The sequence below is a fragment of the Mesoplodon bidens genome (genome assembly GCF_964165515.1).
Source record: "Mesoplodon bidens genome assembly, chromosome: 6".
Taxonomy (NCBI): Eukaryota; Metazoa; Chordata; class Mammalia; order Artiodactyla; family Ziphiidae; genus Mesoplodon; species Mesoplodon bidens.
In genome coordinates this window covers 94148879-94220967 of record NC_138162.1, presented here as the reverse complement: position 1 = coordinate 94220967, position 72089 = coordinate 94148879, and the positions used below count along the sequence as shown (strand labels likewise).

Sequence of the window (72089 nt, the reverse complement as noted above, 5' to 3'; positions counted from 1 at the left end):
TTTTCTGTATAAAAATACACAAGTCTGTATATACGCTCTAGAAAAAGGCTTATCTGGCATGAATTTCAGATAACAAGAAGAAAACTTCAAGAGGTTCAGAGAAGCATCCAGAAGCTCAGATGATTGGCACTAATACAACTTGCTTGACAGGAAAATAGAGCTGTAAATCTCACAAAATTAGATGATCTTTGAAGAATTTCAAAACCTCCTTGGAAATCCCAGAAGAACCACTTCTTTTAAAGCATACTGATAATATGCTTTACAGCTTAATATTCAGAAGCCTATGTTTTGGCTAAGTGAGCTTCAGGAAAGAAGGAAACTTGTGGTTCAGTTCCATCTACTCTGGAACCTCTGGTCAAAACATTTACTTCTGTGCTCAGCCATCTTATCATCTGTAAAATGGAAGCAACTCTAAGAACACATAGTTACACAGATGTTGCACAGTATCATGTGTCATTGTCTTCATTTGTTTCAGAAAACCAATAACATCTAAGCTACTACTGCAAAGAGTGCAATGTTACTTGGGGTCATCTAGTGCAGCTCTGTCAAAGGAAAGAAAAGGAAAAGGGCCTAGAATAACTATAATTTTCCCAAGAGGACACTATTATTTTATGGTAAATCTGAGTCAAGAATCCTGATCTCTTTGATGACATTCCATTGTTCTTTCGTTGGGTTCTGAACAACCCAGAGAAAGAAAGAGAAATAAAACTCGTATGTGCTGTGTCACTGGTACAGGATGTGGCAAGATTGGAATTGGAGAACTACATATTAACAGGTATTTGGGAAATTCTTCAAACTAATTAAGATATATACCAGGTCCATAAAAAACAGTATGTTTTCTCAAGATGATTCTGTGGAATGAATGGAACTGGTAACTGAAGGTGTCTGTGTGCTGCAGTTCCAAACAGGATGGGTGAATGCTTGTTTTCTGGCACCTTGAAGACTCCACCCCAACATACACATTAAAATAAAATTAACATTTCAACTGGGTCATAGTTAATTCTGCATGCTCTTGTAAGTCAGCAAAATATTCCATATATCATTTAAGTTGTCACTCACTTTTTTTTTTTTTTTTTTGTGGTACGCGGGCCTCTCCATGTTGTGGCCTCTCCCGTTGCGGATCACAGGCTCTGGATGCGCAGGCTCAGCGGCCATGGCTCATGGGTCTAGCCACTCCACGGCATGTGGGATCTTCCCGGACCGGGGCACGAACCTGTGTCCCCTACATCGGAAGGCGGACTCTCAACCACTGCGCCGCCAGGGAAGCCCCATATCTGATTTTTGTATTAGGACTCTTCTAATTTTTTATATACATTGGAAAATAACTCATGTCTTTCTAAGGTGTATATCTTTGATTATATTTTCTATTTTCATAAAGCTTCTTGTATTCTCTACTCAAAACAGTTGTAAATAATGGCTGCATGTAACTAATCAATAATCAGCCATTTTGTCCAGATTTTCAAATGTGTTGGTATAAAGCTACCATAGTATTCTTTTGTAATTAAAAAAAAATTACTCTGTTTTATAGCTAGTCCCATCTCTATCATATTTGCCAAATATTGCTTATTTTATTGGTCTTTCTAAAGAACAAGCTTTTGGTTTTATTTGTCAAGTTTACTGCTTTTCTTCTCTATTTTTGACTTTTCTCTTGATTAATTTTGTCCTTCCACTCTTTGGGATTTACCTTGTTCTTTTTCTATGTCTACTGTCCATTTCCTATAGCTTCAAGAGCCATTTTCAACAACTCAACGAGTTCTGCTGGCTGTGTCATGGCCACTTCATCATATGCCATTAAAACTTAATCTCATACACTGGGTGAAGACTCGGCAGTCTTATTTTGCTTTCAAAATTGTTCTATAGCCTTGGATCCTTCTTCTTCTCCTAAATTAGCACTATCATCAGGGAAAATTCTAGTGGGCCTAGAATTCTAGGCTTGCCTCTCCTGTAGTTTCATAATCAAAGAAAAAACATTTCCACCCTTTTTTTGATGTTGATCGAAAATTTAGCAACACTTCTTTGCACTGTATTCAAATCCCAAAATATAAGCAAGCCTTCATGCACACAGGCTCACTGAAATGTCCTAATTTTAAACTTTATATGACCTGGAACAATGACCTTTCCAAATACTCCACACTCTTCCTAGGTGTTCAGACTTTTTCATTCCTACAACATCTTTTACACATGGTCGATTTGTGTCATAAGTTCTTCCTCACTCCCACTTCTGAGTATATATCCAAAGGAAACATCATCATGATTTGAAGAGATATCTGTACTCCCATGTTCATTGTAGCATTATGCACAAGAGCCAAGGTATGGAAACAACCTAAGTGTCCATAGTAGATTAATGGATAAAGGAAATATGGTATATATATACAATAGAATATTATTCAACCTTAGAAAAGAAGAAAATCCTATCATTTAAGTCAACATGGATAAAACTGGAGGACACTATGCTAAGTGAAATAAGACAAAGACAAATAGTGCATGATGTCACTTATATGTGGACTCTAAAAAAATAATGAAATAAATCAACTCTTCCCTCCCTGGACATTTTCCTCAGCAGAATCTAGCAGCCTCTACTATGAGTCTTATCTTTTTTTTTTTATTGTTGTACCAGATCACAACCCCAGGGAACCTATGTATTTACCGATGTATATCTACATTATAGTTTACCATTGTTATATTTCTTTGTAATTCATTCCTTCCACTTCTGGCATCAGAACCTCATTTTTACTTTGGAGAAGTTCTTGTGATTCAGGTAGGCTGTGTGTCTCCTTCCTAGGCTGTGTGACTTGGGGCTGGCTAGACACAGTGTTTTACATATACTCTATATGTCTTAAGTACTTATTTCTCTGTTTTCCATCATTTTCCCTCCAAATTTTTGTGTAGTTATTTTTTAATTGACATTTGTAATCCTTTCTTTTGTTTGACTAAGGTACTGTTCAACCGATCTTCTGAGTGCTTAATTTCAGCTTTTTTAATTCTAGAAGTTTCTTTTGGTTGCATTTCACAGATAATTTTTGCTTAAATTGTACATGTTGTCCTTTTCTTAATACATTAATCATAATTTTAAATAATAGTTTCATTGAGATATAATTTACTTTCCATATTATTTAAAGTGTACAATTTAATGTGTTATGCATCCACCACCACAATCAATTTTAGAACTTTCATCCACCCCCCAAAAGAAAAAGAATCTATTATAGGTCACTCACTCCCCCATTTCTCCAAACCCTAGGCAGCCACTAATATACTTTGTCTCTACAGATTTGTCTAGACTGGACATTGCATACAAATGGAATCATACAATTACTTAGCATGTTTTCAAGGTTCATCCATGTTGTAGCATGCATCAGTACTTGATGTCTTTTTATGGCTGAATAATATTCCATGGTGTGGATATTACTATGTTTCATTTACCCATTCACAGTAAATGGCCATTTGGGTTATTTCCACTTTGGGGCTCTTATGAATAATGCTGCTGTGGTTGGATTTACGTGCAAGTTTTGTATGCAGGTCTAGATTTGTTTTTTCAGTTAACAGACTATTTCAGAGCAGTTTCTGGTTTACAGAAAAATTAAACAGAAAGGACAGAGTTCTCATACCTCCTTACCTCTCTACCCAGTTTCTCCTATTATTAACATCTTACACTAGCGTAAGACATTTGTTATAGTTAATGAACCCATATTGATACATTATTACTAACTAATGTCCATGGTTTACTCTAAACTTCATTCTTTGTTTTGTACATTATATGATTTTTTGACAAATGTGCAATAACCTGTATCCACCATTGTAGAACCATACACAGGAGTTTCTTTGCCTTTAAAATTCCGTGCTTCACCCATCCTTTTCTCCCTCCCCACAACCTCTGGCAACCACTGATCTTTTGACTGTCTCCACACTTTGGCCTTTTCCTAAAAGTTCATATAGCTGCAATCATATAATATGCATGTAGCCTTTGCAGATTGGCTTTTTTTCACTTAGCAATATGCATTTAAGCTTCTTCCATGTCTTTTCATGGCTTCATAGCCTTTTCTCTTTATTGCTCAATGCTATTCCTTTGGACCGATATACCATAGTTTGTTTATCCATTCCCCTATTGAAAAACATTTGGTTGATTTCAAGTTTTGGCAATTATGAAAGAAACTGTTATAAATATCCATGTGCAGGTTTTATGCGGACGTAACTTTTCAGTTCCTATGGGTAAATACCAAAGAGCATGATTACTAGATCACTGTATGGTAAAAGTATGTTTAGTTTTGTAAGAAACTGCCAAGTATCCTGCTAGCAGCAAATGAGAATTTCAGTTGTTCTGCATCGTCAACAACTTTGGTATTTCAGTATTTGGATTTTAGCCATTTGAATAGGTGTGTAGTGGTATCTCATTATTGTTCTAATTTAAAATTCCCTGATGACATGGAATGTGTAGCATCTTTTCATATGCATATTTGCCGTGTGTCTATTTTCTTTGTTTAATCATAGTTTTTTGTTTTTTAACCAAAGCCTACTAACTCTTGTCCTCCTTGTCTATTTATATTGTCTTTTTTCTTTCTTTATTTTTTTTTTGAGCTTTTGATCATTTAGTCTTTTTCCTGGTATGTCCAATTATTTTGTATATTAAAATTGGGCTTAACTTATTTTAGGAAACTATAAAGATACCTCCACATTCTGGATGTTGTTATTGTTCTCTTGAAAAGATTTCCTTTTGCCCATGGCAGACAGTTACTATAGGGACTGGAAACCTTAGTCCATTCTCAGTTTGAGCTCATTCAAAGCTGTTTTTCAGTCTGTGTGAAGGGTGCTCTATTTCTGTCTTGTCCTTCCTCTACGGTGTTGCTCTTTGGGATTACCATGTGAAAGTTTGTATTCTCCCTATTCCCAACTACCCTTGTATTTGTTACGCTTTAAATGTAATGGTTCCCCCAGCCCCGTGAGACTAAGGATACGTGTAGCTTGTCATTCCATTAGTTGTTGCTTTTAGCTTGAGCTCTTGCCGTTTGGCTTCTGTGGGTACAGTCTTTTGAACTCCTTGGCTTTTCAGCTCCTAGGCTGTATGAGTTGAATCAGCAAATGCCCCAAGGAGAAAAGCTGCACCAAATGTCAAGCTTGCATCTGTGTTTCCCTTCTCTCCAGAACTTGGCCCACATGTCTTGGTGTCTCTCAAACATTCGGATGCTGGTGAACAGATGTTTTCTTACTTTATCCAAGTTTTCTAAAATTTCTTGAGACTTCCCCTGATCTTATGTTATTATTGAAGTATCATCTCAATTATCCTTAGGAAGAAAATTTACAATTTTATATTTTATTTTTTTATTTTCTATATTACCTCAGTTTCTGTAGAGACCTTTTACCTGATAGTTCAGTCTAGTTCCTGTTTACCAGTAAGATGGAGATAGGTGGAGGCTAAGAATATTGGGGGGGAAATCACTGATGAATGATATGTCTCGTTCTTTTTGTTTTTCCTCTCCTTATTTACTCTGGCAGCCTACATTTGTCCTTCTTGATTGGACCCAGTTGCCCAAATAAGCAACCCACTCTGGCAAAGACCTGACTTTACTCTCATAAATGTCTGCATGTTAGGATAAGCTAGATGATGAACACCATGCCAAAGTTCTTTGTGTGACCAGTCAGAATGGCCATCATCAAAAAATCTACAAACAATAAATGCTGGAGAGGCTGTGGAGAAAAGGGAACCCTCTTGCACTGTTGGTGGGAATGTACATTGATACAGCCACTATGGAGTACAGTATGGAGGTTCCCTAAAAAACTAAAAATAGAACTACTGTACGACCCAGCAATCCCACTACTGGGCATATACCCTTAAAAAAACGTAATTAGAAGAGACATGTACCACCATGTTCATTGCGGCAGTATTTACAATCGCCAGAACATGGAAACAACCTAAGTGTCCATCGACAGATGAATGCTAAAGATGTGGCACATATATACAATGGAATATTACTCAGCCATAAAAAGAAATGAAATTGAGTTATTTGCAGTGAGGTGGTTGGACCTAGAGACTGTCATACAGAATGAAGTAAGTCAGAAAGAGAAAAACAAATATCATATGCTAACACAGATATATAGAATCTAAGAAAAAATAATTGTTCTGAAGAACCTAGGGGCAGGACCGGAATAAAGACGCAGACGTAGACAATGGACTTAAGGACATGGGGAGGGGAAAGGGTAAGCTGGGGTGAAGTAACAGAGTGGCTTGGACATATATGTAAATGTAAAATAGATACCAGTGGGAAGCAGCTGCATAGCACAGGGGGATCAACTCGGTGCTTGGTGACCACCTAGAGGGGTGGGGTACGGAGGGTGGGAGGGAGACACAAGAGGGAGGAGATATGGGGATATATGTATATGTATAGCTGATTCACTTTGTTACAAAGCAGAAACTAACACAGCATTGTAAAGCAATTATACTCCAATAAAGATGTTAAAAAAACAATAAGTTAGAGAGTAAAAAAATTCAAAAGAATTGGCCACACTCCTCCAACAGATTCTCTAACCTTTAGCAGAACAGAATTCACACTGAATCTGGTTTATGAGTAAAAGACAAGTCAACTTTAAAGTGGATCAGGGCTGACAACATTTCTTTCCATGTGCCTGCTTTGGAGCCATATTTATGCTGACCACTCAGAACCTTCCTCTTGAGTATTCTGTGATATATTAGAATCAGGAATAAGGGGTGTTAGTGCTGGAAGGGTCAGCCAGTTGTCTGCGATTTAACTCACATATCCTTTCTGCACCAGACTCTTTAAGATCATTGAGTTAGCCTAAGAATTTTGAAGCTGTAGAATTCAAGACAGTACATTACAATAGGCCAATATTACTATTCTCCTGCTCTGACATTCTCCACTGATGGACAGATGAAGGAGAAGGAAGGGCAGTCACCAGTAACTGAGAGTAAATGAAACTGGAATATTATAATTCAGTATCATTTGAGTGACTGAATTGGCTGGCAGAGTGTTCTCCAGTTAAGGGTGAGGGAAGATTAATTCTGCACATGACACCACTACTGTATTTATACAAGTCTACTGGGACAGTTGTTTGCCTTGAATTGGTTTCTTCGTTCATTTCAGTCAGACAGTTGTGTTGACTGATTTTCCTTTTTGATGTATGAAATGACAGTTTGACTGAATTTACCATTTAATTTACACTAATGCACTGTAAAAACGATACATTAGTCAAATTGGATTGGCAGGTATGGAAATGTTTACCCCAGAACTAGACAGAAATATAATATTGCCTTCTACAGAAATGTAAGTCACATGCCCTGGATTCTGGGGAAATGTTCCAATTTTAATGATTTTACCACGTTTCAAAAATGTAGGGTCACTGATCCCATAGTAAAAATAAGAAGATCTGTGAAGTCCAGAAAAACACAGTTTTGTGTGACTCTGACAGTCACATAACACAAAAGAAAAAACTATGATGAGATAAATTTTACTGAGTTTCATACTTATCAAGAGGTGTTTCTATGTTAAACTTCTGAGTCTTATTCTAGAAGTTCTTTAGGAACAAACACTTCAAATATATTCATAGAAAACCCTCTTTATTTGTAATTTCATTCTTCCAATATTTATAGTTACTATGACAGGCCATTTCTCCACGTCCCATCCCATGATTCTCTGCTCCTATTGAACATTTGGAAATTCGTGGCATGAGCAGGAAAGTGAAGCAGTTTTTGAGATTATTGAATAATGCTGATTTTATAAAGACTGCTTTATTCCATAGTTGACAAACTTATAATGGTACCGATGGTTGGATACTACTCTTAGAGATGAGAAAGCTCTTAAGGAACCTTCCGTATTCCATTCACCAATCTGTGTTCTTGTTCAAAGCAAAATTAATTCCTTTCAAAATTATCATATTACCTTAATTTTTAATCTTAAAATAAGATTAAAAATTAAAATAATTAAAAATTAAAAATCTTAATTTTTAATCTTAAAATAATCTATCGGTGAGAATGGGAAGTTTGGGTAGGAAAAAGTGACAGAAGATGGGACAAAAAGAGAATTCATAGAAAGACAAAACAGAATTTTTAAAATGGTGGGTACAAACTTCTGTTTCCAACTATATCAGTTTACCTTAGGAAAACGTACTAGAAAGGCCAAATAAATCATAAGCAACATTGGACTGTGAGCATTAGAAAGCTACTGAGGTAGCCATGACCTAGAAAAGTAAAATAGAGAAAGAAACTCACTGAAGTGAGAACAATATTCTGCACATGCTTTTCTAGCCCAGTCATTTAGAAACTACTGATGAAGAGCAAAAGTCTGAGAAACCAAATGTGGCTCCTAAGAGGTAGAAAAGCCAGTAGATCTTAGGACAATGTCATAGGACTAAGGAAACCAGAGTTGGAATTGAGAAATAACAAGGCAGCTAGAATTTTAAGGACCAAAATCACAGAGAGAGTAAAGATTCAGAGAACAGAGCTGGATTCAGCAACAGTGTTCCCTTGCAGTATTTTCCATGTATAATAGGTAGATAAGGCAAGATGCTAAGAAGTCAAACAAAAGCTAACTGAAGTCAAAGCAAAGACTTAGTTGGCTCATAATGCTGAAGAGACAAAATTGGGGTTCAGAACCTATGAAAGATTTGTGGCCCAATGGAAAACGAATGATATGAATTAGGACATTGAAAGTCTCTACATATGTGTGTGTGTGTGTGTGTGTGTCTCTGTTTGTCTCTGTGTGTGTGTGTGTGTGTCTGTGTGTTAGGAAGGTTGATGCAACATCTACACTGAACCTTATAAAGAAGGAAAATGAGTATGAAGTTGGTCCAGTGACTGAGGTGATCTTCCCCTCTGCTCCCTACCTAAGAATAGGAAATTCTCTCCTCAAGAAAATATAGTTGACCCGTGAACAAGGTAAGGGTTAGAGACACTGACTCCCTGTACAGTCAAAAATCCACATATAACTTTATGGTCGGCCCTTCTTATCTGTGGTTCTGAATCTGAGGATTCAACCAACCACAGATCATGTAGTACTGTATTACTTATTGAAAAAAAATCCATGTGTAAGTGGATCTGTGCAGTTCAAACCCAGGTTGTTCAAAGGGCAACTGTAACGTCATTCAGGTTCCCTACAACTTGTCATATCCCAAGTCTGGTATTCACTGAAGAACCACCAAGACTACCAAGAAAAGGAGAATTAGAATAAAAAACAAAACAGAATCAGAATCATAGATGACCTAAACATTAAAGTTCATACATATTTTGGTAAATATTATCAAGTTCAAGAAAATAGATGACAAGGTGGAGAACTTAACTTGACAACTAGAAACTATAAACTGATTGAAGTTGAACTGATAGAATTAAAAATTATACGAAATTTAAAACTCGGTAGTGGATTGGACACAGGTAAAGAGAGGTAAGTGAACTGGAAGATAGCGTAGTAACAATATTAAGACTAAAACATGGGAAACGAAAAGAATAAAAAGTACACAAAAGTGCATTTGAGACATATGGGCCACAGTAAACATTTTTATCATATGTGTAAACTGGAGTCCAAAGAAAAAGGAGAGAGAGATTGGGATGAAAACAATATTTCAGAAATATTAACAGCTGAGAGTTCTCTAAAACTAAAAAGAATATGTGGAGCCATAAATTCAATAAGCACTAAAGAATGCAACAAGAACAAATACAAAGAAAAGCACACCTAAGATCACCACAGTACAATTCATGAATAGTAAAGAAAATCATGACATCTTAAAAGCAGCCCGAGGAAAAAGAGAGAGATTACTTTCAAAGGAACAATAGGATTAAGATTACAGCTTTCTTCTCAATGAAACTGGATACTAGAAAATAATGGAATAACACTTTTAAGTGCTAAAGAAAAGAACTGCCCATTGGGAATTCTAGAGGCAGAGAAAATGTTGTTTGGAAGGAAAGATGAAATAAGAAATTTGCAGACAAACAAAATTTAGAAAATATGTTCTCATCAGAACTGACTGAATTAAATTATAAAGGGAGACCTGCAGGTAGAAGGAAGATTATCACAGACGAAAATAAGGAATTTATAAAGAATTATGTATAACAGAAAGGATAAATAAGTGGATAAACCTAACTAAAATCTAACAGCACAAAAGAGTAATAATAAAATATATCAAAAATTAGAATGCATTAAAACAAATGGAAGAGGAAAAGTAGTAAAAGAAATTTAAGATCTCAGCATTGCTTGAGAAGCAGTAAAAGAGCTAATAAGTCATGGTACATGTGTAACTGCTACTTAGGTAAAAATAACAAGCTAATACAAAGGAAAATGGAATTTGAAGAAATCTAAAAGGAAGAAAGAAGAGCAAAAAGAACATAACAAGGTGGGACAAATAGTAAACGAGGAGTAAACGGTCTATAAGAAAATACATTAACTGTAAATACTCAAATTAAAGGACAAGGATTATTGAAACAAACAAAAAACCTAACTCTATGCCACCTACAAGAGACAAGAGTCAGATTGAAAATTAAAGGATTCAAAACTTATGTCCTAACAACAATAAGTAAAATTGAAGAAGATTTTTTAATGTTAACATAGATTTGAAAGCAAAAAGTATCACTGGTGATAAGGCAGGATAATAAAACCCACTGTTACTTTACAAGGAATATATTATAAATCAAAACTTCAATGCAATAGATGAAGGGAAATTCCAAAAATCTAAGTAGAAATAGAAAAATCTAAATTACCTAGATCAGTAACGTAGAACCACAAGAACAAATCAGCAGATTAGAGAAGATCTGAATACCATCATTAAAAACTTTGGCCTACATTTACATAAAACACTGCACCAACAATGATGGAATATATATATTACGCAGAAATTTTTAGGTGCACATGGCACATTTATAAAATTGACTATATTCCAGTTATAAAACAAGACTCCGAATAAGCAAGAAATTTTAAAATATATAACCAATATTTTACCAAATAGTTGGATATTAAAAACATACTTCTGATCATTATGTACGTCAAAGATAAAGTCGCAATGGGAGTTAGAATTTTATTAATTGAATGATAATGAAAATATGCCATAACAAAACCTGTGGGTTGCAAATAAAGCTGTGGTCACAGAGAAGTTTATGTATTCAAATTATATTCTCTAAATGTAAAAGGGACAGGAATAAAGCAACTAGAAGGTAACCTATCACCCTGAGGTAGGCAGCTCCTGAACTGTACCTGGTGGGGAAGGCAGGGCAGAACTTCAGGAGGCCAGCTGAGAGCACGGTGAACACCACGTCAGGAGCAGTCTCCAAGAAAGAGCACTTAATGTACAAAGGAATGACTAAAATATATTTAAGAGTTAGCACCTGACTCCTCTTAAGGATGACTTAACGTTGCTGGGGAAAAAATAAGAAGTGCTCGGTGTAGAAGGTGAATAGCTTTATAATTCCCAGGAGATTCTTGGTACCGGGACCACACAGTGAAGAACTTGGAGTCCCCGTGGCTAATCCAGCAGAGAGAAAAGGAGAAACAGAGATGCGAGAGAAACTAAAGGGAACTCTTGGTGCAATTTGGTGCTGCTGCAGGCCCAAGTCCAGGTATGTGCTCTCTAGCTCGCCATCTTAAATAAAAGCCACCATGTTCCTTAGTCTTTCAGGTACTTAGAATTTCTCTTTAGAACCTGAAAATGGGGTCAGGTTTCCTGTCTGCATTGCTACAGTCCAAAATAGAGGCAGGATGGTTGAAATAGTTCTCTAGCTGGCAGAGGAGGCCTTGAAGCTGTGAGCCACTCACTGCAAACCAGCAGGACATGAAGGATTCTTGAGCAGATCTGAAGCTACTGGGAGGCCTTTCAGGAGTTAAATCCCATAGTAAATACTGTACCTTCATTGGCCCCTTCTCCCTCTCTGTCCAGTCTTCCTCCACTCCCATGGGGGCCCTTTGGGGTTAAATGAGCACTCTTTGACTTGTACTTGGTGGTCCCAGAACTTGACTTGGGCCTGGAGACTTCCATGAAAAGTCTGCCTTCCACCTACTGGCTTGGGTTTCTTGGTCTCTGTGCTCCAGGCTAATCCCTTCAATCTGCTTTTTCCATTTCTGCCAATAATCCCCCTCTCCAGACCTTCCTAATGCTCTTCTGGGGTGGGAGGAGACTTACTGAGGGCAATGTTTATTTCTAGAGGGAGAGGTGACCACACGACTTCACAGTGGTCGTCCCCTTGATTATTCAGTTTCTGTCTAGATTAGTTGTGGGTGTCTGTGCACCCCAGCCTCACCCCAGGAGGCTGTAGAACACTGTCCTTATCTCAGCCCTGAGCCACTCTCTATCCTCCTTCCCTCTCTCTCTTTACCCATCTTTACCCGCAGACTCGCAGGCTTTCTGGACCTCTGAGGAAGATAAGCGCTTCACCGAACCTCTGCTACAGAACCAAACATACTGAAATGACTCTTTACAAAGCTATTGAAACAACAGAAAAAGAATACATGAGGATTGTTTCTCCTGAGCGTTCAATTACCTAGGGGGCCTTTAGCAAACTTTGACTGATAAATCTAACCTTTCTTTCCTTGGCAATAGTTGATCACACTGTGAGGAAAACAAGTTAGGGAATGGAAAAATACTATTTGGATTTCAAGGAAATAATAAAGATGCAGGGACTATCTTTGACTTTTGCAAGGTGAGAAGAGAGTTTACATTTTGATTATTTGATGGCAGGAATCCCTTTAAAAACAGGGCCAGTCTGCATGATGCATTTAAAAATCAACCTTTTCAAATATAGACATAGCCCCCACAAGATTTCTTGATTTCTCTGGGGTCAGATAAACCATCACATTTCACACTGGTGCCCTGTATATGAAAGTGATAGACATAATCTGGAAGCACAGCAGTGGCTAAAAATATGGAGCTGGCAGCCACACGTTGAAATGATTTTTTGCTTTTAATTCATTGCATAAAATGCTAATGTCCAAATTCAGGCAAGTAGATCTTACCAACCATCAAGAGCTTCAACCCTGCTAACAGCTAAGTATGCACTTTTAAGCCCTACTTTGACTGCTCCAGAAACTTACTGGGTTTCTTTAATGCCTCTGTTACTATTTCCTTTGTGTCATTTTGTTTTTCTTTAAAAACATAGCTGTGTGACTTTGGGGAAGTTATATTATTTCCTTGAGACTTGGTTGCCTTCTCTGTGAATATCTGGGTATAATTTTAGTATTGCTCAATAGAATTTTTAGTGATAATGAAAATATTCTATACCTGGACTATGCAAAGCAGTATGCAATAGCTACATGGAGCCAATAAACATCTTTGAAATATGGCAAATGCAACTGAGGAATTGAATTTTTAATCTTATTTTAAAATTTGTTTACATATAAATAATGCCACGTAGCTAGCATCTGTTGACAGTACAGATCTACATAATATTTTAAGGACACTCCACTCAAAAACTCTACCATTCATTTACTCAATCTAAATATTTTTGCCCTCTGACAAACAGAAAATAATTTATGCTTCCCTTGAAATTATCTGTCAAGACCTTTATCAGTTTGGGGACATTATATTCTTAAAATTGACTTTGCTTTATGATACTTTAATAATGTTGGAGTTCCCTGCCCTTGGTATCACCTTTGTGATGATGGGAAATATTGTGGATGATCAAGGACCATTTCAAGAGATCATGGAGAGAAACCTCCTTCTGGATTTAATTTCATTATGAGGATGTCAAAATGCTTAACTACTTAAAATAAAACCCATACCGTTTTTATGCTGTTATATTCTATATGTAGCTGGAAAAATGTTAAAAATATTTTTAAAGAACTGCACAACTATTTTTGAAGCTGATTTGGCTGTTCAAGGCTTGCTAGCACTTTATCCATCTTAGTACTATTTCACGTAGTAAACAAATGCAGTTGCCATAATTGCTGCATATGTGCCTGTGTTCCTTTCTAGGTTATATGTTTTTGAAGTTAGAAACTATATTTATATCACAGCCCCTATGTATAGCACAATATCCATTGCTAATTCAGATTGTGTTTTAAGATATGAGACAAAATTTAAGACTTTTATTATAGTCATAAACATCTAGCAAACCAACCAGAAAATAAAAGCTAATTTTCAATTGGTTGGCCAAGAACAAAAAAGAGAGGAATACCTAGTGCAAAACCATATCTGTAATAACTACTGTTGGATTTAGAGCACACACATGCTAAACTTATTTTAAAATATCTTCTTATCAAAGATTTGAGGTTGGACCTGAAAAAATTATATCAGAAGTGAAAATAATCATGTGGTCTGACCAGCCTGGATCACACAAAGTAAGTGTATACTATATATAAAGTAGATAAACTATGATGTCCTACTGTATAGCACAGGCAACTATGTTCAATACCTTGTAATAAGTTATAATGGAAAAGGATCTGAAAAAGAAATATATATATCTGAATCACTTGGCTGTACACCTGAAACACAACATTGTCAATCAACTATACTTCAAGTAAAACAAAACAAAACAAAACAAAGTAAGTGTAAAGGGAAGTATAGTTTTATAAATTCACCTCTGATATCCAATGGACCAACTTAAAGACAACAGAAACTACAACTTTCTAGGAGACAGGACATGGCCAGCAAACCAGGCCGTTACCCACGGTAACGGTCATACCTGCCAAAAAATATACAGACTAGCCTGCATTCATGAATACATAGGAATTCTTCATTTATCTGGCATTATTAGGCAACGAGGTATTGTATGTTAGGAGAAGTTTTTTTTTAATGACAAATTTAAGAGGAGTTATTTTAACCTTCACTTGGTAATTTTTTTCTAAAATTAAGAAATGTATCCACTGGTGTATCTAATGTTTCCGTAATAACTCGGGGTCATCAGTTCAATCAACGTTTGCATGAATAATGCAAATGGAAAATGCTTACTGAAACTGAAAATGACATAGCACTGGCTGGAATAACTGATGAGAGAGCAAGAAAAAAACAAAAATGAAAACAAACCGTGATCAAGAAAGAATCAGTCAAGTTCTGACTTTCTGTACTTAGTTTCAATAAGAGATACCACAAATCCCAGCGAGAGACTCCAGCATCATTAGCTGTCTTTCTCCTTTGTTTCCACCTTCCTTTCCTTTTCCTTCTACCCTAGATTGTTCCAGGAAATGTTTATAGCTGTTTCCAAGACAAATTCTAATACTTTCTCTCCCATAAACTTCACAATATGTCCATGTGATAAATAGTGTGGAGGTAAAAGACAATTCATCACAGGGACATCTCCTATGAAAATAAAATTAGAAACTAGCTTCTAAACATGCAGAGAGAAGGGCGTGGTGTCAGGCACTAATTTCCTTGTGAATTCCTCTCCATTTCTAATAGACGCATTTATTTACCAAGATCCCTTTTTATTGGTGTCCTATTCCAGACTGCTCCACTCCGCCCATCCTCATCCTGTAAAATACATTCGCACTCTTTTGTGACTCTACTTATTTGCCAATTAAATAATCAATCATAGAACTGTCAGAATTAAATATAGAGTGAAATTAAAATACTGGAGTCACTTGGAGGGTTTAAGCAGCTCCACCAGAAAATACTGGGCATGGATTTAAAAAGGCCGTGCAGGACTTGCTCTTGTCCAAGTTCTTTCTCAACAAGTATGTGAAATAAGCCTAAATTCAGAGTTAATCAGATTGGCCTGCTTTCTCAGGTGGACTGGAATTCACTGCTCTTTCCCCTCAACTCCCTGATGTCAGTGGCACTTTCCGGAGATGAGGTGGACTTCTCTGCCTACTGCAGAAGCTCAGTTCCCCCCGGGCCCACTCCCTGTCTGAATCCCACACTTGAGGCCAGATGCCAGCCTTCCCAGAACATTCGTGGTCTCATTTCAGTTTTTGACCTGCTCAGATTGAGAACCTGTAGACTCTTTCTCAGCTTGAAACCTGATCTTCAACCCCTTTCCCTGACCTCCATGGTTACCTTCCTACTTTAGGCCTCAGGTGCTTTAGCTATAAAATGATATAGTTGCCCTTAATTCTAAAGTCTTCTTTCTAAAGCTCTACAATGTGCTGGCTCCTTGAAAATGTTTCTCTTTGCTGGTTTTAATTTTGTAGAGAATTAAAAGCACAGCTACTCTAAGAGACAGTAAGTTACATTGGATAAGGAAAGTGTGCTTTTGTAGGTAGATTAACAGGGATGGAAGACGACTTAGTGTGTTTTAAGATACGCATGATCCATTCACGTGAGAGTCAGGGAATGAAGGGGAAGAGAGTTAATAAAATACCAAACGATTGTGACAAATTAAGTTAACCAAAATGTAACTGATTAGTTACTACTTGAATAAGCCACACATATCCAATTCAAGTTTTCCTTTATTTTTCTAAGAAGGGATCCCAGTGAACTGAGTCCCATGTTCAGGAACTCCACATTCAATGGCTTAGTCTTTAAAAACTGTTATGTTGCTGGAAGGTGAAATATTGCCCATCAGTCCTAATTGATATTTAGCTATCACGCACATTTGAAATAAATTTATTACTTTGCCTGATCCCAATGTAATACATTCCAAAGGGTGCAAAGAGCACACAAAAATTTATGGAGTCTCCATCTTCTACACTAAAGTGTGCAATAAATTACATATTATTGGTCCGTGAAATACACAAGCCATAGAAACCACACCATTAGGAATGTATACAGTGGTAAACAGCAGGTAATGATAATGATATAAAACAAAATAGACACTGTGTAGGTTGGCACTGCTGCCAATAAAGCAATCATTAAATGCATTCATATGCATCTACGCTAGGTAAGCTCTTTGAGGGCAATTGCTATGAATTCTACATACCTGTCAGGATATTATATATAGCCCAGTTTCTATGGCCTTTATTCAGAGACGCTGAGAATGGGTTACTGTGGGTAAATTCAGACCTTTTCTCAGTATAGAATTTGGTCAACATGCATTCTGAACAGCAAAATTTCACACTGCTTTCAATTTTCCTACACTAATTGCCACCTCAACAAATGCAGGATTAAGTATAATGGATTATAAGAAGTTAGAAGGGAAAGATGGAAGAAAAGAAGGAAGGTAGAAAAAAGGTGGGTATGGAGTACTTCAACATTTATGTAAAGAGTGGACCTAAAACTAACCTGAGGTTACCCTAAACTATTAGCATATGCTATAGAAACTTAAATGAAAAAAAAACAAAAACAAAAAACAAACCCAGCAAGGGAAACTCAAAGATTCTTTGTTTTTTCACTTTACTGCATATACACGTCCATCTTAAACAATCTACATGCTCATATCCAATAAGAGAGCATTGTTTTGCAAGGCTATTTGGGTTCTATCGGCATGTAAAGGTCGGACAACTCAACTTTAGCAGAGTTAGCCTTCAGGTGAATAATTGCTTCTTTCAGGTTGTAAGCATTTGAATTTTCCAGAAATGTTTCCCAAAAAATGAAAACTAAAAGAGTCCTAGGACAGTGCCCTTTAGAAGTTTTATAGTATCAAGGTTTTTGGAGGAAGAGTATCCTTGTTGATTATCAACACAATGATTCCAAGCAGGTCAATTTATGCTGAGGATATTATATAACAGAACCCACTTCACCTCCATTATACTGACAATGATCTTCCTTACTTCAACCTTGTGCTTCTCAGTAAAGTTGAAAATACTGAGCCAAGAACAGACAGTGACAATGCCAGAGACTCAGATGTACCTATAGGTGCCTTCAGACAACATGAGCCACCCAGGCTAACATCCTGGTTTAAAACATCCCTACATGAATGAATCTCAAAAAACATATGCTGAGCAAGTGAAGCCAGATCAAAAGGGCACCTACTGTATTATTCAACTTACATGAAATTCTAAACTGGGCAAAATTCATCTCTAAAGATAAAAACCAGATCCGTCCTTGCCTTGGGGTGGGAGATGGGGATACTTTTGCAAAAGCCTAGGAGGAAACTCTCTAGGGTTTTAGAATTGTTACCGATCTTTATGGGGGTGGTAGTTATACAAATGTACACATTAATTAAAAGTCACTGGACCGTTGACTAAAAATGTCTGCATTTTATTGTATGTAAATGATACCTTAATAAGGTTGATTACAAAATGAACCAAAAACAAAACAAAGCAGAAGAAAAACCTCTCAAGACCTCAAAGGAAATACACTCTTTTCTTCCAGGTTACCAGATTGGAAATGAGGCACTGGTCTATTCTACCCTCAGATTATCCCGAGGATTATCTAGTCTATTTTAAAGCACTAGAGTCCCCTATCAGAAAAACTCACCCCATGTTTAATTCCTTTGATTTCTTCTCTGCCTCTTCTGCCAACACGGTGAAGTCATTTACGGAAGAAAAACCAGCTTTTTCCAACTTTGCATCATCACATATTCTTTCCAAAGCTATTATTTATGGAACAAAATTTGGCTACAATTTGTAAAAATCTAGCTTTTTGAGTCTTACAAATCTTAACAGTTAACCTATTGCCTCCATTTGAATTTGGAAAAAACATCATTCTGAAAATGAATAGCTGAGATTTGACATTTTTGTCTTTTGTGATTTAATCTTCCCCTAAGAGAGAAGTGAGTAGGAAAGAGAAACACGTACATAAAGAAAAAACAAATTATCTTGCTGCCTTTGCATGGTTATAATTTATAGGAGGCCCTTTTCAACAATAATCTATTATCAGAATCAATAAAATATAATCTCCATGAAGTCCAGGCCAGGATATTTGTCTCTTTCTCAGCAGATTGCAATACAAACCACATTCATGGATATGCTTCTTGATGATCTTTGTAATACTGTAACAGTTGACCGTTTCCTCATGCCTCTTCACCTTAACGTAAACCTGGTTTTTCACTAATGACCTCACATTTCCTTCTCTATCACTGGGTTGTCGGCCTCTTTTCCAACTCCAACTCCAACTCGCATTTCACCCTGGAACCAAAGGAAGAGTCACACCTTCCTGCTTTTTAGTGATACCTCAAGGTCATTACCATATTGTGATCACCCTGAAGAATAGCCAGGCAATTGTTATTTCGGAGCCTTCTGACAGTTTGTAGCTCTAAAAATTAACTAAGGACCACATTTGTCTAAAATAGCCTAGTTTAAGATTTTGGTAATACAGCAACAGTAATTCCGAAGTCATTTATGACAATCAGTGTGGGAAGCACCCTCCTTCGGGAAGACCCTTTGCCATACAATACTCTTTCCCTGTAAGTAATGAGGAAGCACGGCCGTGGAAAGTAACCTTTTGTGGAAAGAAATACTTGGCTTCGAGAAGACTTGAAGTTCATACATTTTTCTTGAATTAGATTCCCCATTAATTACTTTATCCACAAAGAGGTCATTATCAGAATTATGTAAGCAATTAAGGAGATGCTACTCCACATTCTTTCAGCTTGTTGACCTTTCTCACTTTATTTCATGTGGCTATCTGAAACATCACTGATTTACACATCCTTCTTTTTTTTTTAACAGATTGCTTTGTGTGTGTGTCCCTATGATGAAAACATCATTAAAATAAAATATCATGAATAAACTCTTAAGAAGCAGAGTCTACTTAAAGTCCTGGAAAATATGAAAGCACTAATATTCATGGACAATACTACACTCTGAAAGTTCCAAATTTTCTTGATCTCTATTTTGTCTAGGAGTTTTCAAATTTCCTACCATGATCATTTGTTAGTTTTATAATTACATAATAAAGGCATTACATCATAGAATCTTTTGTTATCCATTGCAGTTTTAAAACTATTCCTTGTCCTCAGCAGATATGTCATAGATTATTAGTACAGAAGCAAAGACTTTCAACATAACAGTACTTTATAGTGAGAAGAACTATACTGAGCTATCTCTATCCTAAGACAATGCACTAGAAAAGCACTAGGAATTCTGAAGCACTAGGAATACAGAGACGATCAAGGGGCAAGTTCCTTGCCTTCGAGTATACATAATCATTATAGCAAATGCTTAAATAGCACTTAGTATATAACTCACCACAGCAGACTTATTATACTCCCTCTTAATAGGTGAGCAGAGGAAGCCACAGGAAAGTCATAGGGTAAAGCCAGAATTTGAACCTAGGTAGACTAGTACACTCTCCATGGCTTTAACTACTATGTTAAAATATATATATATAAAAGTTATATATATATAACTCGAAATATTCCAAAGTTACAAAACACTTATCTACCAAAACTCAAAAAGGAGCACACAAACTTGAATAGAAAATAAACATGTAAAAGTTCATAAATAAACTACAATATAACCTGTTCCACATAATATACTGACTGCAGTGTCCTGGGCCTCTCCCATCCTTAGGTAGCTGGAAATTACAACAAAATAATACTTTTCACCTTTGGAAGCCACACCATCTCTCATGCCAACCAACCAATTACTTCCTTAGATATATATATATATATATATATATATATATATATATATATATATATATGGCATTACTGATGTAGAATCTTTGTTCAAAGACAAAAACATCAATAATAGCAGAGGGAACTTTACCATTGCAGGCTTCAGATAACCTCTATATTTCTCGGATTTTATGCTAAATCATAAAATGCCATATTGTGTCTGAAGCTATTTTTTCAATAGTCCATTTTCTTAAATGGACTAGCAAAGCAGTAAATACTGAGGAACATTTTGGCTCTCAAATCCTAAAGCCATTCTGGTTATGCCTGGGTCATCATGGGGACATCATCGGAACTACCAGAGGACTGGCTGAAATACCAGTGTTCTGGCCAGCTTATAAATTAGAAATTATACAGAATCCAATTTTCTTTTTTTGTTAAGTAATTCCTATGAGGCTTTTGGGATGTCAATGTAAAGTCCTTTGATGTGTAATCTTTATCCATTAGATAGGGAACAATACCAATCCCCGTCATAAATACTTTCACAATCTGACACTGAAAATCCACTGTAGGGCATAGGACCTGCAAATAGGATATGAATCACACACATCCATCCACTCATTCAGACAATCCACAAATATTCATTTTTAAGTCTACTATATGCCAATAATGTACCGGGCTCGAAGATGCTAAACCATGCTAAATGCTGAAACAGACATACTCAGTTCTGGCCCTCCTGCAACTTATTACCTACAGAAGTGCCTTCATTCTAAATGGTCAGGTCTCAGCCAATGCTATTATCATCAGCAGGTGACCAAATGATAGAGCTTGCTTTCTAAACAAGCTCCACACTCTTTGCTTTCAACATTTTTGCTTTCCTTCAAGGCACATAATCCAGTGGTCAGTTTCTCCCAGTTAGTGAGGTTTGGGGAAAATGTACCCAGTGAACAATTCCTTGTGGCCTCACTCTTTCCTCACACTCTCCTCTGTGCTCTTGAGCTAAAGAGACCTGGATTCAAGTCACTTGCTCTAACCTGATTATTTTAAAATAGGGCTGCTCCTGCTTTGAGGATTTCCACTGGACCAACACAGTAGCAAAGCAGCACTGAATCAGAAGCAGGTAAATTTCAAAATGACAGCTCTAAAAATATCCACTCTCCTTTTGTTCTCCTCCTATCCCTTTGCTCTGAACACCTCTGCCCTGAGGCTTTGCCTTTACCCTTCTCTGATTACTGCTCCAAAAGGGTTTCCAAGAGCGGGGAGCATTTATGGTTTCATTTGCTCCCAAGTCCTTGGTGGAAAAGGATGCTTGCTTCCTGATTCCTACTAATTCCACACTCACATCGTTAACACAAAAATCATCATTTAAAAAAAAATTTCCTCAGCTTCATATTTCTTCTGGGCCAACACTGAAAGAATATTTTCAAAGAAACAATATCCTCTCTCCTTTGCTCTTCTGAGTTTCACGTTCTTACCTCCAGTCTCATTTTCAACCCTTATTATGGGATGCATCACAAAAACAGAAGAAAGTTCTTTGTGCTTTCCCTGTACCAGCCAATTACTCTAATTTCCTCCATCTCTAACGAACAGAATGCGAAATCAGCACGAAGCCTGATTATGTGACCTCTTCCAAGGGAAAGGTCTGAGAGTTGTCTATTTACTAATGAAGCTCAGTGTGTATTAAGGGTTGACTGAAGCAATCATCAGGAATTTTCATCCCTTAAATTAGTGTTTTCCACCAGATGCACATCTTTCATTTTGGATAATATAACTTTTAAGTTCAGGATACAACTGGACAAAATAAAAGAAAAAAAGGTCACCAACACAACATTTGCAGTAATAACACAGTAACAGCTAGCATCCTTCTCTGAGGAATTCAGCCTACTTTATGGACACAATTTAGTACTAACTCATAAGAAAACTAACAAAGCCCAAAACCACTTCACAATAGCATAGAGAGGTAAAGGTCAAAACTTATTACTGCCAGGCCCAGCAGACAATGGCACCTCCCGGAAAGAGCACAGGACAGGAAAACCTGGAAGCCTGTGTTCCAGTTTCGGTTATTCCTGTAAGCATTAGTATGATCTGAGTGAACTCAGCCTGCCCTGCTTTTGCCGTTTATAAAACCCTACATCATCCCCTCAGTAGAGTGAAATGCCACATCTGAAAAGTTGCAGATCTCTTTAGGAAAGAAACAAAACTCATGCTTTCCAACCAAAATGGAATAATTCAGTCAATGGAGACAATAAAAATCTGCCATAAAGCAACTGTTTACTTGAAATCTATCTTTTGTGGTACATTTATTGGGGTAAGGAGGGTAAGGAAATCATCATTAGAGTGACCAATTATTCCAGAAATCAAGGTCATTGAGTTCAGATTCCAACTTTGACATTGACCCAGGCTTACAGAGATGTAAGATGTCCCAATACCTCATATCCACCATACATGGGAGAAACAAGGTATGCAGACAGATCCTCTTATGTAGTGGTTTTAATACAGGGTCTTAGATTCGTCGCCATTCTTCACATCCAGATGTGTGCATTTTCCCTTGAATTTAGGCAGGCTTTCCATGGCTTCAAACAATAGAGTAAATTATGGTCAGTAAATTATGGCTGGTGGGCCAAATCTAGGCCTCTACCGGCTTTTATAAATGAAGCTTTATTGGAACACAGCCATGTTCCTCAGTATATGTATTGTTTGTGTCTGTTTTCACATCACAGCAGCAGAGCTAAGTAGTTGCAAAAGAGACTGTACGGCTTGTAAAGCCTAAAATATTGAGTGTCTGACACTTTATGGAAAAAGGTCTCCAACGCCTGCATTAGTATGTAATGAAAGTGATGCTATGTAACATTTAAGACTAGGTCATAAAAGGTCATGCAGCTTTTGCATGAGTCTCGTGGAATGCTTGAACCCTGGACACTCATTCTTGGGATACTCTATCTTGAATCCTAACTACCACGTTATGAGAAGTCCAAGCCACATGGGCAGCCATCTATAGGCACTCCAGGCAACAGTCCTTGTTGGGCCCAGTCTTCAAGTCATCCCATCTCAAGGGCCAGACATGTGAATTAAATTATCTAGATGATTCCAGCCCAGCCATTTGAATCCTCATGAGCTGAGGTTTCAGACATCAGTCATGGAGTAGAGACAAGCCATCTCCTCTGTGTACTGTTTGAATTGCTGACCCACAGAATCTGGGCGCATATTAAAATTTTTGTTTGTTTCACCACTAAGTTTGGACTTCTTTATTATGTAGCAATAGATAACTATAGCACTGTGTCTGTACACAGGAGATCTACATTTCACAGAGCACATACTTTTAGGTGTGAATGTTGACGCTCAATTTCTAAGAAGAATGTATACACACATATAAGTACAAAATGTTTATGTATATGTAAATATTAGACCTATATAAACTAATCTCTATTATCCATAAAATGAGGGGCCCTTGATAACGGCTAACATTTCTTTTCAGTGTTTATTGTGTTCCAAGAACTGATAAATTCTTGCATTGTATGAATTTTCTCTCTTTTTTTTTTTTTTTTTTTTTTTTTTGCAGTATGCGGGCCTCTCACTGTTGTGGCCTCTCCCGTTGCGGAGCACAAGCTCCGGACGCGCAGGCTCAGCAGCCATGGCTCACGGGCCTAGCCGCTCCACAGCATGTGGGATCTTCCCGGACCGTGGCACGAACCCGTGTCCCCTGCATCGGCAGGCGGACTCTCAACCACTGCGCCACCAGGGAAGACCTGAATTTTCTCTTTTAACCCTCATAGAAACTCGCTGAGAGAAATAATGTTATCTCTATTTTATAGATGAGAAAACTGAGGCAAAAACAGATAACATGTTCAAGAGTACTCAACCAGTAAATTTTAGAGTCAAGATTTGAACCCAAGTTCTCAAGTTTTAGATCCCTTACTCATAGTCATCAAGCTATATACTGAGGAAGGGGATGAAAGCTGAAGCCATTATCTCATGCTCAAGAAGTTAGACAGAAACTTAGCAGGTACGGTTGAAAGATGACTGGACTTGCAGTCGTAAGTCCAGAGCCTGGGTTATGAAATGAATTCTCCTCTCATCTAGATATAGGTTTGTTTTTAGAAAATGAAAAAGATCACTGCATATTTTGATTGTTAATTTCTGTAGTTAATGATTACCAAAGAATTGAATTTTACCAGGGAGCTATTTTGCAATGACATAAATTATTGATTCAAAATCAAACCTTTATTTTAAATTATTGATTCAAAATCAAATCTTTATTAAGTCTCCCTTGCATCAGAAGTCTTTCCCACTCTTCATTTCTTTTTAAACCCTTTCCTGTCTACTCTTGGCCAAAGCTTGAAGCCTAATTCACATTTGGAAATCAAATAATGCAATAGTCATAACACAGCAATTCCAATGCCTACTGAAATGGAAGCTCTAAATAATTTTTCAGATAATTTAGGAAATTAAAAATATTTACATCACAGATGCAAAGAGAGAAGTTACTTGTGTAATAAAATAAATGGTGAGACAAAAGGTTTCTGGTCAAGTAGATTTGTTTAAATATGAACACTAATCTGAGTTCTACCCCTGTGCTAAAACCCAGTGACAGGTTGCATACAGCTTCTAAAGGGATAGTTCAGTGCACTGGGTCAAATTCATGCCCTAAAATGTGGTATTATTAGTAGTACTAGAAGACAGAGTGTGACTGTCTTCTTTGGGACATAGATGAAGACCCCAAGATAGACAATATCAAGGACAAGTTATGTAGAATAAGATATTATCTCAGTCCTTGGGACATGTCATCCAGGATAGAACAAGAAGTAGATTTATTATCAAGTACATGAAGCCAGAGACAGTAAGCAATGAGTGGTAGTTGGTTAAAATAGACAGGTTTTAGAAGTAGAGGCACGGATGTAGAAAACAAACTTAGGGTTACCAGGGGATTGTGGAGGGGAGGTTAAAATGGGAGATTGGGACTGAAATATACACACTACTCTACATAAAATAGATAACTAATAAGAACCTGCTCTTCTTATTAGCACAGGGAACTCCACTCAATACTCTGTAATGGGCTATTTGGAAACGACTCTAAAAAAAAATACAAGTGGGGCTTCCCTGGTGGCGCAGTGGTTGAGAGTCCGCCTGCCGATGCAGGGGACATGGGTTTGTGCCCCAGTCCGGGAAGATCTCACATGCCACGGAGCGGCTGGGCCCGTGAGCCATGGCCACCGAGCCTGCGCGTCCGGAGCCTGTGCTCCACAACAGGAGAGGCCACAACAGTGAGAGGCCTGCGTGCCGCAAAAAAAAAAAAAAAAAAAAAGTGGGTATATGTATATGTATAACTGTTTCACTTTTCTGCACACCTGAAACTAACACAACACTGTAAATCAACTATACTCCAATAATTTTTTTTTCAAAAATAGGTTTTAAGAACCATAGTCAGGGAGCAGTGTGGATTGGAAAGACCTGACAAGAAATATTTCTGCATCCTCAGACAGTGCTCCCCAAGCTGGCTATTGCAAGGGTGAGCACTTAAGAGATCTTTGACATAAGGAGGACATGAGATTAACAATCTATCCCAATGTGCATGAATTATTCTCCTCGGGGCTATCAGAAATCAGATGGCATCCTAGAGCAAGGGTCAGCAGATCTTTTCTGTAAAGGGTCAGATAGTAAATATTTTGGATTTTGTGTACCATACGTATCCATTGCAATTGCCTATCTGCTGCTGTAGCACAGAAACAGCCATGCACAATACCTTAATGAATGGGTGTGGCTGTGTTCAAGCAAAACGTTATGCACAAAACCAGGAGTCAAGCGAGATCTGATCAGTGGGCCAGAGTTTGCGGACCCCAGTTCTGGGTCAGTGTTCACAGCTGAATGAGTCATGAGGCCTTAAGTTCCAGTTCTCATTGTACTACTTTCTACCTGGGTGAACTTGGGTTCATCCTTTTATTTATATGGGCCACTATGTTAGTCAAGTTTCTCCAGAAAAACAGAACCAACAGCAGGTGTATACAATGTGCCCATATATATTGATAGATATAGATCTAGATATCAATATTGATACCTAGATCTATATCCATATCTATATAAAGATAGAGAAAGAGAGAGAGAGATTTTAAACAATTGGTTCACACAATAATAGAGGCTTGGTAAATTCATAATCTGCAGGTTAGGCTGTCTAGAGACTCTAGGAAGAGTTGCAGTTCAATTTCTGTAAGTCTTCTGGCAGAATTCCTTTTTGCCACAGGGAAGTCAGTCTTTGTTTTATTAGAACTTTAACTGATTGGATGAGGCCCACCCATATTATGGAGGATAATCTGCTTTACTCAAAGTCCACCACCAATTTAAATATGAATTTCATCCAAAAACACCATCACAGGGACTACCCTGGTGGCACAGTGGTTAAGGATCTGCCTGCAAATGCAGGGGACACGGGTTTGAGCCCTGGTCTGGGAAGATCCCACATGCCGTGGACCAACTAAGCCCATGCACCACAGCTACTGAGCCCGTGCACCTAGAGCCCATGCTCTGCAACAAGAGAAGGCACCGCAATGAGAAAACCGTGCACCACAACGAAGAGTAGCCCTCACTTGCTGCAAATAGAGAAAGCCCACGGGCAGCAACGAAGACCCAATGCAGCCAAAAATATAAATAAATAAATAAACAAACAAATAAATAAATAATTAAAAAAACACAAAAACGCCATCACAGAAATATCCAGAATAATATTTGACCAAATAACTGCGCATGGTGGCCCAGACAAATTGACATGGAAAATTTACCACCTAAGCCATAGTTTTGTCATCTCTTACTGAGAAATTTGACTTATCTGAGCTATTTTCATACCTAGAAGATACCTTCTACAGGTAACATGATTTGGCGCCCAAAGCCATAAGCTAGAGCATTTCATTCCAGGTCCCTCCTCAAATATCCATGATAGGTAGAAATTTGACATCAGTAGTTCTTGAAATCTCCCCAGTGAATAGAATATGCAACCAGGGCTGAGAATCTGGAGATGTAGAGAGAATTTAAATTGAACTTTAGTTAAACAGTAAAACAAGCTCTGACTCTACTGGCTGGAGCTAGACAAGGGATATGCATTTAGTGGGAGGAGAAGATAAAGAACACTAGGGAGTAAATCAAATGCTTTACACCTGTGCTTAGCTAATTGTTACTCAGATAATTCAGACAATCTTACAGCATCTGAACCCTGAAATTCCTTAGTTCTGTTTTAAAAAAAGTAACTCTTCAAGTACCTGAACTCTGAGAATCATGTAAATCATAAAGAAAAAGAAGAAATCTTATTTTCTGAATTAGTTGATTTCATATATACTGTTTCACTTTCATGATATTAACTAGTTATCTTTCTTTCCATTTTATGTTTGAGGAAAGCAAGGCTTTAAAAATCTCAGTCATTTTCTCAAGGTCACTTGTTAAGGGTGTGGTAGGCAGCATAATGGCTCCTAAAAATGCCCTCACCCTAATCCCTGGAACCTATTAATATGTTACCTTACATGGTGAAGAGGACTTTGCAGATATGACGGAAGTTATAGACCTTGAGATAGAAAGATTATCCTGGAGTACCTCATGGAACAAATCTAATTGCATGAGTCCTTAAAAGCAGAAAACCATTCCCAACTGTAGAAAGAGAAAGATAGAGATGACTTAATAGAAGCAGAATCACAGCGATGCAACATTTTGGGTTTTATAGGTGGAGAAAGGGGACTCTGAATCAAAGACTATAAGTGACTGCTGGCAGCAGATAAAGTCCAGGGAACAGAAACACCCCTAAGAGCCTCCAGAAAAGAATGTAGCTCTGCCAACACTTTTGTTTTCTTTTTTAACCATCTATATTGGAGTATAATTGCTTTACAATGGTGTGTTAGTTTCTGCTTCATAACAAAGTCAATCAGCTATACATATACATATATCTCCACATCCTCTCCCTCTTGCATCTCCCTACCACCCTCCCTTCCCTATCCCACCCCTCTAGGTGGACACAAAGCATAGAGCTGATCTCCCTGTGCTTTGTGGCTGCTTCCCACTAGCTATCTATTTTACATTTGGTAGTGTATATATGTCCATGCCACTCTCTCACTTCATCCCAGATAAACCTTCCCCCTCCCTGTGTCCTCAAGTCCACTCTCTATGGCTGCATCTTTATTCCTGCCTTGCCCCTAGGTTCTTCATAACCATTTTTTCTTTTTTTTTATATTCCATATATATGTGTTAGCATATGGTATTTGTTTTTCCCTTTCTGACTTACTTCACTCTGTATGACAGTCTCTAGGTCAATCCACCTCACTACAAAAAACTCAATTTCATTTATTTTTATGGCTGAGTAATATTCCATTGTATATATGGGCCACATTTTTTTTTTTTATGGTAAGTGGGCTTCTCACTGTTGCGGCCTCTCCCGTTGCGGAGCACAGGCTCCGGACGCACCGGCTCAGCAGCCGTGGATTATGGGCTCAGCCACCCCGCAGCATGTGGTATCTTCCTGGAGCGGGGCATGACCCGTGTCCCCTGCATCAGCAGGCGGACTCCCAACCACTGCGCCACCAGGGAATCCCTGTGCCACATCTTTATCCATTCGTCTGTCGATCCTGCCGACACTTTTACTTTACTCAATTGAGACCAATGTCAGACTTGTAAGATAATAAATTTACCTTGTTTTGAGTCACTAAGTTTTTGGTAATTTGTATGAAAGCAATAAAAAACAAATACAGAGGTTCTACAAGAGCCAGGCTATATATTTATACTTAAGTATTTCTGAAATGAATTTGACATTGTGATTGACAGCAACAGCAGCAGCTTCCATGGGATCCCATCACACACCGGAGGAAAAGCAGCCTAATACAAAGTGGTGACAGCAGCAGGTCACTGCCCCACACTTGGAGTAGAGGGGCCCTTGTTCTACTGTAGCAGCAGCATAGCCTGAATGGGAACCCATCCTCCTGTGGCACTAGTCCCATCAACATTAGTGTAATCGGCTAGCATCTGCTGAGCCAACAGGCCCCACATATACAAACCCTCCAACTCAGCAGCATTAAGTGAGCCAGGCTCAGGGTTTCCTGAAACTCATATCCAATGGCACTGGAAAGACCAGATATCACCTACACTTATGAAAACATAAAAAAACAAAAACAGAACACTGGGAACTTCAGAAAGAAAAGGGGAACAATGGAATGGGTGAAAACAAATGGGGTAAATAGAAGAGACTATCATTAGTCTCATGAGTTTCTTAAATACTATATGATGGTCCAAGCAAAAATTAGGACACCATCTGATGTGGTACTCAATGTAGAGAAAGGAAATACTACAGAAAATCATACTTTAAAACTGGGGAATATTAAGAGACCTAAATGGAAGTAAAATTTTGAAACTTCACTTGAAGTAATAAAACACTGATTCCAGTAGACTATGATAAGTTACATACGTATACTGTAATGCCAAAAGCAACCACTAAGAAAACTATACACACAGTATACACAAATGATTATAAATAAATTAATTAAAATGGGCTTATTAAAAATGTTTAAGTAACCCACAAGAAGGCAAAATAAGAGAAACACAAGATTGAGAAACTAAGGTAAAAGACAAAACAAAAAATAAAATGGTAGACCTAATCTTTAACATAGCGATAATTACATTAACTGTAAATGATCTAAGTAACCAAGTCAAAGACAGAGATTGGAAGAGTAGATTAAAAAATCACAAGCATGATCCAAGTATATACTGTCTATAAGAAGCTTACTTTAAACATCATGATATAGGTAGTTCAGAGTAAAAGGATGAAAATGATATATCATGTGAACATTAATCAGAAAAAGCAGGAATGGATAAATTAATATCAGATAAAGTAGATTTCAGAGCAAAGGAAATTATTAGGGGCAAACAGGGTCATTACATAAAGATAACAGGAATAATCCACCTAGATGACCTAGGGATACTAAATGTGTGTGCACCAAACAACAGAACTTCAAAATACATGAAGCAAACACTGAAAAAGGTAGTAAAAGGAGAAAATTTTAAATCCACAATTATTATCTGAGACTTCAACACAGCAATTTATAGAACTACCAGACAGAAAAATCAGCAAGGATATGGAAGAACTGAAAACATCATCAATCAACAGGACATAACTGACATTTAAAGAACACACTCAATAAGAGCAGAATACATATTCAAGTGTCCGTGGAACATTCACGCATATACCATATACTGGGTGATAAAAAAACATTAGCAGATTTAAAAGAATTAAAATCATAGAGAGTATGTTCTCTAGCCATAATGCAATCAGACTAGAAATCAATAACAGAAAGACAACAGGAGAATCTTCAATCACATGAAAACTAAACATCACAATTCCAAATAACTCATGGGTGAAAAAGACAGCGTCAAGGAAAAAATTTTTAATGCATAGAATAAAAGAAAATGGAGATATAACAGATCCAAGTTTGTGGAATGAAGTGAAAGTAATGCTAAAAGGGAAGTTTATAGAACTAAACTGGGAAATAAAATATTTCAAAGCAATAATCTCATGTTCTATATTACAATAGTAATAAAGGAAGAGGAAAAAACACTAAACAAGCAGAAAGAAGGAAATAATAAAGATGAAACAGAAATCCATGAAACTGAAAACAGGAAAATCGGGGGGAAAATCAATGAAACAAAAGGCTGGTTCTTGGAAATAAACAATTTAATCAATAAAGATCTATCAAGACTGATAAAGGTAAAAACAGAGATGGCACAAATCACAGATATGAGATATGCAACCAGGGATACCATGACATATCCTGCAGGTTAATAAGGGACAAGTTATTATGAACAAGTCTACACTGTAAATTCAAAAATGTAGATGAAATGGGCCAATGCTTCTACACCCAAAACTACCAAAACTCAGCCAAGATGAAATAGATAATCTCAATTTTCCTGTAACCATTAGAAACACTGATTTTTCATATAAAAACTCCCAAAAGAAATATTCAGGCTTAGGTGTTTCACTTTTACCCAAGACTTAAAGAATTAAAACCAATTGTACATGATTTGATAAGAAATAGAAGTAGAGGGAACAGTTCCTAATTAATTTTATGAAGCCAGTATTACCTTGATACCAAAACCAGACAGGAGTAGTATAAAAAGAAGAAGACTATAGACCAATATGTTTTATGAAATTGCCTGTAAAAATCTTCAGCCAGATATTAGCAAATTAAATCTAGAAATATATAAAAAGAATAATATATCATGACCAAGTGGTATTTATTCCAGTTATGCAAAGTTGGTTAAATATTTGAAAATCAAACAATGTAATCCACCATATCCAATAGATTAAGGGGGAAAAGTCATGTGATCCTATCCATTAATGCAGAGAAAGCATTTGACAAAATCCAATCCCATTCATGATTTGGCACATATATACAATGACATATTACTCAGCCATAAAAAGAAACAAAATTGAGCTATTTGTAATGAGGTGGATAGACCTAGAGTCTGTCATACAGAGTGAAGTAAGTCAGAAAGAGAAAGCCAAATACCGTATGCTAACACATATATATGGAATCTAAGAAAAAATATGTCATGAAGAACCTAGGGGTAAAACAGGAATAAAGACACAGACCTACTTGAGAATGGACTTGAGAATATGGGGAGGGGAAAGGGTAAGCTGTGACAAAGCGAGAGAGAGGCATGGACATATATATACTACCAAACGTAAGGTAGATAGCTAGTGGGAAGCAGCCGCATAGCACAGGGAGATCAGCTCGGTGCTTTGTGACTGCCTGGAGGGGTGGGATAGGGAGGGTGGGAGGGAGGGAGATGCAAGAGGGAAGAGATATGGGAATATATGTATATGTATAACTGATTCACTTTGTTATAAAACAGAAACTAACACACCATTGTGAAGCAATTATACTCCAATAAAGTTGTAAAATAATAATAATAAAATTAAAAAATTAAAAAAAAGAAGAAAAAAACCCCCAAGCAAACTAGGAATAGAAAAGGAACATACTGAAACTCATCAAGAGGATCTACAAACAACCTATACCGACATTATATTTAACTGTGAAAGACTGAATGCTTTCTCTGCAAGATCAGAAACAAGGCACTGATATCTGCCCTCACCACTTTTATTAAGTATATTAATGGAGGTTCTAGTAAGAAAATAAAGCAAAAATAAATAAATACATAAATTTAAAAGTTAAATTTTTAAAACAGTTATTTAAAAGATAAAAGGACTATTCCTACTATGTTGAATAGGAAGGAATATATCCTACTGAATGTTGAATAGTAATATATACTATTATATTAAATAAGGAAAAGTAAAACGGTATCTGAAGAGGAGATGATAATCTAAATGGAGAAAATACCAAGGAATCCACAAAAAGCTTGAGAAATAATATTAGTTTGTAAATGTTTTAGAGTACAAATCAACACAGTTTTATCAAATTATATATTAACAACAAATGTATAGAAGATTAAATAAAAATATGTGATGCCATTTACAACTGACCTAAATAAATACTTAAATATAAGCCCAATAAGACATTTATAGGTCCTCTATACTGAAAATTACAAAATGCTGATGAAGAAAAATTTAAAAGTCCCAAACAAATAGTGAGACATACCTTGTTCATGGATTAGAAAACACAACATAATAAAGATGTCAATTCTCCCCAAGTTAAGAGGCTTAACAGAGTTACTCTTAAAATGCCCTCAAGGTTTTTGTGGATATAAACAAGCTTATTCTAAGATTTATATGGTAAGAAGAGGCTGAAGAATAGCTAAAACAATTTGTAAAGGAAGATTAAAATGGGAGGAATTAATCTACCCCATTTCAAGATTTTGCAGTAATGATGGAGGTTAGATACACAGATCAATGGAATGGAATAGAGAACCCAGAAATAGTCTGACATAAATACATTTAACTTGTTTTTGACAGCAGTGTGAAAGCTATCAAGGAACAATAGACTTTTCAAAAAATGGTACTGAAACAGTTGGACATCCCTCGACAAAAACAAACAAACAAAAAATGAACCTTGGGGCTTCCCTGGTGGCGCAGTGGTTGAGAGTCTGCCTGCCAATGCAGGGGACACGGGTTTGAGCCCTGGTCCGGGAAGATCCCACATGCCGCAGAGCAACTGGGCCCGTGAGCCACGGCTACTGAGCCTGCGCGTCTGGAGCCTGTGCTCCGCAACAAGACAGGCCGCGACAGTGAGAGGCCCGCGCACCGCGATGAAGAGTGGTCCCCGCTTGCCACAACTAGAGAAAGCCCTCGCACAGAAACGAAGACCCAACACAGCCATAAATAAATAAATAAATAAAGCAAAACTGTCAAAAAAAAAGTCTTAAAAAAAAAAAAAATGAACCTTAACCTAAACCTCCACACCTTACACAAAAATTAAATCAAAGTGGATCATATTCTTAAATGTAAAAGCAGGACATTTTTAGAAAAAAAATAGGAGAAAATCTTTGGCATCTAGAACTATGTGAATAATTCTTAGACTTGACACCGAAAGTATGATCAATAAAAGCAAAAATTGATAAATTGGATCTCATCAAAATGAGTTAAAAATGCTTCATAGAAGATCATTATAAGTGGATGAAAACTCAAATTACACAGTGGGAAAACATATTTGAAAATCCCACATGAGACAAATGACTTGTATCTATAATATACAAAGAACTCTCCAAACAACTTAAAAAAACCCAACTAGAAAATAGGCAAAAGACAGGAACAGACATTTCATGGAAGAGGATATACACATGGCAAAGAAGCACATGAAAAGATGCTCAACATCATTAGCCATTAGGGAAATGCAAATTAAGACCATAATGAGATATCAGAGAATAACGAAAATTAAAGTATAGTGACAACATCAAATGCTGGTGAGTACATAGAAAAATGATATCACACCACTGGTGGGAAAATAAAATGGTTTAGCCACTCTGAGAAACAGCGTGACCGTCTCTTTTCATCCTAAAAGTAGATTCACCCTACAACACAGTAATTGTACTCTTGAGCATTTATCCAAAAGAAACAAAAACTTAATTAAGTTCCCACAGAAACTTACACATAAATGTTCATAGCAGTTTTATTTATAACAGCCAAAAACTGGCCACTACCCAAATGTCTTTCAATGGATGAATGTTGAAACAAATTGTGATAAAATCTTATGATAGAATACTACCGAGCTACAAAAAGGAACAAATTATTAATATATGCAAAAATTGAAATGAACTTTAAGGGAATGATGCCGAGGGAAAAATTTTAAAAAGCCAATCTCCGAAGATTAAGTAATTCATGATGATATTTACATATTATTCTTAAAATAACAAAACTGTGGAGATGGAGAACAGATTAGAAGTTGCCAAGGGTTAGAGATGGGGGTAGAAAGTACAGCGGGGGATCTTTGTGAGGTTTTTGTGGTCCCAGTACAAATAATACAGCAATCTTGGTTTTAACCCCGAAAGATGTTTAAAAGCAATTCCTAATAAGAGGTGTCCAGATATTTAGCAATGGCAGCAGATTAGAGGTAGAGCTACCCAACGTGACAACTTCAAAACAGATGGTACTAATTCAATGCATATGTTAATTTTAAAAAGGCCAATCACAATACTTAAATGGTATATATCTTAACGATATTACTCTAAGGATCCAGCTATACCAGATGGACTAGCAGGATTTTCTGTACATTCAATCTTATTTAAGACAGTAAATCTTATAAGAAGACAGTTAAAAAAAAGAAAAAGAAAAAAAAACCAAACCAACTACAGTTGGATATTCTCATTAGGAAGATGAGGTGAAAATAGGTAGCAGCGGTTCAAAAGCTTAAGCAGTGGCACCTAAATTTGGCTGCACATTAGAATCATCTGAAGCACTTTTTAAAAACCCTCACACCAACAGTTGGTCATCCTAAACCAATAAAATCATTTTAAATCTCCTCAGACGACGCCATTGTCTAGCCAGAAGTGAGAACCAGCGGACTAAGCAGAAGGGGATGTTTCTACAAAGATTTCTTAACAATAAGTTCTTTCACCCAATCAGATTTACCTTCCTGCAAAGGGGTAAAGAAGGCTAGATGTTGTCCATACTTGCTTAGCTTTAATTAGCACTTGTGACTTGCCCAAAACCTAGATCATGTTTCCCCTAAATTTCATGTTATTTCAAATTTCATGTTTTTCAAATCCAGGGCTAAGGGGTTTGCCAGGATGAGATTTTAAGTGCTCACACAGGGGGAGTCCCTGGCAAACCAGGACAGAGGTCACTCTACATTGAAATGTAAAGCATCCTAAATAACCCTGCCACTGCCCCCAGATACTAGTCTGTGCCAACCAGTGGAGAAAAGGCATTCTCCATTACTACCACGGCAAATGCTGCTGTACTTGCCTTGGCTACTCCCTATCTTTTCCAGGCGTCTCTCCCCTTCACCTGCTGGTGGACGCTTTGGCAGCTGACAATGCAGATATTTTCAAACTTTAAGGTGAATAAAAATCATCTGGAGGGCCAGTTATAACAGAGATCACTGAGCCCCACTAGAGTTGCTGATTCCATAGGGCTGGGACAGGGCCCTAAAACTTGAATATCTGACACATTATCAGGGGACGCTGGTAAAGCTGGTCAGGTTGTTACCGAATGCACGTTCGTGTGTCTGAAGCACAGTGAGGCCAAACAAACCGAAAGGTTGCAGTCTGGAGCAGAGAAAGGTTTATTGCAGGATCGAGCAAGGAGAGGGGTGACCCGTGTTCCAAAAACCCTGAAATCTCCAAAGGACTTCAGCAAAGCATTTTTAAAGGCCACGTGAGGGAGGGACGTCCCAGGGAATGTGATCAGCTCGTGCACAATCATCTGACTGGCTGATGTTGAGGCCACAGGGCAGGTAACATTATCCATCCTTAGGTGCCATAAGGTCTGGGGGCTGTGTGCTCATGATCATCAAAGAGTTAATTTCTTCCATTGGGTGGTGGTTTTTAGCATCTGAAAACTCAAGAAATATGCCTGAGATACTATTATCTGAGTACTTCAGAGAGGAACTACAGTAGAGGCTATGGGGGATGGGTCTGTCCTAGGAAGGCCCCATAGGGTACTGCTTGGTTACAAGGTGACCATACTTTGAGAACCACTGCTCTAGTGGCTTGGAATGTTAAAGTAATGGAAGAATCCCTTCCCAGATCTAGATCCTAGTATCACCAGCTATTTTGGTGGGGGGAAGGGTAAGTTTTGTCCTTGCTTGGACTTCTTGTTCATTTATATCAAAGCCTATTTGAGGCAGTGCACTCGGCAGTCCTGCAGATCTGTCTTTGGCTTCAACAGTGTTTGGAATGAACAGACCCAGGGACACTCCTTGCTCCAGCCCCCGACCACCCTCCAACATTTCTTCCTGTCGCAACCTTTGGAATCAGCCACTCAGCTATCCTCAGCCTCCAGGACAGGCCAACACCGTTTTGGGAGCTTAGCTCCTTATCACTGATCAACCACGAGTTCCCAGGTTCGTCAGAATTATTCCATCGAGGTGGAGGCCGCCATCCACCGCCTGTTCAACATGCATCTGTGGACACTTACCTCTCTCTAAGCTTCTATTTCCACAGCAACAGTGGGACTCTGGACAATGGGGGCCACATTTTTCGCCAACTGGCTGAAGAGAAGTGTGAGGGCGCCCAGCGACTCTTGAAAATGCAAAACAAGTGCTGCGGCCGCGCCCTCTTCCAGGATGCGCGGAAGCCTTCTCAAGATGAGTGGGGTAAAACCCAGGACACTGTGCAAGCCGCCATTCTTAGGGAGAAGAACCTGAACCAGGCACTATCGGATCTGCGCGCCCTGCGTCCTGCCCGCGCAGACTCCCACCTCTGTGACTTCCTGGAGAGCCGCTTCCTGGAGGAGCAGCTGAAACTCATCAAGAAGATGGGCGACCACCTGACCAACCTCCGCAGGCTGGCTGGTCCGCAGGCTGTGCTGGGCGAGTATCTTTTCGAAAGGCTCACGCTCAAGCACAAACAGGAGTCTCTGAAGTCCAGCGGCCTCTGAGGAGCCCCTCTGGTGTCAGAGCTTCTGCCTGAAGCCCAGCTCTGCAGACACTAGGCAGCTTTGTAACCGCCCTGGAGCCCTCTCCCAAGCCTTGGACCAAATGGAAACAATAACGCTTTCTGCAGAAGGAAAAAAAAAGCCTATTTGAAACACAAACAGAATAAAGAGAAAAAAAGAAATATATATATATATTCATGTTCTTTTAACATATGAATTGCCCCACTTTATCTGTGTGAAATACGTTTGTTCTCGTTATTGGGCTGGTTCTCAAGATTTGCTGCTCGTATGAATTACCTAAAGAGTTTTTTTTTTTTTTAGTATTAAATATTTTTTTAAATTGGTTTCTGCTTTACAACAAACTGAATCAGTTATACATATACATCTGTTCCCATATCCCTTCCCCTAAAGAGCTTTTAAGAGAAACTTTGGTGTCTGGGTCCCAGCCCCAGAGATTTTGATTCAGTAGGTCTAGGAAGGAGCCTGGGCACGGGAAGGTCTCAGAGTTCCCCAGGTGATTCTAACATGCAGCAACTTTGTGAACCACCTCTTGGCTTCAATCCAGCTAGTGATCAGATATTAAATCTAAGACACATGGGCTAGTGCGTGAGCTCTGCTACTAGGTGTGTTCCATTTTCTTCCTCCTGGAAGATTCGTGCCAGGGAAAATGATTGATAGTTGTGTTACTTCTCTGAAATGGATAGAAATTTCCAATTAGCATGAACAGGGGAGGGTGAATGGGTGAATGCAATAAGGTGTATCATTTATGTATTTCCCTATGTGTATGGCTAGAAGCTTCTGCAACTCACGTCTGCCCTACTTTTCATGCGAATGGTAATGCTTGTCCTCCTAATGCAGCTGTAAACTTTATAAGCCCATAGGTAGACAGCATCACAAAATATTTACCCCTCCCCACTGGCCCACTCTCAAGCTTCACTCCCGTTCCCCAATACACAAATGTACATCAATGCGCTTGAGACCAATATCAACATACTGACCTTCAATTCTTCTACTTTGCAGCTTCCCTCTTATCAGGAGATGTCAGCATTTAGTGCCCAGAGGAGGCATTTCCAGTCATCTCAGCTTAGAGGTCAAATATCCAAATATTCAAATATCCAAAGTAAAAAAGGTTAAAGAAAAGAAGAAGAAGAAGAAGAAAGCAGGGAAGAAGAGAAGGAAACAATTTTCTTATCTCATAGTAATAAGGCAGTTTTCCTTAAAAAAAAATAAAGACTTAAGCCTTAAATTCTCTTTCCTAATCAAAATGTGCTTTTCCGTCTTTAGACTATTCCTCTTATATCCTGTATTATTCATGATGTTTAATTCTTGAAATAGCACATGGCTGAAAACAGAAGCTAACCTCTTGTCCACTATGAATTAAATCTTCTTTTCCTAGGACCTGTCTACAATGTACAATTTGGGGTTTGCCAACATAATTATTTTCTCTGAAATAAGGTACGGCATTTTGCCTTTTCAATATAGAGTTATACAATACATTGTTAACACAACATCGTTAATATAGTCAATATAGTCAATACAACTATAACACACATGATATGATGCCACTTTGGTGATTTTCTTCATCCATGTAATTCTGAAATTTGACAGTAAAGTTTTCATATTCTAATGAGCTGAGTATTACCTTTGCAAGGATAGAAAAATAAAATAAATTCATAATATTCTTGTGTGGTTTGCCCCTGGGGTGGATTACCATAATGGGGGCATATTTGAGCCTTTCTCCAAGTCATTAAAAAACCTCCAGCGAGTAGCCCCTTGTCCTCTCCAGGAAATTGCGGGAAAGTTTCTTTAATCACAATAATCCTGGGGGGAGAAATCTCGGAAATAAGACATCTGCTTCTGTGCCTTGTTGTTTTGCAGAATAGCAATGATTGCTTTAGCAGCTTCTATTGCCATATGTGTATAGTAAGTAAATGAACATAAAATTGAATGAACGCATAGAAGAAGGATAAACCCACCCAGTTTAACAAATCCACTCTCTCACCTGCTGTGCCCTGAAACATGAAAGAAAGAATCACGGGACCATAAGGATTCATAAAATAACAGTCTCTGTTAACAATATTGACAGGAGGTATAAGGATGATTTGTCTGATGTGGGACCAACAGCTTAACTGCTTAATTCATTTTTTTAAGGGCAAATCATTCATTTATTGTTTAAAGATTTCAAGACAACATCTGAATTTTTGTAGCACAATTTAATGTTTTACTTTTTTGATAAAGCAGAGTATAATAGAAAAACAATTAGTTTCCAGTAATATCTATATCTCTATTCAGAACTGTCTTCCACAGACATGTAACCTGGAAACAAAAGCCTGTTACAATAAGCAAAGCTTCAACAGAGTGGCTACTTTTCAGGCCAGGGAAAGGTTCATCCCTATAGGATGATGATGTGCTGTGTAAAATGGCTGCAAGGTCACAGCCTTGAGGGCGTTGGAAGTCTGTTATCCACAAACTTCCACATTAAGTAGTTTGGTGAACTTCAAACGACCGTTCATCTGCAACCAAGCTGCCAACCTTTAACTGATATTTCAAACAGGTAAAAAATAAATGAAAAGAAATCCCTACACTGATGTTCCTTGATTTACACTGTTAAATGGTTCATTAACATGTAATTCTGGCTAAGAATTACATTTGAGACTCCTTGCTCAGATTTTGGTTAACAGTACAAATCTTTAGAAATTCAAGTCCTTATTAATCAATAATTTGTCAGCTAGGATACATTCAGGCATCAGCTGCAACTACAGAATAGGTGCACTGCCTCAGCGCTTTGGAAAGACATAATCTACAACACAACTAGCAGACAAAATATCTGTTACTAGACAGCATAAGTGCAGTACAGCAAGACAAAAACATCTATTCATATGTGCCGCGGACCAGCCGGAGAAAGAGGATTTCACCGCCCAGGGTCAGAAGGGACGGGGTAAGGAACTGAAGTAGCACCGACGAATGGGGTCAGAAGGACCAAGACAACTGATGGTTGCAAGGCAAGTTTTATTATGCTACGGTTGCAGATTATATAGACTAGAAATGGAAGGTTGCCAGATGGTGGTTTACATTATCTATAGACTGTCTCGGCTCAAGGTTAACTTCCCTGGGAGAAAACCCATAAACCCAGAATCATCCAAAATAACCTGCATGTGCAGGGGGGAGACAGCTTTGCTTGTCTCATTTTACATTCTTTCTGATTTCTGGGCCCTGGTGATTTATCTCCCATGGAATGGAACAAGGAGGGGAACAAGTAGGGACAGTCCCTTCGAGCAGCGGCGGCATGCCTGGCATGTCCTTAGCCTGATCTCAAGGCTGACTGTTTCCCTCAGTTCCCCCTTGTTTGTTTTTTAATTTTTGCTGCAAAATAATTCCATGAAGCGTAGTGCCGAGAGTAGTATATTGTTGCATGAGGATACGAAACTGACATGAGAAGATTATTATCAATAATAGGCAAATTATGGCCAGGGTAATAAATCCTGACAACCCTCCAGTAATCCACGACTGAGGGTTTAACCACTTTAAATGGTCCAGTAAAGTTTTAATTACATCTTCTTGTGAAATATCATCAAGATGTGCATTTTGTATATCCTGAATTTCAGCATTTAATTTCTTAAGATCAAGACTAATATTATTATCTGACCAAACACTCAGCAGATGCATTTTTACTTTTTCCCATTTCCAAATACAGTCATTGTACTTGTAAGGAGTAACACAAATCCATGTATACTTTTCATGACAAGCTAAACGCATCCTCAATTTTAATGCTGCCATCTGATCTCCAATCCCCCAAATGGCGTTTTTAAATTCATCTAACTTGTTATTCATCTGTAAATCTATGTGACTTTGTAAAGATAAAGCAAGACTGGTATTTTGAGATAATTGATTAGCAAAGTGAGCATGATTAATACTCTGTGAAAGAGCAAGACGGGCAGTAGCCGCGGTAGCAGACAGAGCAGCCAAGGCAAGTAAACTTACTATTAGCCACCCAATAAAGCGTCTCCTCTGCAAGGCTTTAGAGAGTTCCACCCATGCCTGTACTCCAGTATCTTCATACCAAGGTTCTCTCAGATATACAGGCACCATAACATATATGGGTTGCTTTAGTATAAGCACAGATTGTGTTCCTGCAGAAGGGAACATACAACTGTAAAAATACAATGAGCACAGCTAGTATTATATCCTCCTTTGGAAGAATTACCAATGTTAATAGAACCAATCAAAAGTGTATATGGAGGAGCAACACAAGTTATAACAGGTGTATTGGAATAAGTTAGAGCTAGTTTCCATATATCCCAGTTCTTTTGAAATGCGATAAACCTATCTATGACGGGAATAGAAGAGATAAGAATTTACCCCTTGGTATAATCTATAGTACACCATATTTGGTTATTATTCCAAGATGCATTGCAACATTCAAAATTGGATCCAGGAAAGTTAATGGTCATAAAAGGAGGAAATTGATTTTTTGATTTTCTCTTAAGAACAGTAACCATATGTCCAGCCATAAGTATCCCTTGTCCTCCAAGTAAACGCTTCATACACAAATAATTTCCTGAATCTTCACCTGTAACCTTGGCTATAGTAATAGCGGAATCCCTAAGTGGTGAGGCATATGAGAGTCAACCTCTAATATTAATAGGTTGCCCATTTTTATAGCAAATGATGGTATCCTTAAGATCCTCTCGTCGGCTGGTAGCCGGGCATGTAAGAGTAATGTTGGTTCCTGTAAAACGAAGGATGCCTGGAGAGCCTGACAAACTAATTCACTGATCCGTTCCCTCATAAACATCTGTATGCTCATAACTAATAGCCTTTACACATCCAGTTTCCAGATTCAATGGGCTAAGACAGACAGGATAGGTACTAAACCAGTTAGTATAATTTACAGACATACTGATTTGTTTTATATTCCCAATAAGAGGCCCATAAACAGTATCATTGTAAAATACAGGAAACTCTGCTTCAGACCAAGATATGGGTTGTAATAGTGGAGGATCAGGTACATAGGCCCAGTAAGTTGCTGCATTAACAGAGGGAACACACGAAATGGTTGCCAACATAGCCAAAAATAAAGTCACAGGTGTAACAGGATTATTCTGTTGTTTCACTAACCCTTGAGCTCGTGAAACCAATTGTTTAATTTGTCCCCAAGTTGGAACATCACTCCTTTGAGTCGTCCTGGCAAGTGGTCTCCTCTTCTTCTTTTTCTGAATCAACACTGTCAAATTTTCGGGAGAGATGCAGAGCTTCTTCATCTTCTGAACTAGTTGTGAGCTGTGGCGAGCCATCTATTTGCTTGACTAAGCAAGCGCTCAGGAAGCCAGAGAGGTCCAGGAGCTGATCTGGGAAATATACACACGTGACCACGTCCCCAAATCAACACAGGATCAGGACCACGCCAAGTGCTGGTTAGCGGATCTTTCCCGAGGACCGCCAGAGATTGAAAGGCCAATCTTGGCTCAGCCACCAACCTTTCCCCTGTCAACGGTGAGAAAATTTAAAATAAACAGAGCACGATTTATAAGGTTATGTAGTGTTGTTCTATATAATTCCCCCATTTTTATTTTTTCAATAGTTAGCTTTAAAAATCTATTTGCACGTTGTATAATACCTTGTCCTTGAGGGTTATATGGAATGCCTGTAATACTGGTAATTTGTAATGAATTACAAAATGTTGCAAAAGCAACACTAGTGTAAGTGGGCCCATTATCTGTTTTAATAATTTGGGGAAGGTTCATGAAAGCAAAACAGTGTAATAAATGAGTGATAACATGTTTAGTAGCTTCTCAGGTCTGTGCTGTAGCACAGTGGAAACCAGAATAAGTATCAATAGTGACATGAACAAACTGTAATTTCCCAAAAGACGGGATATGAGTAACATCCATTTGCCATAAATGACTAGGTAATAATCCACGAGGATTAACACCATAATGTGGAACAGGAAGGTGAGGTAAGCATTGTGGGCATTGCTTAACAATTTGTCGGGTGGCTTCATGAGTAAGGGAAAATTGTTTGCGTAATGTAGCCGCCGACTGATGGTGTAAAGCATGCAATTGTTGTGCTGCTTGTGAAGCAGTTTGATCATAACTTACCATAATATGAGGGTGTCCAGGACATGGACCATGAGTATCAACAGTATGAAGATAATGAATGCAATACCTTAGCCATTCTTGACAGCATGACAAACGGGAAAGGAGGAGGACAGTAAATTGGGATATGTCCTGCTTTAGGGAAAAGAGATTGAGGAGGAAGAGTAACTTTAACTTTATTTGGGGGAGGAAAATGCACAGGATAAAGATCACGTTTAGATCGAGTTAAAACATCTGCAGTCGCATTCATTTTAGACAATGGACCAGACAAGTTAGAATGAGCACGGATATGCAGAGCTGCAACAGGACCATCGTGGGAACGAATAAGCTGTTGAAGCAAACGAAAAGAGGATGATAATTCAGGGTCATTAGTATATCCTCTGGTCGCAGTCTCCAGAAGAAATAATAAGCTAATAAGATATTTACTATCAGAAAACAAATTAAAAGATATAGAAGGCAAATGTTTAGAAGCCATAATGACAGCATACAGTTCAACACGTTGAGCTGAAGTCAAGGAAGTTTGTTTAATGAGTTTTGTTCCGTCGTCAATGATTACAGTAGCCACTCCTGAAGAAGAACCATCTGTAAAAACCAAAGGTACATGAGGAATAGGCTGTTGCCTAATTATAGAAGGAAAGATATAAGAGTTAAGTTTGCTGAATTGGATCAATTTATCAGCAGGCTAATGGCATTCCAAGGTACCTGAAAATCCTGCAAGAACAAGACCCCATTCATTACTATGTTGAAAAAGCCAATTTTGTTGACTAACTGAATAAGGGATAATAAGTTGAGAAGGTTCTATACCTATAAGTTGTAAGCATCTAGTTCTACCTTGCATTATTAACTTAATAATAAGTTCATAATAAGGGTTAATAACTTTAGAGGATGTAGTTTTCATATGAATCCATTCAATAATTCCAACAGTTTGCCATAAGATGGCAGTAGGCACATGAGGTGTTGGACAAACAACTAAAGACATGGGCAGGTGAGTATGTATTCGAGTTAATTGTGCAGAGCTGATAGCTCTATTAACTATTTGGAAAGCTTGAAATCCTCTGGAGTCATAGAGCGTGAAGTAGAAGGATCTGAGTCACCTTTAAGAATATCAAATAAAGGCTCTAACTGAGCAGCAGTAAGTTCTAAGGAAGGCCTTAGCCAATTAATATCTCCAAGTAATTTTTGAAAATCATTTAATGTTTTTAAATTATCAACTCGAATTTGCAGTTTTTGAGGCCTAATGGTAGAGTTATCAATATATTTTCCCAAATAGAAAAATGGAGATTGTCTTTGAATTTTTTCTGAGGCAATGACCAAGCCAAATGATTGTAAGGATTGTTGTAAAAATTGAGAAGCAGTCTCTAATCAAGAAATATTATCAGTGGCTCAAAGTATATCATCCATATAATGTATGAATATAACGTTGGAAACCTTTTTCTCACAGGAGTTAAGGCCTGAGCCACATATATTTGGCATATGTAGGACTATTTGCCATGCCCTGAGGCAATACTTTCCATTGAAATCTCCTCATGGGTTCCTTAAAATTTAAGGAAGGCAAGCTAAAAGCAAAATGTTTTCTATCTTCAAGAAACAAAGGAATAGTGAAAAAACAATCTTTAAATCTATAACTAAAAGATGATAATTGTGTGGTATGGCTGTTGGAGAGGGTAGGCCTAGTTGAAGAGCTCCCATTATTAGCATAGTTTTATTAACAGCTCTTAGACCCTGTAATAACCTATATTTTCCAGACTTTTTCTTGATAATAAAAATAGGAGTATTCCAAGGACTACTGGAAATTTCTAAATGCCCTAATTGTTCCAGTACTAATTGTTCTGCAGCTTCTAATTTCTCCTTTGTGAGGGGCCATTGGTCCACCCATACAGGGTCATCACTCAGCCAAGTAATTGGATCAGCAGTGAGTGGAGGAGAATCCAAGGCCCCTAAGAAAAACCCAAACCTTGTCTATCACTTTTTATTTTCACATCAATAGGATAGACAGTTCCTTTTTGATTTGTTCCCAGCCCTTTTTGTGGGAAGAAATCCTTGATCCAACACCATATTAGAGACTTGAGAATTTGGACTATAAAGTAATACTCCCATTTCTTTTAATATATCTTGGCCCAAGAGGTTTAAAGGCAGCCCAGGCAAAACATAAGGCTGGAAGTATCCTGAGTGGCCCTCACTATCTTGCCATAATAATAACTGACTACTTTGCATAGGAGAAGAACGCTGTCCTATTCCTTGAAGTTCTGTAATAATAGGACTAACGGGCCAATGTTTAGGCCAGTACATCTGCGTCATAACAGAGACATCAGCTCCAGTGTCTAACAAACCGGAAAAAACCTTTCCATTCATGGTTCATTTCATTTCTGGACGTTCTTTCCCTATCTTCTGAATCCAGTAGGCAGCACTAGATGATCCAAAAGCCTTTGTTTCTCTCTTTTGATGTTGTAAAATTTGTCCACGAGGTACAAAGGGCAAAAGTAGCAATTGTGCAATTTTATCACCAGGAGAAATCGTTATTATATTTTTAATAGTTTGTGCCATGATTTTTATTTCTCCTTCGTAGTCAGAGTCTATGAGTCCTGGCATAATAGTTAAACCCTTCATGGCGACACTACTTCTTCCCAATAATAGTCCAATCAAACCCTTGGGTAAAGGTCCATAGATGCCCATAGAGAGGGCCTGAGGACCCATTTCAGGAGCTAATACATATCTGGCGGAGGTACTGAGGTCCAGTCCTGTGCTTCCTGCTGTTGCTCTGGAGAGCGAAGATATTGTATGTTTTTGTTTTTGGTTAATGTCTGATTGATAGTTTGAGGAGGATACACAGACGTTGCCCCTATTATTTGTTGGGGCCGGGGAAGGCCCCGGGAGGTGTTTCCCGACAGTGGTGTCCCATCCCTGTGGGCCACTGAGTGACAATCTCGTGCCCAACATTTTCCCCTATTGCATTTAGGGCATAAACCAGGGATTTTCTGACCATCTGGAGGTTTTTGAGTAGGGAAGGAAGGAGCAGGGTTACAATGAAAAGATCCACATTCTCCGGCAAAATGACCTGCCTTTCCGCATTGAAAACTAGTCTTTGTTCTCTTTTGATTGTTTTTAAACCTCACTTTAGTTAATGCTGCAGCCATAGCAGCACCCTGTATATAAGCAGGCCCAATGTCTGCACAAAGGCGAATATAATCCTCCAGTGTTCCCCGTTTTCTCCAAGGTCGAATCGCAGCCTGACATGCATTATTAGTGTTTTCAAAAGCAAGTTGCTTCACTACAATTGTACCAGTGAGTCCATCCACAATGAGTCTCCCCACCGCCTGTAACAATCTATCTACAAAATCAGCATATGGTTCATCAGGTCCCTGTCTCATTTTTGAAAGATCCTCAGTTTTGTGTGTAGAAGGTAATTTCCTCCAGCCTTGTAATGCCAAATGATTTATTTGAGGATAAGCAACAAAGGTATAAGTTAATTGATCTTGTAAAGAAATATATGGTCCTTCCCCAATCAGCATATGATAATCCACTGGAATATCATGGGTAGCATTCTTTTCTGCTTCTTCAGCAGCCCGTTCATAAAAATCAAACTTCCATATTAAATAATCTCCACCATTTAAACAAGCTCGTGCAATAGACTTCCAATCAGCGGGGGAAAGAGCTTCTCCTGCAATAGTGTCAACCATAGCAGTAGTAAAAGGAGCAGTGGGCCCATATTGAGCACAAGCAGATTTCAAATCTTTCAAAACTTTAAAAGGAAGAGCCTGATGCTCCCTAATAGCCTGTTGAGGATTATTAGGATCAGGTCTTTCTATGACAGGACAACAGAAAATAGGATCTTCTCCTCATTTTATTGCTGCTTATACAGCACGTTGCAAGAGACGGAGCATTTTTACAGATGTAGATTTTTGAGGAAGACAGTCCTTACTAATGTGCAGCTTTTTCACTGACTTATCTATCATAGCCATTAGAAGATCATCCTCAGGATGATTCTCTCTTTTATGTTTTCTTTTCCTCTCTCTTTTATGTTTAAAAGCCTCATCGGTTAAGTCAAAATGTTCCTCTTCATCTGAAATATTTAAATTAATTAGCTCTTTTGGTTTAGGAAGTGGCGACACAGTAGCTGATAATACAGTCTTGTCTTCTGTCAGAGGCTTATGTTTTTCTGACTTTACATTCAAATCAACACTATCATGAGAAGAACCTAAACATATTTTTATCAGATTCCACAAACTAAATGTAACAACAGCAGTATGAGTAGGCCCTCGAGACTCATAATAATTTTTTAAATCTTCTCCAACTTTCGGCCAGATTTCTATGTCACAGAGCCGCCATCAGGAAACCAGGGAGATACATCATGGATATGCTGCAAAAATTCAGTCAACTCTGAGGTAGAAACTTTATTACCCCGAGCTATAAGCATCGAAAGTAAAACCTGAGCAAATAATTCACGCTCCTTTGAGCCCTTTTGCCCCATCTTATTTTACTTCTGACTGTTGCCTTATGCCTCTATTAGTTTCACTTTTACTCATGGCCACACATATTTTGCATAAGGGTTCTCTTACCTGCACTTTCTTTTCCTTTTAATTGACTTCACGCTTCAGGTCCCTGTTCGGGCGCCACTTGCCATGGACCAGCCTCAGAAAGAGGATTTCACCGCCCAGGGTCAGAAGGGACGGGGTAAGGAACTGAAGTAGCACCAACGAATGGGGTCAGAAGGACCAAGACAACTGATGGTTGCAAGGTAAGTTTCATTATGCTACAGGTGCAGATTATATAGACTAGAAAAGGGAAGGTTGCCAGACGGTGGTTTACATTATCTAATGACTGTCTCGGCTCAAGGTTAACTTCCCTGGGAGAAAACCCATAAACCCAGAATCATCCAAAATAACCTGCATGTGCAGGGGGGAGACAGCTTTGCTTGTCTCATTTTACTTTCTTTCTGATTTCTGGGCCCTGGTGATTTATCTCCCATGGAATGGAACAAGGAGGGGAACAAGTAGGGACAGTCCCTTCGAGCAGCAGCGGCATGCCTGGCATGTCCGAAGGTGCTCTCAAGGCTGACTGCTTCCCACACATATGTTGGCTTCTTTAAGCCTCAAGCCCTCGATCCTTTGTTGAAATACAATAATTTCATTCCTATGGTTTTCAATACCAAAAACTCAACCTCCAGGAGGGTTAAAGTCTAATTTGTACTCCAAACCAAGTAGCAGTGCAGTTCGCTACTACTGAGGCTGAATCCATAAAGACTTCAAGACCACGACCAGAAGACAAGTTATTATATATAATACCCTAGAAGGCCTGAAACATAATTATCATATACATAGCTGGTCCTTCAGAGCTTTTTACCTATAACATGTTTTTTGATGAAAGTTATTTAATGTACTGGAGATAACTGTGAATTACTGATCAAATATTTGAATACTTATACTTACCTGGAATTTCATTTCTGCTGAAAGAAAAAGGAAGAACAGGACTCACCTAAAAAAAAACAAACTTTAGAAATGAAAGTAAACATCTTATCACACACTATCACTTTTGGAAGCAACATAGAGGGGCAGTCAACAGTAAAACACTGGTGAAATAGGACAAAACTCTAGGCCAACAATCCATTATTTTTATCATCAGTGACAGTACCACAACTGTGCCCTTCATAATTAATAAGCACTCCTAAGAATCTTCATTTGGCACCCGATGATGTGTTTAAGAGAAACACTCTGGGAGGTTTTGAATCAGACTTGGTTTTTTGTTAGCCAAGTTACAGGAGAATTTTTACAGTGGGGGGAAGGGAAGAAGGAAACGGACCAGAAAAAGAATTGAAGCCATCATCTACAAACCAAAAAAGCACTGAGAGTTCCAAACGTTATGTCAGACACTAAAATGACTGATATAGGCTCAAGCAGTTTATAAAACCTATAAAAAGACTACACCAGCAAAGTCCCCATTTATCTGTAGAGTTCAGAAACTAAAACAAGGAATATTTCAGCTTAATATCTTATCTCAAGAGAATCATATACACTTCACATGAATAAAAATACCTGAAACCAAACATTTTTAAAAGCTCCAATACCCAAAATAGAAAGAAAAAAATTAATTCAGAAGACTCAATCAATCCATGATAATCACAAAACGGCTGGGCAATCTCCATCTCCCTTCCACACTAACCATCCATCCCCTGGAAGACCAAGGGAGATCAGACCTTCCAGACTTACCTTCCAGACCTTCCAGACACCTGGCTGCGGCAAAATTCGATGGAATCTCCTTGTGGAACAGCAGTTTCCCATCTCTTGTGTCTCTCCCTGTCATGATCGTGCAGGAAGCAAGTCTGGCTGTGCTATTTCTTATCATTGTGTGTCACCCATCTGCAACATGATATTGAAAAAGTAGTTCCCTTTCCCCCAGAAGGTTGAGGCTCAGCTACAGGGGTAATTCTCCTGGGCACACAGTCATTATTTAGGCCGACTCAGTGACTTCAACAGGCTTAATCATGTGATCAGGTTTGTTGCCAGCTGCATAATGCTCCCACATCTGTAGATAGAGCCGCTCTAGTTCCATTGTGTATTGTTTGGTGTTGAACAGAGGGCTAGATGTTCTCTGCTTCCAGACTTTGCCACGAATTTTCTTCAGGTATTCTACATCAGTTCCCAGTTTCACAGCTATCTCTTCATATTCTCGTCTATTTTTAACAATCAGCTCAAGACAGCCTAAACAAGTGAGCTGGGAAGCTGCAACTCGGGAAGCAAGAGTCTCTCCTGGCATAGTCACCATGGGGGTCCCTGCCCAAAGGACGTCCATCCCTGTGGTGTGTCCATTACAGAGTGGAGTGTCCAAGCACACATCAGCCAGCTGGCCTCTCCGAACATGTTCCTCTTTAGGAGCAACAGGGGAAAAAATGATACGGTTCGGGGGAAGGCCCATATTTTGTGCGTACTGTTGAATATTAGCTTCTCCTGCTGCTGGAAAACGCAACAGCCACAGTACACTATTGGGAACACGCTTCAGAATATTTGCCCACATCTGCAAAGTAGATGGGTCAATTTTGTATAACTGATTAAAGTTACAGTACACAATGGCATCTTCCGGTAACCCGTACTGAGAACGTGTGGTTACAATAATGGTATGGGGAACCTCCTCTCCAGTGGCAGCCTTATTGTTGATCAGGGTAGTTGCCAGTCCATTGCTTATACTGAATCCATTAATTGTAATCTGAATTTGTCCTCTGTTAATCATTTCAATAACCGCTTCTGCAACAGTATTCATAGGAATGACAGGCATATTAAGAGTTGTATTACTGCTGTCTGCGTTGTCTTCTCCATCAGGACATTTCATCTTGACTATTTGCACATCTGATAGACTATCAAGAAATGCTTGGAGGTCGATGCCATTCAGCACAATCCGATTGTCATAAATGTGCCCATTGGACTTAAAATCGATGACGGCTTTTTTCTTCAGCTGAGGGAACATATTAGCATGATCACCAATAAAGAAAGTATGGGGCATATAAGCCAGTTTCTCAGAATACTGCTCAGCAACTTCAGCAGGTGAAGTTTCCTGATCAGTGATGATATAATCCATGAAAAGCACGCCACTAGTCCCAGGGTACCCCAGCCACATTGCCTGAATAGGAGCTGGCCTGAGAGCAAAGAGTTCATTTCAAGCACCCCTGGTATAACCATTCATATTTAGAAGGATGTGTATACCATCTTGATGGATGCAATCAGCTGCTTTCCCATTGCATGGAATCTGAGAAAGATCAATGAAATGATTGGCTTCTGCCATCACCTTCGCTCGGAAGTTTGTGCCATCATGTGGGCTCAGGGCATAACAGAGTATCTCAAATTTATCAGGATTGTGCATGCCTGGAATAGACTGCATAAGATGAGAAGTAGGATGATTCCCAAAGTCAGAACTCACGTATCCTACACGCAGTCGACCATCACTGAGCTTCAAGTCTTTTGGATGTTCATACGGTGGTTTATGAAGGACACTTATATTAGCCAAGCAGAGGTTCCCATGCCTCTCAGCAGTAGCCTTCCTGAAGCCATGAGAAAGAGGATAGAGCATACTATGATGAGGCTGCACAGAAGGCAACCTATTCTTCTACAACTGGTCAGCCACAATGCTGACCAACTTCTTCATTCGCTCATCATAGTCTGTCCAATCACAGACAACCTGCAGGCAATGAGCCAAATTACAATAAGCGTCAGAAAAATCAGGTTGAAGCTTCAGAAGAGTGCGATAAGAAGCAATTGCTTCTGGAATATTCCCTGAATCGTGGTGAATGGAAGCCAGATTGCTGTGGGCATCCGCAAATGCAGGGCTGATCTGAATGGCACGAGTATAACACTGCAAGGCTCCCTGAACATCCTGCATCTCCCGTAGGGTGTTTCCCATATCACAGTAGGCATCAGCAAAGGTAGGACTGATTCGAATAGCCTCCTTATAATGCATCAGAGTTTCCTGAAGTTTTCCCTGCTGCTTCAATACACTTGCTAAATTTGAATGGGCATCAGCAAAGTCTGGGCAGAGTTCTAATGCTTTACGATACAAGCGAACTGCCTCTTCACTGTTTCCCTGTTCTCCTTTGATATTGGCTAGGTTATTCAGAGAGTCTGCATGGGTGGGACACAGCCGGAGAGCTGTATGATAACAATCTTCTGCTTCAGCAACACTGCCCTTCTCTTTGAGAGCGTTTCCTAGGTTGCAGTAAGCATCAGGGAAATGTGGTTGCAATTCAATAGCTCGCCTGTAGGTGTCTATTGCCAGATCCATCAGGCCTTGCTCATAGTATACACAAGCCAGGTTGCCATGTACCACTGCATGATTTGGACTCAAGCTTAGGGCACGAAGGTAAGCTGCCACAGCTCTGTCCAAAATCCGTGCCTCTTTGAAGACATTTCCTAAATTGATATAAGAATCCAGAAAATTGGGGTCAAGGGTGACAGCCTTTTCAAAGTGATGAATTGCAAGCCAAATCTCCCCTTGCGCATTGAAAACACAGCCAAGATTACTCCAAGCTACTGCAAAGTTCGGTTGTGTCTCAATTGTTTTCAAATAACATGCCTTGGCTTCTTCCAAGCCACCCAGGGCTTCGAGCAGGTTCCCAAGGTCACTGCGAACACAGTACAAATCAGGATTTTACTGAAGAGCAGAGACATAAGCTTGTACTGCCCCTTCCATGTCGCCTGCTGCTATCAATGCGGCTGCCAGGTTAATATAACCATCGATGAAATCTGGTTTGTGACGCAATGCATGCTGGTAATGCTCAGTTGCTTCCTGAAACTGCCCTCTTTCCTTGTACACATTCCCCAAATTCGAATAGGCTTCTGCCAGAAGAGGGTTCTGTTTAATTGCCAGAGTACTAAAGTGGGCAGATCTGTTCAGCCTTCGACACTGGAAGTGTATAGATGAAAGTAATAAAAGTACACCAGTATTGCCTGGCTCTTGTCTCCAGAGCTGCATGCAGTGTCTCAGCTGTCTCAAAATCTCCTGCCTGATATTCTCGATGTGCCAACTCAGCTAACCCTTGGAAGGAAAGCATACGTTTCGTCGGTTCTGTGCTGTCGGCCACAATGCCCACGTAAGACGCCATCTGAAGCTTCTGGAGAGAGTGAAAAAAAGGGGGTAATTGAGTCCCGCTGCTGCCACTACTGGCAAGAATGTTTCTAGAGGTAGCAAACACGAGCGCAGCAGCCGTACCACTGCTTTGGCAGGATTAAGCAGCGGCAACAGTTACAGGCACCGAACCTTAGGAACTCTGGTTGGCCATCTACCTCTCATGCTCTTGAAATCTTAATTCTTTTTTTTTATTAGTTTCTGCTTTATAACAAAGTTAATCAGTCATACATATACATCTGTTCCCACATCCCTTCCCTCATGCATCTCCCTCCCTCCCACCCTCCCCATCCCACCCCTCCAGGCGGTCACAAAGCACCGAGCTGATCTCCCTGTGCTCTGCGGCTGCTTCCCACTATCTATCTACCTTACGTTTGGTAGTGTATATATGTCCATGCCTCTCTTTCGCTTTGTCACAGCTTACCCTTCCCCCTCCCCATATCCTCAAGTCCATTCTCAAGTAGGTCTGTGTCTTTATTCCCGTTTTGCCCCTAGGTTCTTCATGACATTTTTTTTTTAATTCCGTATATATGTGTTAGCATACGGTATTTGTCTTTCTCTTTCTGACTTACTTCACTCTGTATGACAGACTCTAGGTCTATCCACCTCATTACAAATAGCTCAGTTTCGTTTCTTTTTATGGCTGAGTAATATTCCATTGTATATACGTGCCACATCTTCTTTATCCATTCATCCGATGATGGACACTTAGGTTGTTTCCAGCTCCGGGCTACTGTGAATAGAGCTGCAATGAACATTTTGGTACAGGTCTCTTTTGGAATTATGGTTTTCTCAGGGTATATGCCTAGTAGTGGGATTGCTGGGTCATATGGTAGTTCTATTTGTAGTTTTTTAAGGAATCTCCATACTGTTCTCCATAGTGGCTGTACCAATTCACATTCCCATCAGCAGTGCAAGAGTGTTCCTTTTCTCCACACCCTCTCCAGCATTTATTGTTTCTAGATTTCTTGATGATGGCCATTCTGACTGGTGTGAGATGATATCTCATTGTAGTTTTGATTTGCATTTCTCTAATGATTAATGATGTTGAGCATTCTTTCATGTGTTTGTTGGCAGTCTGTATATCTACTTTGGAGAAATGCCTATTTAAGTCTTCTGCCCATTTTTGGATTGGGTTGTTTGTTTTTTTGATGTTGAGCTGCATGAGCTGTTTATAAATTTTGGAGATTAATCCTTTGTCAGTTGCTTCATTTGCAAATAATTTCTCCCATTCTGAGGGTTGTCTTTTGGTCTTGTTTATGGTTTCCTTTGCTGTGCAAAAGCTTTGAAGTTTCATTAGGTCCCATTTGTTTATATTTGTTTTTATTTCCATTTCTCTAGGAGGTGGGTCCAAAAGGATCTTGCTGTGATTTATGTCATAGAGTGTTCTACCTATGTTTTCCTCTAAGAGTTTGATAGTTTCTGGCCTTACATTTAAGTCTTTAATCCATTTTGAGCTTATTTTTGTGTATGGTGCTAGGGAATGAACTAATCTCATACTTTTACATGTCCCTGTCCAGTTTTCCCAGCACTACTTATTGAAGAGGCTGTCCTTTCTCCACTGTACATTCCTGCCTCCTTTATCAAAGATAAGTTGGCCATATATGCATGGGTTTATCTCTGGGCTTTCTATCCTGATCCACTGATCTGTCTTTCTGTTTTTATGCCAGTACCAGACTGTCTTAATTACTGTAGCTTTGTAGTATAGTCTGAAGTCAGGGAGCCTGATTCCTCCAGCTCCGTTTTTCGTTCTCAAGATTGCTTTGGCTATTCGGGGCCTTTTGTTTTTCCAAACAAATTTTGAAATTTTTTGTTCTAGTTCTGTGAAAAATGCCAGTGGTAGTTTGATAGGGATTCCATTGAATCTGTAGATTGCTTTGGGTAGTAGAGTCATTTTCACAATATTGATTCTTCCAATCCAGGAGCATGGTATATCTCTCCATCTATTTGTATCATCTTTAATTTCTTTCATCAGTGTCTTATAATTTTCTGCATACAGGTCTTTTGTCTCCTTAGGTAGGTTTATTCCTAGATATTTTATTCTTTTTGTTGCAATGGTAAATGGGAGTGTTTTCTTGATTTCATTTTCAGATTTTTCATCATTAGTGTACAGGAATGCCAGAGATTTCTGTACATTAATTTCGTATCCTGCTACTTTACCAAATACATTGATTAGCTCTAGTAGTTTTTTGGTAGCATCTTTAGGATTCTCTATGTATAGTATCATGTCATCTGCAAACAGTGACAGCTTTACTTCTTCTTTTCCAATTTGGATTCCTTTTATTTCCTTTTCTTCTCTGATTGCTGTGGCTAAAACTTCCAAAACTAGGTTGAATAAGAGTGGTGAGAGTGGGCAGCCTTGTCTTGTTCCTGATCTTAGTGGAAATGGTTTCAGTTTTTCACCATTGAGGACAATGTTGGCTGTGGGTTTGTCATATATGGCCTTTATTATGTTGAGGAAAGTTCCCTCTATGCCTACTTTCTGCAGGGTTTTTATCATAAATGGATATTGAATTTTGTCGAAAGCTTTCTCTGCATCTATTGAGATGATCATATGGTTTTTCTCCTTCAACTTGTTAATATGGTGTATCACATTGATTGATTTGCGTATATTGAAGAATCCTTGCATTCCTGGAATAAACCCCACTTGATCATGGTGTATGATCCTTTTAATGTGCTGTTGGATTCTGTTTGCTAGTATTTTGTTGAGGATTTTTGCATCTATGTTCATCAGTGATATTGGCCTGTAGTTTTCTTTCTTTGTGACATCCTTGCCTGGTTTTGGTATCAAGGTGATGTCGGCCTCGTAGAATGAGTTTGGGAGTGTTCCTCCCTCTGCTATATTTTGGAAGAGTTTGAGAAGGATAGGTGTTAGTTCTTCTCTAAATGTTTGATAGAATTCACCTGTGAAGCCATCTGGTCCTGGGCTTTTGTTTGTTGGAAGATTTTTAATCACAGTTTCAATTTCAGTGCTTGTGATTGGTCTATTCATATTTTCTATTTCTTCCTGAGTCAGTCTTGGCAGGTTGTGCATTTCTAAGAATTTGTCCATTTCTTCCAGGTTGTCCATTTTATTGGCATAGAGTTGCTTATAGTAATCTCTCATGATCTTTTGTATTTCTGCAGTGTCAGTTGTTACTTCTCCTTTTTCATTTCTAATTCTATTGATTTGAGTCTTCTCCCTTCTTTTCTTGATGAGTCTGGCTAATGGTTTGTCAATTTTGTTTATCTTCTCAAAGAACCAGCTTTTAGTTTGGTTGATCTTTGCTATCGTTTCCTTCATTTCTTTTTCATTTATTTCTGATCTGATCTTTATGATTTCTTTCCTTCTGCTAGCTTTGGGGGTTTTTTGTTCTTCTTTCTCTAATTGCTTTAGGTGCAGGGTCAGGTTGTTTACTCGAAATGCTTCCTGTTTCTTAAGGTGGGATTGTATTGCTATAAACTTCCCTCTTAGAACTGCTTTTGCTGCGTCCCATAGGTTTTAGGTCGTCGTGTCTCCATTGTCATTTGTTTCTAGGTATTTTTTAATTTCCTCTTTGATTTCTTCAGTGATCACTTTGTTATTGAGTAGTGTATTGTTTAGCCTCCATGTGTTTGTATTTTTTACACATCTTTTCCTGTAATTGATGTCTAGTCTCATAGCATTGTGGTCGGAAAAGATACTTGATACAATTTCAATTTTCTTAAATTTACCAGGGCTTGATTTGTGACCCAAGATATGATCTATCCTGGAGAATGTTCCATGAGCACTTGAGAAAAATGTGTATTCTGTTGTTTTTGGATGGAATGTCCTATAAATATCAATTAAGTCCATCTCGTTTAATGTATCATTTAAAGCTTGTGTTTTCTTATTTATTTTCATTTTGGATGATCTGTCCATTGGTGAAAGTGGGGTGTTAAAGTCCTCTACTATGATTGTGTTACTGTCGATTTCCCCTTTTATGGCTGTTAGTATTTGCCTTATGTATTGAGGTGCTCCTATGTTGGGTGCATAAATATTTACAATTGTTATATCTTCTTCTTGGATTGATCCCTTTATCGTTATGTAGTGTCCTTTGTCTCTTCTAATAGTCTTTATTTTAAAGTCTATTTTGTCTGATATAAGAATTGCTACTCCAGCTTTCTTTTGATTTCCATTTGCATGGAATATCTTTTTTCCATCCCCTTACTTTCAATCTGTATGTGTCTCTAGGTCTGAAGTGGGTCTCTTGTAGACAGCATATATATGGGTCTTGTTTTTGTATCCATTCAGCCACTCTGTGTCTTTTGGTGGGAGCATTTAGTCCATTTACATTTAAGGTAATTATTGATATGTATGTTCCTATTCCCATTTCCTTAATTGCTTTGGGTTCGTTATTGTAGGTATATTCCTTCTGTTGTGTTTCTTGCCTAGAGAAGTTCCTTTAGCATTTGTTGTAAAGCTGGTTTGGTGGTGCTGAACTCTCTCAGCTTTTGCTTGTCCGTAAACGTTTTAATTTCTCCATCAAATCTGAATGAGATCCTTGCTGGGTAGAGTAATCTTGGTTGCAGGTTCCTCTCCTTCATCACTTTAATTATGTCCTGCCACTCCCTTCTGGCTTGTAGAGTTTCTGCTGAGAGATCAGCTGTTAACCTGATGGGGATTCCCTTGTGTGTTATTTGTTGTTTTTGCCTTGCTGCTTTTAATATGATTTCTTTGTGTTTAATTTTTGACAGTTTGATTAATATGTGTCTTGGTGTATTTCTCCTTGGATTTATTCTGTATGGGACTCTCTGTGCCTCCTGGACTTGATTAACTATTTCTTTTCCCATATTGGGGAAGTTTTCAACTATAATCTCTTCAAATATTTTCTCAGTCCCTTTCTTTTTCTCTTCTTCTGCTGGAACCCCTATAATTTGAATGTTGGTGTGTTTAATGTTTTCCCAGAGGTCTCTGAGACTGTCCTCTGTTCTTTTCATTCTTTTTTCTTTATTTTGCTCTGCAGCAGTTATTTCCACTATTTTATCTTCCACCTCACTTATCCGTTCTTCTGCCTCAGTTATTCTGCTATTGATCCCATCTAGAGTATTTTTCATTTCATTTATTGTGTTTTTAATCGATGCTTGATTCATCTTTAGTTCTTCTAGGTCCTTGTTAACTGTTTCTTGCATTTTGTCTATTCTATTTCCAAGATTATGGATCTTGGAAATAGAATCTTGGATCAGCTTTACTATCATTATTCTGAATTCTTTTTCAGGTAGACTGCCTAGTACCTCTTCATTTGTTAGGTCTGGTAGGTGTTTATCTTGCTCCTTCACCTGCTGTTTTTCTGTCTTCTCATTTTGCTTATGTTACTGTGTTTGGGGTCTCCTTTTTGCAGGCTGCAGATTCGTAGTTCCCGTTGTTTTTGGTGTCTGACCCCAGTGGCTAAGGTTGTTTCAGTAGGTTGTGTAGGCTTCCTGGTGGGGGGGACTAATGCCTGTGCTCTGGTGGTTGAGGCTTGATCTTGTCTTTCTGGTGGACAGGTCCACATCTGGTGGTGTGTTTTGGGGTGCCTATGGCCTTATTATGTTTTTAGGTAGCCTCTCTGCTAATGGGTGGGGTTGTGTTCCTGCCTTGCTAGTTGCTTGGCATAGGGTGACCTGCACTGTAGTTTGCTGGTCGTTGACTAAAGCTGGGTGCTGGTGTTGGGATGGAGATCTCTGGGAGATTTTCGCTGCTTGATATTATGTGGAGCCGGGAGGTATCTTGTGGACCCGTGTCCTGAAGTTGGCTCTCCCACTTCAGAGGCACAGCGCTGGCTCCTGGCTGCAGCACCAAGAGCCTTTCATCCACCCGGCTCAGAATAACAGGGAGAAAAAGTAGAAAGAAAGAATTAGTAGAAGAAAGAAAGAGAGAGGGAAAGAAAGGAAGAAGGGAAGAAAGGAAGGAAGGAAGGAAGAAAGAAAGAAAGGAGGGAGGGAGGGAGGAAGGATGGAAAGAAAGAAGGAAAGAAAGGAGGGAGGGAGGGAGGAAGGAAAGGAAGAAAGACAGGAGGGAGGGAGGGAGGAAGGAAAGAAAAAGAAAGTGGAAAGAAGAAGGGTGGGAGGGAGGGAGGGAGGAAAGAAAAAGAAAGAAGGAAAGGAGGAGCGGAAGGAGGGAGGGAGGAAGGGAAGGTAGGAAAAAAAGAAAGAGCAGGTAAAGTAAAATAGAATAAAGTATGAAATATAGTAGCGTTATTAAAATTAGAAAGTAATTATTGAAAAAAAACAAAAAAACGGACCGATAGAACCCTGGGACATATGGTGGAAGCAAAGCTATACAGAGAGAATCTTACACAGAAGAATACACATACACATTCACAAAAAGAGAGCAGGGGGAAAAATCAAAAATCTTGCTCTCCAAGTCCACCTCCTCAATTTGGGATAATTCGTTGTAAAAAGAGGAAAAGGGCGAGAAGTCTGAAATCTTGCTCTCTAAGTCCACCTCCTTAATTTGGAATAATTCGTTGTAAAAAGAGGAAAAGGGGGGAAAGTCTTAAATCTTGTCCTCAAAGTCCACTTCCTCAATTTGGGATGATTCGCTGTCCATTCATGCACTCCACAGACGCAGGGCCCATCAAATGGACCGTGGAGCTTTAATCCGCTGCCTCTGAGGCTGCACAGAGAGATTTCCCTGTCTCTGCTCTCACAGCTCCCGGGTCTCAGCCTTGGACCTGGCCCCGCCTCTGCGCGTAGGTCGCCGGAGGGCGTCCGTTCTTCGCTCAGACAGGACGGGTTTAAAGGAGCCGCTGATTCGGGGGCTCTGGCTCACTCAGGCAGAGGTGAGGGAGGGGCGCGCAGTGTGGGGCGGGCCTGCGGCGGCACAGGCCGGCGTGACGTTGCAGCAGCCCGTGGCGCTCCCTGCGCTTTCCCGGGAAAGCCGTCCCCGGGTCTCGGGACCCCGGCAGTGGCGGGGTGCACAGGCCCCCTGGAAGGTGGGGCGGACAGTGACCCGCGCTCGCACACAGGCCCCGCGGCGGCGGCGGCGGGCGGCGGCGGGCGGCGGCGGCGGCGGCGGCGGCGGCGGCGGCCGACGCCTGTGTCCGAGGTCCGCGCCTTACCCGCGGCTCGCCCCTGACTCCGGCGCTTCCCCAAGCAGCCCTCTTAATGCCCTCTCCTCGCGCACCAGGAAACAAAACGGAAAAAAGTCTCTTGCCTCTTCAGCAGCTCCAGACCCTTTCCCCAGACTCCCTCCGGGCTAGCCGTGGTGCACTAACCCCTTCAGGCTCTCTTCCTGCCGCCAGCCCCAGTCCTCTCCCTGCGCTCCGACTCGAAATGTTAATTCTTAACCCTGCCCTCTTCCACCATTTTTCTCCTCATCAGGGAATAAAAATTACCTATCCATTTGCCTTAGAAGAAATCAAAAGTCAGTAGTCCAAACACTTTTTAAAATATTGTTTTCTGTCCAGTTGGAAATGAAGTACATGATTGACTTTTCTTCATCATTCATATAGTCAACGTGGAAAACATTAGGGCCATGAATTTCAATACAGTAAGATGAGAAAATTTTAAATTGGCCTTCCCAAACCACTAATAAGTAACCGATGTTGTATATAATGCTAAAATCTTAGAGACTGAGTTTGATATTTTAAAAGTTCTGAAAACATTAGCTAATTTCTCCTCATCAAATTTCTCATGACTCAAACCTGAGTATTACTTTTTAAAAGATAAATTTATTTATTTTTATTTATTTATTTTTATTTTGGCTGCATTGGGTCTTCAGTGCTGCGTGCAGGCTTTCTCTAGTTGCGGCGAGCGGGGGCTACTCTTTGTTGTGGTGCCGGGGCTTCTCATCACAGTAGCTTCTATTGTTGTTCCACAACTCTATGGGTTCCTTTTTAGGTCCTACAAAGAACCCTAGAAATTAGTTCATGTAATTATATGTTTTTGCAAAATTGCCAAAAGTGAGATATTTTAACTTCCATCAGGTAAGGCCAGCGTCTATTTCTTTGCCAATTTTTCTTCTATCATAGTCCGCTATGTTGGATCATATTGGATTGGTCACAGGCTTTTTTGAAATCTGGCTAAGGAGATGTTTTAAGTGAGGCTATTATGTGATTTTCAGACACCACCATATGTAATTGACTATATAATATCCCATTACAGGAATAACTTCCAGTACTCTTACTGACTACTGACTTAACTAGCACAAGACACAGAAGCGTAAGGACAAAAACCACCTTACAATATAGCCATGTCTTGCACTTCACAGCTCTCAAAGCATGTGCATTTGAAGAAGAAAAAAAGAACTGAAAAGTATAAAACCAGAAGTTATTCTGCGGAAAATTATTTCAATCATCAGGCATGTGAAAGATAAGTCAAAGATTCAGGTTTCTTCAATGCTTAGTCAAAACGGAAATTTCCTTCTGTCAAGAATATACTCCAGGGCTTCCCTGGTGGTGCAGTGGTTGAGAGTCTGCCTGTCAATGCAGGGGACACGGGTTCGTGCCCTGGTCCAGGAAGATCCCAAATGCTGCATAGTGGCTAGGCCCGTGAGCCATGGCCACTGATCCTGCATGTCCGGAGCCTGTGCCCCGCAACGGGGAGAGGCCACAACAGTGAGAGGCCAGCATACTGCAAAAAAAAAAACCACAACACCAATATACTCCAGGGGCTTCCCGGATGGCACAGTGGTTAGGAAGCCACCTGCCAATGCAGGGGACACGGGTTTGAGCCCTGGTCCGGGAAGATCCCACATGCCACGGAGCAACTAAGACCGTGTGCCACAACTATGGAGCCTGCTCTCTAGAGCCCGTGAGCCACAACTACTAAGACTGTGAGCCACAACTACTGAAGCTTGCGTGCCTAGAGCCCGTGCTCTGCAACAAGAGAAGCCACCGCAATAAGAAGCCTGCACACCACAACAAAGAGTATCCCCCAGTCGCTGCAACTAGAGAAAGCCTGCGCACAGCAACGAAGACACAACACAGTCAAAAATAAATAAATAAATAAATAAATAAAAGAATATACCCCATCAATAATGTGTGTAATGGAATGGTGTGAATGAGTATTTTATCAGAATTCCTGTAATGCACAATCCTATAGCAGTACTGAAATCAGTAATGCATTTATAATAGTAAATATTTATGAGGAAGTAATCCATAGAGGTTTTCTCAAAGTTAACAATGAAAATTGATGTGACATTATCAATAATAAATTGTGACGCTGAAATAAACTTTTCTAAACTATTAATAACTAAAAGCAAACTCTAATCAACCATGTTAAATCTATGTCTATAAACTACAAAGTTTATTTCTTAAAATTTTATTTCTAAAACACATAAACTGTCATATGAGGAGGCAGTTAAAGAATATATAGCTACAAGAGTTGGGAAAAAGTCTTATAGAGACACATCTGGCAGTAGTTAATTTTCAAATGTCATTTTTCTAGATTTTGTGACACCTATAGTATTGATATTTGAAAGCATTTAAAAAATTGTAATTTGAAGATTTGCTATTTCCAGGTAGAGTAAAATATTTTGAAGCAAAACAACATTTCCACTGAGAAAAATTAAAAAAGCCAAATAAAATAGTCAGCATTCAATCAAAAAGTTCTAGACATACCAAGAGATAGAATCATATGACTAAAATTCTAAGAAAGGAACAGATAATACAACAATATTTATATAAGATATTGTGTATCTTTATCAGGAAAAGTCTTTATCAAGAAAAGACTTTAAAATCATCAGAATTAATATTATTTTTTATTTATTTGTATATTTTATTTATATATTTATATAAAGGACTTAAAGATAAAGCCCTAGTTAAGGCAGTGACAAAAGCAGTAGCAGTGGGAGTGAAAATAAATGGTTATATTCAAGGATATTTTGTCAGTAAAAGTCCAAGATCAAATGTCTGACTGCATACATGGGATGGATAGATGGAGTGGGAAAAATCAAAGTTAACTATAGAGGTTCTAGCGAAGATGGGGTTGCCATCACCCAACCCAAGGGGTTGCGATCATCCCCAAGGTCTAGGAGACTCAAGGGAAGGTTGTGGTCGAGGAAAAGTTAATTGCTGGGAAAATAAGACTCCCAGTCTCTCCATCTCCTTATACTAGTTTTTTTTTTAACATCTTTATTGGAGTATAATTGCTTTACAATGGTGTGTTAGTTTCTGCTTTATAACAAAGTAAATCAGTTATACATATACATATGTCCCCATATCTCTTCCCTCTTGCATCTCCCTCCCTTCCACCCTCCCTATCTCACCCCTCTAGGTGGTCACAAAGCACCCAGCTGATCTCCCTGTGCTCTGCGGCTGCTTCCCACTAGCTATCTATTCCTTATACCAGTTTTGTTTTTCTGCTCATATACGTAGCAGCATTTCATTCAAGGGGAAAGTCATTGATCTGACTGGTCAAATTAAAAACCATAGTTCAAGGCACATTTACAGTGGTTAGTTCCTCCACAATTTAGAAAGTAACGTTCACAATTTCCCTCTTCCTACACCGCAGAACACATTGGCCATTCCTCCAAAGTCTCCACTCCATAGAGTGGACCAGAGATGATGTTAGCCCAGAACTGAGAGCTTGGCATGAGATGGTGTCAACCCCACCTAGAGCTCTGGCATAAGTTATGACCCAACCCAGTTCTACAGAGAGCTCTGCATGGAATCTTGTCTCAGCCATAATAATGTGATTCTGTTTTTCATTTGGTTGTCTTCTTTGCTTAACTTTCCCTGGTCACTCTGACAAACAAAATTTCAGGCAATCCTGGGCCACTCACTAACTTTATTCCATCTAATGTCATCCAGATTCCCAAGAAAATTACTAACAATAAAGGGGGAAATTTGGAACATGGTGAGTTTTAGGTGCCTGAAATATACAGGTAACTGAATCCAGTTAAGTAGCAAATTATTTGGATCTCAAATATGCCAGTAGAAGAGCAGACTAAGCTCAATTTAATGTACTCTTACTGGAGACACATGTAAATTCTGGGTCAATTTTGAAAAAGTTAAAAGCACATAGCTGAGATTAAAAGAAAGAAAGGAACACCTGCATGTTTCAGAAAGTAACAGAGAAATTAAATCCAGAGAAATAAGAGCAGACTGATGTCTATGGGTTCCGTTCCTTAGTATAGGCCTTATGTAAATAGGGGCTGGAGCTAGAAATCTAACATTACCTTGAGGCCAGGAATTTAGACCCAGGATGGAACAATATTGAGAAGTTAGTACAGATATCCTACAGAAATTTCATGAGGAACTGCTTAGTCCATTAAGAGGGCCAAGGGAGGTGGTGAGGAAGATTGGTATCTCTTGAAAACCTTCAGGTACAGAAAACATCAACACCTCTGAAAAGTAGGCCTTCCCAGAGTTGTGATGGCCAGGTTGTCACTAACCTGTAAGGCCCTGTAGGAATCAGAAAATGCAAGGAGAGTAATTCAAAGAAAAACAGATGCAGGATGGGTGTGGCAATAAATCCTAGGACCCTATCAGAAACAAAATTAAAACCACTCTAGAGGGAAATTTTAACAAACCAGGGCAGAGAGTATCCTAACCAGAATAGAATAATAATTCTGAGGAAGTTACTTTACTTATTTAAGTAATATTCAATGCATTTCCATGGCCAGGCCCTTTTGAAGAATTCTAAAACCTATACAAACAATTCATTTACATCTTATATATCCCACCATCCAGAGCAAAATTCACTTAAGAACTGTACTGGTGGAAATTGGGCAGCACTATGGAGAAAATAAAATGTGTTTACCATCAAAAAACATGAAGGTAAGAAAGCTAATGTCTAATTTTTTAATTATCCTGTGGTTTCTTGAAATCTTTTGAAACCCAAAATAGAGACACCTAGGAGGAAATGAAGATTTAAATATTTAGAGATTTATCAACTCATCTATAAAAGCTTTATTAATCTCTTCTTTTAATAACATTCCTGAGAGGTATAAATGTGTCCAGTGATAGGGTTGAATAAGCCTGAGAGAATTTCAGTTGTTTACTATTCTTGGTCAGCTCTTAAGACCTTTCAGGAGCATCTTGATTTTCATGGCCTCATCCAACAAAAGCAGGATATTTTACAGAAAGTCCTGGGCCACTTTTTGGCTTGCTTTTGTGTTTATGTTTTTGGTTTTTTCACATCGGGCGGTACATTAGGCTACCTATTGCATACTCCCTCATTCATGCATGCATTCATTCCAACAATATTTACTGAGTTGAGACATTTAATTAACACTCAATAAATGATGTTTAGATGAATGAATGCGCTTTCTATCAAAGTAAGTGTAAGTACTGAGAAAAATTACAGAATGTATGATCCCAGCCCCACAAAAGCTTATAACTGTGTTGAGGATATAAAAGATGCTGATGAAATAACTAATATATCATATTGGACAGTTTCTAAGTTCAAAAATGAGTTTTTATAAATAATCAGAGCCTAAGGAGGACAAAGAAGGGACAGTTCATTATGGGTTGAATCCATCAATAAATGTACATTTCAGATGAGATTTGAGATTGACCTCAAAGAAGAGGACTTAGATATATGAACAGAGAACAAAAAAGGCATGGTGATAGCATGTGCATAGATAGAGTGGCCAATATTTATGTTCTTCATTAAAGATAACCCAAATGTAACTGTTTCCATGGGCCCATTCTCAGTATCCAAAGAAAACGGCAAATCCTATCTTAGTAAAACTAATGAAAAACACAGTCTTTAACAAAGAGATTGTGAAGGAAAGGGAGAGAGAAAGGCTTGCATCCCACACCACACAATAAAACTTATTGAATTATTTGTTTAATTTTCTCCCTCTGAAAATTTCCTCTCCCTCTCTCTGTACGTCTCTCTTCTCCCACATCTGGCCACACTCTACCAGCCATCTTTCCAGATCTTTCCAGAACTCTCCATCCTAGTTTCATTAGGCCACAATTTAAACATCTCACAGGTCTCCAGGATGCATCCACATCACTTATTCCACAAAGACAAACAAAGGACACTTCTCAGGATCACGTTTCTTTGAAGGAAGAGGTCATGAGGGTGATTATAAATAATATAAGGTGGAGAGCAGTGACTTAAAATACCATTTTTCAGCTTAGAATGTGAATACAGGGAACTTTGGGAAACTAGAAAATCTAGAAAGGATTCACTGATAATTATTTATGTTCAATGAATAAAATAAGATGTAATAATACGGCTAAACTCGGACAGATTCACTTTTTCAAAAGTTGCTTTCACACACCTTCACTATTGGGATGTTTGATAAACACACCTTTCCTTCTTTACTTTCTTCTTTCTTTGCAGATACTGACACCAAACTTTCAAACAATAAGAACCTTCCCATAAGTCCCTTGCCAGGCAAGAATAAGGTATAACAATCCAAACAAATTTTTGAAGAAGATAACTGGTTGAAAGCACAGGAAAAGAGCTGGGTTTCTCTTATTCAACAGTCACATAATGAGTAATGTGCGAATTGGTTTAAAAAGTCTCTCTGCATGAGGGGCTAAGGTTAAGATTAGAACTTCTGAGGCCAGAAGAGCAAAATGACTACAACAATCCACATATTTTCAAGAGCTGCCCTTTGGATGTGAGGGATTGATTTTTCCCACTATTTTTTCAGCAACCCAACTGGTGTCTTTATTAAACGACATAAGAGAATACAGTGTGGCCAAGAAGGCTTAGATTTCCTTAGCCCCAAGACAGATATTCTCCAGTGACTGTCCACCCACATGAAAAAGAGAGATTTACAAGAGGAAACTGGATACAACTGAGTGTACTTTAATTTTACCTGAATTATTTATTTTGTTTACAATTATCCGCTGAAGTGCCTACACTAATATATTTTTAAGAACATTTCCTTAAGTTGAAGTATTCATTCAGTATGTTCATTTACTATAATTTAGAAAAGCCAAATGATTTAGGCAAATTCATTTCTATATTGCCACAGCAGTGTATTGTGAACTAAATGACACCTGGCAGTTCTTTACTCAGATACTAACTCAATTAGAAGGCAGAACAAGGATACCTACCAATTCAGGGAGGGAAAGGTCACTTAGCCTCTGTAGCTGTCTTAGGTCTCTTATCATCACAGTAACAAATTGAAGACTAAAGACCATATGATCATCTCAATAGATGAAGAAAAAGCTTTTGAAAAAAGTTCAATATCCATTCATGGTAAAAACTCTCCAGAAAGTGGGCATAGAGGGAACATACCTCAACATAATAAAGGCCATATATGACAAGCTCATAGCTAACATACTCAATGGTGAAAAGCTGAAAGCATTTCCCCTAAGATCAGGAACAAGACAAGGATGCCCACTCTCACCACTTTTATTGAAGGTAGTTTTGGAAGTCCTAGCCACAGCAATCAGACAAGAAAAGTAAAAAAATAAAAGGACTCCAAAATGGAAAGGAAAAAATAAAACTGTCACTGTTTGCAGATGGCAGGATACATAGAAAATCTGAAAGACACTATCAAAAAATTATTAGAGCTCAAAAATGAACTTGGTAAATTTGCAGCATACAAAATTTATATATAGAAATCTATTGTATTTCTATACACTAACAGTGAACTATCAGAAAGGGAAATTAAGGAAACAATCCCATTTACAATCACGTAAAAAAGAATAAAATACAGAAGAATAAATCTGCCTAAGGAGGTAAAAGACCTGTACCCAGGGAACTATACGACACTGATACAAGAAATTAAAGATGACACAAACAGCTGGAAAGATATACCATGGTCACGGATTGGAAGAATTAATATTGTTAAAATGACCATCATACCCAAGGAAATCTACGGATTCAATGCAGTCTGTATCAACATATCAAGGGCATTTTCCACAGACCTAGAACAAATAATTTTAAACTTTGTATGGAAACACAAAAGATCCTGAATAGTTAAAACAGTCTTGAGAAAGAAGAACACAACTGGAGGAATCATGCTCCCTGGATTCAGACTGTGCTACAAACCTACAGTAATCAAAAGAGTATGGTACTGGCACAAAAACATCGATCACTGGAACAGAATAGAGAGCCCAGAAAGAAACCCATGCACTTATGGTCAATGAATCTATGACAAAGGAGGCAAGAATATTCAATGGAGAAATGTCTGGGCTTCCTTAGGGATGGTTTCATCAATTAATTTGTTTTCTTAAATGGACCATACTTTTCCATGTCTTTGTATACCTTGTGATTCTTTTGGTTGAAAATTTGTCTTTCAAATATTATAATGTGGTATCTATGGAAATCAGATTCTCCCACTTTCCCAGGGTTTCCTGGGCTTTTGATTGTTGAAGGCTGTAGTAGTCTGTTTAGGGACCTTTCCAAACTATCTTTGTAATGACTGTTTTCCTTATCGTATGTACGCACTGAAGTCTCTGTTCCTTTAGTTCATGTTTAGCTAATGTTTTGACAGAGATTTCCTTGAATTCCTGCACCTAAAACAAACAAAAATAAATATACACAAGCACATCCACATGCACACACAAAACCACACACCTCTGCCCATTGTGCAGATTGCTGGATCACTCCTTCAACATTTAGCTGACCTGCATTGAGTTCAGGGCTCAGCCCATGGTCAAAGCTTAGAGACTCCTCTGGTGTTTTCAGAACATGCATCTTATCTTGAGTATGCATGTGGCTTTCTTAGTTTCTCCAGACACATGTGTACTTTCTGTAGGTTCTAATTTCCCAAAGAATCTCCCCCAACTTTGGCTCCTGCATCTTCTGTGGTCTACTGTATTTCAATGCACAGTCTTCTGCCCCAGCCATCTGTGCTTTGTTAGCTCACCTTGCACTTTTTTTGAGCAATGACCGCTGCTTTTCCAGACTGTGTTCCAAGTTAGCTAAGGCAGAGATAAGCATCTTGTGTCAGTCCTTCAGGTAGCTCCCAGACAGGTTAGAACAGATACACATAATAATCTGACAGTACGGTCTCTTCTGCTCCCTCCTGAAGCAGGATTGAGGGTCCCATACTAGGAATGGTCTGCTGCTACTTTAAGACTATCACTGCATTAAGACTCCACCACTTTAAGAACATCACTACACTAACAGTGGATGGGGCAAGGGCAAGTAAAAATGCCACAAAGCTTTCCTGCCATTTTCAAATTGCCTCTTCCCTGGTTCAGTATGTGTTTGGTTGCTATAAATCTTTGGCTGATTTCAGGACTAAGAGAAACCAAAAGAAACCCACAGTAAGAAACAGTACAATCAAACTCTCAGAAGCCAAAAGACAGAAAGAATCTTTTCTCCCAAAGGAGAAAGAAAAAAGAAATTTGTTACAAAGCAGGGATCCTCAAAAAGATTAGAGCTAATTTCCTATATGAAACCACGGAAGCAAGAGGCCAGACATATTTAAAGTGCTGAAAGAAAAACATTGTCCACCAAGAATTCTATATTTGGCCAAACTGGTTTCAAAACTTAGGGAGAAATTAACGCATTCCCAGATGAACAAAGGTTGAGGGCGTTTGTTTTACAACTTCCTACCACTGCCCTAGGAGAAATGCTAAATTGAACCTTCAGGTTGAAATGAAAGGACACTAGACAGCAACTCGAAGGTGTAGAAAGAAACAGAAATCTCCAGTAAAGATAAATACATGGGCAAATACTAAAGTCAGTATTGTGTTATTGGCTTGTAACTCTACTTTTTATTTCTTACATGATTGAAAAAACAAATGCATAAAATAATCATAAATTCATGTTATTGGGCTCACAAAGTATAAAGGTGTAATTTGTGACAACAATAATGTAAAGAGGAGGAATGGAACTGTAGAGGAACAGAGTTTCTGTGTGCTACTGAAGTTGGTTTCAATTGAAATTATATTGTTTTAACTTTAGAATGGTAAATGTAATCTTCTTGAGAACCACAAAGAAAATATCAATAGACTATATGCAAAAAGAAATGAAAAGGGAATCAAGGGTTCACCACAAGAAAATCGGCTAAGCACAGAAGTCAGTAATGGAGTAAATGAGGGGCAAAAAATGCATAAGACATACAGAAAACAAGCAGGAAACAGACAGAATTAAGTTCTTCCTCATCAGTAATTTTTGAAAAAGTAAGTGGATTAAGCTCTCCAATAAAAAGATAAGCATTGGCAGAATGGACTTTAAAAACAACCATAATCCAAGTATATGCTGTCCGCAAAAAACTCACTTGATTGCAAAAGACACAAGTTGCTTGAAAGCTAAAGCATAGCATAAAATATCCCAAGCAAATAGTAACAAAAAAGAAAGAGAGAGAGAGAAAAAGAAAGGAAGGAAGGAAGGAAGGAAGGAAGGAAGGAAGGAAGGAAGGAAGGAAGGAAGGAAGATAGATCTGGGATGGCTATGTTAATATCACACAAAAAAAACTTTAAATCAAAAACTATCACAAGAGGAAAAGGAGGCCACTATAAGTTGATAGCAAGTTCAATCTATCAAGAAGATATAACAACTATAAACATATATGTACCAAACAACCCCCAAATATGGAAAGCAAACATTGACAGAATTGAAGGAAGAAATAGATAGTTCTAAAATAATAGTTGGAGATCAATACCTTGCTTTCAATAATGGATAACACATCTAGACAGAAGATCAGTAGAGAGGTAGGGGGACTGAATAACACATTTAACCAACTAAACCTAACAGCCATATATAGATCACTCCACTCAACAACAGCAGAATACACATTTTTCTCAAGTACACATGGAACATTCTCCAGGAGAGACCATATGTTAGGCCACAATACAAGTACCAATACATTTTTAAGAAATTGAAATCATACAAAGTATCTTGTTTAACCACAGTGAAATGAAGGTAGAAATCAATAACAGAACCATTGATAGCCATTTCCCAACATGCCTGCCACACATGATATAAAGCAATGAAGGGAAAACCATAATTTACCATTTAGAAAAGTGGGAAAGAGGACATACCATTGACACAGAGTGTGTGTTGTTTCCCGTTGTCAGGGATAGAAATAAATTAGCATCATTTATTCATTAGTGTGTTAATTTCTTGGTCAATCATTGGGCAGCCAGTGTTTCTGCCACATGGGAAGATTACCTATACTCAGTGTTGAGTGGAGCCAACCTTGAAAGGGACATTTTAAAGGATTATACTGTGATGGGCTTCGCAGTACCCTTCCTCGTATGCCAGTATTTAGGCTGGGCTATTTCCATGGAGTGTGTACAATCGTAGGCCCCAGTTCACCAGAATTTAGTTTGACTCGTTTTGTTAATACATTCCCTCAGTACTTTGTCTTTTGTATCCTTTTGCATTTACTTCATTCTTTATTATCACTGCAAAACAACTTTGTTTCCTGTTCAGATGCCAAAAAGTGGATATCAATACCTCCTGAGTTTTACACATCACAGATCAGTTTTGGATATCAGGGACAGAGACAACAGCTATTTCCAATGAGTTTGAGACATACTTTGAACATGTGATTAACATGTTGAGTGTTGAAATGTGTGTCGAGCTCATTATACTTGCTCTAAAAGGTTTCAAACTGCAAAGATTTAAAAATCTTTATCTTTGAATAGTTTTCCTGTGCTGTCCCTTTGTGTCAGACTGTTAATGTGCAGTCTGGCACCTTAAAATAATGTGGCTTTGTAACCAATTATTTACATGTTGTTTTATCCACAGAGAATCTTTTTTGAAAAATAAAGTTATTTATTATTTATTTTTGGCTGTGTTGGGTCTTTGTTGCTGCACACAGGCTGTCTCTAGTTGGGGCGAGCGGGGACTACTCTTCGTTGTGGTGTGCGGGCTCCTCATTGCTGTGGCTTCTCTTGTTGTGGAGCACGGGCTCTAGGTGCTGGGGCTTCAGTAGTTGTGGCACGTGGGCTTCAGTAGTTGTGGCTCATGAGCCCTAGAGCACAGGCTCAGTAGTTGTGGCGCACTGGCTTAGTTGCTCTGCGGCATGTGGGATCTTCCCAGACAAGGGCTCGAACCCATGTCCCCTGCACTGGCAGGCGGATTCCCAACCACTGTGCCACCAGGGAAGTCCCCACACAGAGAATATTAAGGGCAAAACATACAACTCGATTAACTACACTTCCTCCTGTTCACATTTCCCTCATCTTTTCTTCATCTTCTGTCTATGTGTCCTTGACCCTGTTTATATTAAGTGCTTTTACCATTATATTTGATTGTCTGTATTCCGATGAGTTACCACAATGATTTA

General features: G+C 38.7%; 1 protein-coding gene across 1 annotated transcript; it reads left to right on the top strand.

Annotated features, from left to right (window-relative positions):
• Positions 1–14560: 14560 nt before the first annotated feature.
• On the top strand, positions 14561–38511 carry LOC308619311 (ferritin light chain-like; the record flags this gene model as incomplete). The annotated part of the gene is made up of 3 exons (XM_081237929.1): positions 14561–14589; positions 36683–37236; positions 38322–38511. 3 exons carry the CDS (start codon positions 14561–14563, stop codon positions 38351–38353), a joined length of 615 nt encoding a protein of 204 aa, XP_081094055.1. The 3' UTR covers positions 38354–38511.
• Positions 38512–72089: the final 33578 nt, after the last annotated feature.